Source organism: Pelobates fuscus, chromosome 3 (assembly GCF_036172605.1).
Source record: "Pelobates fuscus isolate aPelFus1 chromosome 3, aPelFus1.pri, whole genome shotgun sequence".
In the NCBI taxonomy this organism is placed as follows: Eukaryota; Metazoa; Chordata; class Amphibia; order Anura; family Pelobatidae; genus Pelobates; species Pelobates fuscus.
In genome coordinates this window covers 364,156,953-364,208,061 of record NC_086319.1, presented here as the reverse complement: position 1 = coordinate 364,208,061, position 51,109 = coordinate 364,156,953, and the positions used below count along the sequence as shown (strand labels likewise).

The 51,109-nt window shown below is 40.3% G+C and overlaps 2 protein-coding genes across 2 annotated transcripts in view; one reads left to right on the top strand and one right to left on the bottom strand.

Moving 5' to 3' along the window:
• The window catches only part of ULK3 (unc-51 like kinase 3), an 11,100-nt gene extending 3,335 nt beyond the window's left edge, over positions 1-7,765 (top strand). Inside the window, exons 4-16 of the mRNA XM_063445890.1 lie at positions 1,490-1,594; positions 1,672-1,815; positions 2,422-2,504; positions 2,720-2,875; positions 3,519-3,624; positions 4,424-4,464; positions 4,702-4,804; positions 5,432-5,496; positions 5,736-5,811; positions 6,682-6,722; positions 6,800-6,841; positions 7,051-7,117; positions 7,660-7,765. Coding sequence (XP_063301960.1) covers positions 1,490-1,594; positions 1,672-1,815; positions 2,422-2,504; positions 2,720-2,875; positions 3,519-3,624; positions 4,424-4,464; positions 4,702-4,804; positions 5,432-5,496; positions 5,736-5,811; positions 6,682-6,722; positions 6,800-6,841; positions 7,051-7,117; positions 7,660-7,676 — 1,046 coding nt within the window. The 3' untranslated portion in view covers positions 7,677-7,765. The remainder of the gene's footprint in view (positions 1-1,489; positions 1,595-1,671; positions 1,816-2,421; positions 2,505-2,719; positions 2,876-3,518; positions 3,625-4,423; positions 4,465-4,701; positions 4,805-5,431; positions 5,497-5,735; positions 5,812-6,681; positions 6,723-6,799; positions 6,842-7,050; positions 7,118-7,659) is intronic.
• Positions 7,766-10,819: 3,054 nt separating this feature from the next.
• Positions 10,820-39,258, bottom strand: CPLX3 (complexin 3). The gene is made up of 3 exons (XM_063449311.1): positions 38,524-39,258; positions 13,678-13,765; positions 10,820-12,488 (listed from the first exon to the last, which is right to left on the bottom strand). The coding sequence occupies exons 1-3, from the start codon at positions 38,685-38,687 to the stop codon at positions 12,264-12,266; spliced, it is 477 nt and encodes a 158-aa protein (XP_063305381.1). The 5' UTR covers positions 38,688-39,258; the 3' UTR covers positions 10,820-12,263.
• Between the last annotated feature and the right edge of the window lie 11,851 nt (positions 39,259-51,109).

The following is a 51,109-nucleotide window of genomic DNA, read 5'->3' as shown; positions in this document are numbered from 1 at the left end:
ACATGACGTATCTAATTCCTCCTCTTCCTTTCTCTGTTGGCATTAAATATCATTCTCGCAGTCATCCTATTACTCTTCTTCACCTTACTCCTGTATCGAATCTCCCAGGATACCGCACTCACCAAATAGCACAGGTGCTCTGAAGCCAGGGCTGGCCAGGCCTCCCTTCCAAGATATGCAGAATAAATACCGGCACAGGTACTGCAGGATAACAAAAATAGCAGCTTTATTGAAGCAAAAGCAGCAACGTTTCGACCCTACTGGGTTTTTAGCAAGCTCTACGAGGTTGATGAAGACCCGGTAGGATTGAAACGTTGCTGCTATTGCCCCAATAAAGCTGCTATTGCTGTTACCCCAGAATGCCTGAACCGTTATTTATTCTGCATATTTGGGTCTTTTTAATGTGACATTTATTTTAGTATTGTTACAACTTTGCACCATAGTTGGACTTTTCCACCTTCTGTTCCGATCTTACATTGTGTCCTTGAACTTGTTACCATGAGAATTGATCTGCCCTCGCCGCACCCATTGATGAGTTTACCTTTATATTTACTATTGTGCACTTGCTTAACGTAATGCCAAGTGTTTGTCCCTAGTTACATGATTGTCCAGTTTATTGGCCATGCTTAAAGACTGGATATGTTAATCTCCACTTTCAGAGATTCCAGATTTTTTTGGTCTTCTAGATGTGGTGCCGAGTCCTAGTCGCACCTGATTTAATATGTTGACTAGAATGTTAGACTGCCGTACCCTCAACTATTCCTGACTTGCGTAGTATGTGAGCTACTCCCCTTGATGCGTCTGTGGCACTGTGATGCAAGTATAGCCTGTTTTGTTCAGATATTTGCCAATGGAGTTCTTAAAGGGGCATTCTAGTCTCCAAAACAAATTTTAGCTCATTGAAGTTTTGGTGTATAAATCACTTCTCAATTCTCTGCCATTTAGGAGTTAAATCACTTTGTTTATACAGCCCTAGCCCTATGTGTGACTTACACAACCTTCCGAAACACTTTGTGTAAAGTGAGATCTAATGTTTATACTTACCTTTATTGCAAATACTGTTTGGTTTATAATTTCTTATATCCGGCTCTGTTAATTGCTTACTAGACCCTGCTGGAGACTTGTGTATGTAATAAAAGTTCAATCTACAGAACAGAAGATAAAAACTTGTAAAGTAAGTTAACATCTGAAAATGAAACCATTTTTTTTCTTGCAGGCTGTGTCAGTCACGGGAGGAGTCATGGGAGGTGTGGCTAGGGCTGCATAAATAGAAACAAAAGTAATTTAAATGGCAATGCATTGAGCAGTGAGACTTCAGAGGCATGATCTATACACAAAAACTGCTTCAATAAGCTAAAGTTGTTTTGGTGACTATAGTGTCCCTTTAAATTCTGCATAAAATAACGCTTTCACTCTTTTCTCCAGTTTATGTTGATCTAGTATATTTCTGTTGGCATTGTGATCTCTCTCATCCTCTTTCTTCTTTTAGCTAGTGCTCTGAAGTGCCTATATGAAAAAAACATTTCTCACCTGGATCTGAAGCCTCAGAACATCCTTCTGAGCAGTCTAGATGGACCTCATCTGAAGCTGGCAGGTGAGTTTGTGGAAGCGGTTATGGATACAAACAAACTGAGGCCATAGATCGTCTCAGCCTTCCCAACTCCTCACCAGATTTTGGTTTTGCTCAGCACATGACATCGCAGGATGAAGCACAAGCGCTAAGAGGGTCTCCCCTGTACATGGCTCCCGAGATGGTGTGCCGCAGTCACTATGACGCCCGGGTCGATTTGTGGTCTGTCGGGGTTATTCTGTATGGTGAGTGGACTGTACTTTTAAAGCAGGTTTGCCTATTTTAGAAATGTATTCACAACATTAAAACATTCATAAATCTACACCAGGGGAATACATCAAACACAACGTGGTGTAGAAAAAAAACAGTACGACTGTTTGGATTAATACTGCAAAATGTGCAGATATTACAGATGTGTGACTTTTTAAATTAACCTACCTGAGATGGCTTGAAGGCTTATTGAACTACATGGGGTATTTTACATTCTGGTCACCATCATATCAGTATTAAAGATTCTCTGTCAGAGCTGCTTTAGAAAATGGGTACATTTCTAGGTTGTAGCATTCTAATTATAGTAGAATTTATTGACAAATGGAACACTTCATGGGGTTCTTAGGAAGTTATTGAACATTGAAATCTAATGCTATGCTACTTTATTAAAGAAGTATGTGTAGAATTTTCATTTAGATTCCTTTGATGCTACATGAGATGTCTAATCAACCTTTGTGGTTTTTTGCTAAAGAGTAGATGTGTATTTTTTTCTTGTTAATTTAATGACCTATTCTGGTTATAGCCAGGATGGTCTAGTGCTTTGTCCGTAGTCTTATCTATACCTCTCTGTCATGTTCCAGAGGCACTCTTTGGGAAGGCTCCATTTGCTTCCAAATCCTTCTCTGAATTGGAGGAAAAAATCCGCAGTGACCGTACAATAGAGGTAAAGACTTAGAGATGCGAGCGAGGTAGTATAATTATTTTTTAGTAAAAATGAGAAAATGGAGGAAGAATAGTCTGCATGGGCAGGGGTGGGGATGAGAGTAGGACATTTGTCGGGGAATAGAAATAATAAAATTGGTTTGATTGTTTTGGCATGTAACGTACCATAAAAAGTTATATTTCAGACAAGCTTACTCCTTTACGTCTTGTCCTCAGCTACCACCCAGGCCGCGAGTGTCCCTTGAATGCCGTGACCTGCTGCAGAGACTCTTGAAGAGAGACCCTAATGAGAGGATTTCATTCCCAGACTTCTTTGCTCACCCCTTTGTAGACTTGGAACACATGGCGTGTGCGGAATCTCTACAAAAAGCCGTATGTACACTCCCTGTTACATACTGTTGCTCACTCTATTATAACAATACATTTTACTAGATGCCCCCTACACTATTGCTTGGCTAATCTACAGTGCCATGTCATCATGGTCATCCAGAAGTGGCACTTTGCAATGAGAATTCGTGTGATTTCCCCCAACCAGACAGTTGGTCAGCAAAAGAGCAAACTGCGCCTGAGTTCTGTGGCAACTGAGACCGCTCAGGGCTCTCCTTGCAGTCCGTGAGACCTCTTGACTGACATCACCAGGAGGACGTAATACAATGTCACATCCTTAATACTCTCAGTCAAGAGAGCCTGGGTTTTCTAAAGCTCTCTCTCTGATAGAGAAAGCAGAGACAGCACATTCTCTACATGACACCAAGTAGTGCAGACTCACCTGCTCTACTCTCCCTCACATCACTGACAAAGCTGAGCAGTGGAGTGACAGGGCATTCATTAAGTTTGTGCGTGTCTGTCAGTACGTTGAAACGTACGTGTCCACGTTGACTAATTGTGTGCAAATAGTAAAGTGTGCATGAGTGTCTGTCACCTTATTTTATATCCACAGTGTCACCCTCTTTGTACTGTGCCTTTAAAGTTACATTTCTCCACCTGACTCTGTGCATTCTCTCTGTTACCGCAGTTGTCCCTGGTGATAGAAGCTGTGGAAAAAGATAGTGCCGGGGATTTCACCAGCGCCCTGACCCTGTACTGCCGAGCCATGGACTATTTCATCCCTGCCCTGCACTGTAAATATTATTTATAATTAATGCCCTGTAATATCACCTCATTAATAAGTAGGGTGTACAGAACTGTGTTTAAATGGTTGCTATTTTTGTTTTTTATTTCAGTAAAAAAAAGTGTTAAAAAAAATAAAAAATGAAAACTAACAAGGAAATGGAACACAATACATGCAAATGTCTAATTTTGGTACATGAATACAGTATACCCATTGAGCACTGAAATACGTGGGGGTTTACAATGAGTCAAAGCAAAGTTATTACATTATGATCTCAAGAAAAAACCATCTCACAATAATGAGTTACAGAAACACACGCAGACCGACGGTGCCTGTGTGTTTTACCAATTTGAAATTCTCTCTCTCTCATGATATTGAGGGAAAGGAGCTGAAGAAACAAACAGTTTGATTCCGTGTCCTCACCACCTGTTTGCATATTAATATCATGAAAGGAGCTGAATCCATGGAGAAAATGGCAAACGAACTTGTATGTTTCAATACACATAAAAATGTGTACTGGTGAAGAACGGGTTGAGGGGAAATAATGCTATCTGTATGTCTATCTAGTCTTATCCACAAATGTAGAATAGCCCCAACAGCTTGAGATAAGATCTGTGTGATAACACATCTGCACTTACGTTTTCTGTCTCAACAAAGTAATAGGCATAGCTCTGTGCCAATAACACTAACCTAATTCTGGTTTCTTTTCCTGTTTTTATGAGAGATCTTGTAAGCATATTTTTGGCCAGAGTACATTCGGTTTTCATATTCTGTTCTATTGTTTTAACTTTCTTAAAATTCTTTTGTAGATGAAACGGATGTCAGACGAAAACAGGCTTTGAGATCAAAGGTTAGTTTGGACCCTACTTATACATGTGATACATAGAAGCTTCTGCTATTTAACTCTTTATATATTGGGAGACAATAGACCTTGTTCTTAATTGCTATATAACAAAGGCAGGATAGAAAGAATGTTACGGAGTTCTCTACATTCTGTTTCTTAGCCAGTTAGAGTAGCTCAATGGTCATCCAGGGTCTCCGCTATAGGGACTGTTCCTCACATTCAGCCAAACTCTGATCTCTGCAGGTCACTCAGTACATCTCTAGGGCAGAGGAGCTGAAGGTCCTGGTGTCCTCTAGTAACAGGACTCTCTTGATGCAGGGCACATCAGCACGGGAACTATTAAAGGGTGAGCTCCGGCACTTTCTAAAGAAACGGCAAACGCCAGCAAGTGACTTGTATTTCTATGTCATGCAATCCAAATGCATCTAATCTCCTGTTTAGTATAACAATGCGAGATACCATCACAAGCCTCTACAATCACCGGCACCCCTAGGAAATCAGACACGGCATATATAATGATTTAAAATACCTGGGTTTATTCACTCAACTTGCATCCACAGAAACATGATAAATAAATTTATAATTTTAAGCTAAACTAAATTGGTGATAATTATTTAATCCCCCCTTTTTCTAATTTTCCTGTATTGATATGAAACTTGAATTCCTACTCTGTTCCAAAACTCTCAGTTTAGTGAATAATCCCAAGTGTGCTTTTTGTCAATATAGCTGAAATCCCCTTGACAAGTGTGCTTACTATCCCCGTCTGTTCTAGTGCGTCTTTACCCTCAGTCAATATTACTGGTAACTGCATGCCTACTTTATAATACGTGTTCTAAATCTATTGACTTCATAGGATTACATACAGAGATGCTTTGCCAGTATAGCTATCTTGTTGTTATTAAATGGTCCTTTTATCTCTCCTTCACCTATTTCATACTTGCCCTGCTGTCATGTGCTTGGTTATGATGCACAGAAATGGCCCAGGACAAGCCACGTCTGTTTGCTGCTCTGGAAGTGGCGTCTGCGGCTGTTGCCAAGGTAAGCAGCGAGGCTGGGAAGGTGATATGGGGCAAGTCATGCTGCTCATTAATGCTTAATGCTTTACTGTTCTCCTATCTTGATACACTGGATGCTCTATACGAAGCACCGTTCCAGGGAAGTGTTCTAAAAGTGGAATAAAAAACACTAACATTCCTTTTGTTTCCGTGGTGATTGCACCATCTTTAGAGCCTAACCCTGGAATTGCTCTTTAAAACAAACCTGTTTTGTGTATCCAGGATGAAGAGGGTATGGTGCATGATGCATTGGATCTCTACCAGCAAAGCCTGGGGGAGCTGATTCTGATGCTGTCTGGTGAGTGATAGTATATGTTATGTGAACGTTGTCAATTAATTAATTAATATATATCGTTACTGAAGAAGGATGTCCTTAGTATGCAATAAGATATAGAGACCTCATGATTCAATATCCTGTCACACCATGACTGCTGTCAATGCAATGTGATATCACATTGTTTAATAAGGGGTTGGAATAGCTGTTCTGCCTGTTACAGTAATTTGTGTAGTGCAGGGGTGCCCACAAGGAAGATCCCGAGATGTTTGAAAATGTGCTTTGCCATTCTAAAGGCATGCAAAGCATCATGGGAGTTGTGGATCCCCACATGTTGTAGATCTACATTTTGGGCAACCTTTGTGTAGTGTAGTGTAGTGTGTGTGTGTCTGTGTGTGTGTGTGTCTGTGTCTCATCTTATTTGTGGAAAATAATAGGCAGGTCCTAGCAAATAAGAGAGGTGTTCTGAAACGCATCACTCGTAAAATATTTGTTTTTACCTTTTTGAATTACTTAGTTTGTTTTTAAATGGTAATGCATTAGTTTCAGAATTTAGAGAACAGGTGCCTGTGTTTATCTCCGGCTCTATCAGCATATATAAAGCTATTGGTACAGGGGATATAAATAATTGTATCCAAGTTCACTTTTTATATGGGAAATGCACGTTATACAATCTATAAAGAGTTGTGTGATGTGTAAGCTAATTTCTGTATGTATGAATGCTTTCTTTACATCATACGTACAGCCCATGCTTCACTTTTCAAAAGGGCGGTGTTTTTGCCACGATCGTCATAATATTTTGCCGAATGACATGTCTCCTGTTTGGTATAGAAGGGCTGCATGATAAAATGATAAACCGTTCCTAATAATCCTTTCTTTGTCGGTCCTTTTTAGCTGAAGCTGCTGGGAGGAGACGAGAGTTATTACATGCGGAGGTAAGTACCAGTCCCTTCTGAGTAATTAATGCTAAGCTATGGACCCTCCTTAACCCCTTTGTTTTGTATCCGTGCAGATTCAGACACTAATGAGAAGGGCAGAGTTTCTAAAAGAGCAGGTAGGTGTGCTGTTACTGAATTAAAAAAATAAATAGAATTTAAAAAATAAAATTTAAAAAGCTCTTGTGTTGTAGATTAGGAAAGCAGGCAATATAATAATCAGGTTGTATATAATCATGGTATTCCAAGACTGGGTTAAGTTGATCACTAAAGATGTCTTTTCTGAGAATCTATTGGATATGTGTGATCTTTTTGCTCTTTGTCCTAGCTAAAGACATCCCACTGGAAATCGGAATCCTTGGATCAGGAAATGCTCTCCGAGTCCGTCCGAGGCTGTAAGTGTTTTTAAAGGGCCCAACCAGGTCCATCACAATTGGGAACAAATATTTTCTTCTTTCGTTTCTTCATCACTTACACATTTACACAACCTTTCACATTTTGTCCAATTGCGCTTGTCCTAATTCATCCCTCTATATTTATAAATGTCATTACAACCCACTATCTACCTCTTTCAGGAGACTCTTTATAAATTCCTTTATTCTTTCTTTCTTTATCCCACCCATTCTGCTTCACTGTAAAGGCATCCATGAATCTCATCACTTTGAGCCCTCCATAAATTGTTTTTCCATCCTCTAACGCCAACTTATAACACATGTCTGTTTACACCAATAATTCCATCTTAATATTGACCCTTTTCCACAAAACAATTTCTGTCTCTCCCTCCATACTCATTTCCTCATAGTGTGAGACTTTCAGTGGGACTTTTATGCCCCTTCACTACTTTTCTCACCATAACCACTTCTCCTTTTTGTCTGTGTGTACTCCCTCCAGGAACTCTTCTCCTCTCTAACTATCTGTACCTTCTGTTTTCTTACAGCTTGTTCGCTGCAATGATCCTCAGCAATGCGCACACTGGTCTGGTTTTAAATGTTTCTTGTAACTAAATTATGGTGATTAGAATAATTAAATTATTTTCCACTGTTTGCTGCACTGTCATTTTATTTGCCTAGTAACTCGGACCACCCATGGTTATTCACATCGACCATAACGGCAAATTCTGGTTCTTGTAGCTGATTTTACCTGTATCCCCTTTGCATTTTAATAACCGTATCTTTTTGGCTGCCTGAAATTCATACAGCATTAAACTCGCAGTATACAAAGCACATGGAAATACTCAAATCATGTTACAATTTGCAGCTTTTTTTTAGTAGACTAAGCATAGCTTGTTTATTAAACCAGCCCTCCGGAAACACCAATGGCTACTGATTAAAGCAGGCCTGTCCGTTCAGATGAAATCATGGCAGCATTAGCCATGAGTTAGCTCCACTTCTCGCAGCAGAACACACAGGAATCAGAATTCTGAAACTGGTTTTAATAGAATATATATATTCCCCTCTGTATCACACAGTCATGTTCCCTGTCCTACACAACGGTTATAATGCAGTCAGTCTTTTCAGGCCTAGATTTTATTTTATGTTTACAAGGCCTCTGTTCACTGAACACACTGCCAACAGCATGTATTCAATAAGCCAGATTACTGACCAGTGTAAGTATGGGGGTTTCTTTATGATGTCAAAATAGCCTTTCTGTATGAAAAGAAGACACCACCTCCATATAATATTTACATATGCTATGGAAGACAGGTACTGCGCGGTTCCAACAGACCCATATTCACTTTTGCACTGGGTAAGTTCTTATTATAGACATGTCAGTCAATACTTTAGCCTCCTACTTATAAAGATGTTTGTAGCAGATAGACGTGCTGCTTTTTGCCTTTACATTGGAGTTCTCTATCCATATTGTGTTTCAGGAATGTTTTGGATAAAAAAGAAAAGAGGTATAGTGCAATATTGGCACGCTCTGTGTCTAAATACAAATAATAATGTGATTGTGGTAAACCATGCAGTTTTTTGTAGATATGATATGCAGCCTTACAAGGGATAAAAAGTGCAATAAAAATCCTCCACGATAAATGCAGTGAATCACTAAATAGACAAAAGAAAAAAAATAATCCTTCAAGAAGAGGCGCAGTGATTAATCATTGTGGCGAAACCAACTTCGCCACTGTGAACTGGAGAAGCCTGGTTGCCCGCCTGCTGCCTTTGGACTATGGACCAGATTTTATGGGAATGTGATACCCCAGATAGCTATACCATGGAGCCTATTCATATAATGAAAGACTATGGGAAAGACTTTAGCTCCATGGCAATTGTACTGTGTGAATAGGATCTGCGCGCTATTCGGTAGTTTTGTGCGCTCAGATCCCAGCTATCTGGGGATATGTGAAATGTCTGTGTGTTATGGTTAAAAAGTAACTTTCTGTATTTTAAAGTGTTTTATGTCTTTCTGTAACCATGTGGTTAATGGAGTCTGTCTCTGTGCTGGAGATAATTAGATTACTTCTCCAGCACAGAGAAGGCTCTGTAAAAAACAGTCTGAGCTGGGAAGCTAGGGGTTTTAAAAGATACTTTACTAACTTTTGAACCCCTGGTCTGATCCATGCCATTTTTTAATATGTTGTTCCCCTGAATGGATCGATTGTGGATATGTATTTTTATGTGAATGTGCTGTATGGTTTTGAAGTTACAGATATTGTGTAAAAGTTATGTTTTAAACTGTATAATAAGTGGATTATCTCTCAGGCTAAGGGGAGGGGATGTGTGGGTTGTACCATATCTCGGATTGGTTATTTTATGCCTCCCCCTGGGTGTGGCCTGTATGTGTGAGATGGAAATAAAAGCCAGGCTGGATGAGCCAGTCCAGAGTTCCTGTTTTACCCTCAAAGTGATGTGTCGTCTCATTATTGGGGGGAAGGATTTATTGCATGCTGTTCCAGTTGACTGCTAGGAGTACAAGCCTATTCGTATGGTTCCTATTCAATGGTCTACAGCATTCATATGCTTGGGAGAATTTAAAAGGTTTCTCGGATTCCTATGATTGTGGTGTCTGCCAGAGTGCTTGGAGTCCTCAGGAAGCACTAGGAGCATCCATCAACGGAGGGTACTCGGTCGGAATACACGGAGATCCGTTACAATCATACACTTTTTATCTAATATTAGACTAAATACTGCAAATTATGTGATTTACCTAGTACACCTTACACCTTACAAATCAAATTCTATACTTCTATTTTGTTTTCAATTGGCCATTTTCTACAAAAATAGTGAGGTCAAAAGAGTTGACCTCATCCCTGCATCAAACAAATTCTAACTTAATCTTGCTGTACCTTTGGACTAATTTGGCGAAACACATGTGCCCTCTAGCAGCTGTCTAGTAGACAGCCACTAGAGGTGGAGTTAACCCTGCAAGGTAATTATTGCAGTTTATAAAAAAAACTGCACTAATTACACTTGCAGGGTTAAGGGTAGTGGGAGTTGGCACCCAGACCACTCCAATGGGCAGAAGTGGTCTGGGTGCCTGGAGTGTCCCTTTAAGCACATAATTTACAGTATTTGGATTATTGTATTACTTGAAACTGAGACACAGTATAAAAAAAAAGTATATGAATAATTACTGCACCTGTTTTTGAGGGATTCCATTTTTGGGGGAGGTTTATTTATTGATGTGTTCCTGAGCCTGTCTAGGTGCCCTTCCCACTGGATGGAAGGATGGAGGATGCTAATACTAGTTGTTAATGGCTGACAGCAGAGAATCTTCATTGTTCCCTTCCTAGGCCTGCAAAGGAAATTAATCTTGAATTGACATTACTCTCTGATGGGTAAAGGGAAGACAGCATGGTACAGTGGGAACTTTAATATTCATAGCCTGATTCCCAATTTTTAAATGATATGGTAAATGTCAACATATGTTTGCAATGGATGAAAGGTAAAAATAAATAGTTATTCAATCCAAAAACAAAACTCACCTGTGCCAAGGCAGGTCACCTGTTAATTCTATGTGACAAGTTTAAAGAACAGTGTTACTATTTCTGTGCAACATACAGCCAGGCAGATGTGGAATATTTTGGTGTATTATCAGTAAAAATCTATTAATATTACATAAAGTGCAACGTTTCGAATCACACACTCTTTCCAAACTGAGTTTTTAATCACAAAGTTTTATAAATCCAAATTTTTTGTACATAAACATTGACAGTACAAAGAAAAAAACACACAGTTCTACTTTGAACTGTACTGCAGCTACATACTGAACAACAACCCAGTGCTGGACCCCCGGGAGTGTAATAGGAGACCATTGACAAGTCCAGCATCTCCCCCTTTATCTCTAAAGCTGCAGACCTTGCTTTATTTATCATAATTTTTAGTCCAGGTCTGAATAATTTGTAAAGTGTGTGATAATGTCACTTCCTTCAACGGCGATATGGCTTTGTTCTCAGTAATAATATCAATGTACCAACACCCACAATAACGCTGGCTTTGACCCTGTCTTATATAATATCACTCCGTACTGGTCATGTGCTTGTGCTGTGTCCTAATCTGTACCAGGCCTTGTACATTGATCGCTACTGGGTCCGACCGGTGCCAACTTTGATTCACACACTGCTTCTAAAAATCTACTCACTGTAATATAAAATAGGTCACCTCCTACTTACTGTACATTACAGGATGTGATATTTACAAAACTCATTACAGTACGAGATCTACTTTTTCCCGTATACACAGAACAATACAGGGTCTGGTGTTTTACACACTTCGTCACAGATTAGATTCCATCCCATTGTGTAAGTGAATGGGATGTCTTCATTCCATACACTATACAATACAAAGTCTTAGTTTAATACAAGGTTTCACTTATTAAACAAACTCTCTCATCCTGCCCCCATCGTACTATCCATTTACTAAGACCTCTTTTTTTTCATCTAGTTGTTTTGAGACTCTACTATTAAGCAAATATTTTACTACTAAAACCTGTGACTGTAGAAAACTAGCACACGATAACCTCGTACTAACAGGCCTCCATCCCCTGTTAAAATAAATGTGAAGATACAGTTTTTAATTGTTACTTGTGTTTTATAACTGGGTGGGCTCAGAGGACAATTTATGTTGTATCTTCCTTCGTAATACACCCTTAAATCTGGTAGATAAGATATGAGAGGCTAAAGGTGGGTTATTACATGTTGATTTTTTTTTTGTCCATTGATAAGTGATACCCATTGTACCCATCCTTCTCTCTCTTGTTCGATTTGAAGAGATAAATCCAAATATGGTATTGAACCGATTTCCCCCCTCCCCTCCTCCCAAATTATGGAAGATCTTGGATATTAATGTTCTTAATGACTAAAAGCAAGGTTCATGTATCCCAGAGATTAGAATGTGTAGTTCAGTTTTGTCATAAACTAGTGGGGGGGGGGGGGGAGTTATATTGTGACCACTAAAACTGGTGGAATTTGCCTAATTTAACACATATAGTGACATCAAGGCTAAGCTTGCTTAATGTCTGCAGTGAGATTAAGGTCATATGATAGCCTGTCTTCCACATTTAATCAGTTGATTTGGACCAGCAGTGGACCGTGTGAAGAAATTACATGACTATACACTTCTCCGCTGATTGCTTGAGATCATCGAGTGTGGATTGAGCCTTTCCTTTAATAGAGTCAAGGTCGAGGTTTTGAATGCTGCTTAACTGTCCAATAACTGAGGATCGACCCTCTTCCTCCTCAGTATCTTCTTCAATCATCTTGGCCAACTCCTTTGGAAGTTCTACATCTCCTCCAGCTAGCTGGATCTGTGCGTCATCAACGTCATTCTGGAGAGAAAGGGTTACACAAGCAGTATTTAATATTTTAAATCACCATCATGTGAGTAGGTTCAGCCTAAAACTTCCTTTTTTGGAGTCAACATTTTTACGAAAGTTTATTTCTCTTACAAAAAGTCATGATTGCAAAACCAAAGTTCTACATCCCAATGGTTTCCTATAAATGCAATTTACTTTTTTCAAGTTAGAGGTCATGAATTAAAAGGGATTTTAAAAAAAAATGGGATTTCTCAAAGCCACCACGGGAACGTCACTTTGAGAGAATTAAGTACAAAGAAACAAGTTATTGCATGGCAAAGATACGAGGGATGGTTGTGTGCAACGTACATTTAATTAGGTCCTGTTCATTTTAAATAAGTTTTTAATAACTGATCCAGATTACCCATAAGTAAACTTTAGACAGGTGTCAAGGGTCCAGTTATACAGGGGAACTGTCTTAAATGTTGGTGTTACTCATTGATAGGCATAGGTGCTAGGTAAAGTGGTGCCTTAATCCTACTGAAATGTTCCAAAGCCTTCTTTGTACAGAACGGGAATTACATCCTTTATTTTTGTAGTGTGGTATTCGAAGTTACGCCATATGTGTTGAAGTGTATTATAAATCACATATTCATATAATAATCACCTACAGTATTACTAGTGCTGATAGTATATTGCACTTAGCTTTTTGTATTCCCGTCCTATTTGCAGTTTATGGATTAATAATGTCCCATACACCAATACCCCACTAAGAATAGCAGCTTGCCTAATTTTTGCTAAAGTTTACCTAAACAAAATATAACCTGCATAATAAATAACTGAATTGAATAGTACAGATAATTCATCTTATATTGCATAGGCTGTGTATAAATACGTCTCTAAAATCAGAGGGTGGGGAGGTGTATAAAAATGACTCTGTAATTTTACAAACAAAGTCTGCATGTGACTCGTAGCCTGAATTACTAAATTACGTTAATTCGGATGGCTTGGCTTCCTAGCCCTGTAGCTGTATTGTGTTCTTGTGTATTATAAATGTGTGTGCCATCGTTGATATCCTCTATATATGGACATCCACTTTCATATCTATATACTGACACCATCCTACTGCATCTACCAGATCCTCTGTATATGTCTACTTTATCCTGATAGAGCCGTGGTTTTGCATACATAGCATTGCAATAAGACAACTGTGATTCTTTACCTTGGGTAGACGGTACTTGTCTCTAAAATGGGTTCGAAGTGTTGCCCTCTCGGCTTTCCTTTGTGTATACACAGCATCTCTTTCTATCCTGTGTGGAGAAGATACTGTTACTACAATTATTTGTTGTTGTTTTTTTTCAACAGAATCTATAAATTGATTTAAAATGCTTCCACGTCTGTTAAAATATATTGTCACAGCTCTATCGGAATCACGGTATTATGTTGGATTTCACGAGCCCTTAGAGTAATATATCCTAGTTAAGGAATAGTGTTTGGTTTCATGGCAGCTTGTGATGTATAGCCCATTTGTTTTGATGGGTCCCCAAACAACAAAGTGTCACTTAAAAAATAAAATGAAAAGTGACTGTGATTTCTTCTTTAACCCCTTAAGGACACATGACATGTGTGACATGTCATGATTCCCTTTTATTCCAGAAGTTTGGTCCTTAAGGGGTTAATGGAACCTGTTTATCAACTTGAAAAATGAGAATAACAGAGGGTTATCTTCCTGTAGATTTATTTTCTGGCATATTTAGCTTTTCTGGCAGCTGATTTTAATTGGCAAACAGATTTTGGAGAATTGACATGGGGATTATACATTTTATGACAAAAACTTTTTTTCAAAAATAAAAATATCCAATTTATATGTTCCCAGTCAGCAGTTTTGGTCTAAAACGTGAATATTCCTTGGTTAATTCTGCCCAAGTTTCTGCGTTGTGAATAGCAAACATTGTAGGATTGTTTCCCTTTGAAAGTTATAGCAATATAGCAATTAATTGACTACTATAATGCTCAACAACATTGGATACAGTCATCCCCTCCCCCCCAACACATGGAAATGTTCACTCAGAGGAGAACAAAATGGAACTTTAGTAGAAAGTACAAATGATCCATGTAGGAATCTGGAATCTGCCATTTTGGAGCTGGAGTTTTGCCAAACATGGAGATCACCTGGGCGAAAACCCCAAGGGTGTGTGAAAGGTTGAACCTGATGAACTAACAGGGTTAAGTGAGATTTTTAAGTTAAGAATTTCTAAGGCTAAGAGTTCAACGTTAATTTCAGATTTATAAGAACACACCATGCGTCCACTACCCTCTCAGTAAAGTAATAATTCCTGATATTATTTTTAAACCTTTGCCCCTCTAATTTAACCCCTTAACGCCGTTACGGCGTTCTATGCCGTCGCGGCTTTAAAGGGCTTTAAAGCCGTTGCGGCGGCATAGAACGCCGTAACGGCTGAAGCCCCCAGGAGGTACTGTGTACTCACCTCCGCCGCGATCCTCTTCTGGGGGGCTGCCTGAGAGCCCAGGCAGCCCCCCTCCGGCAAATGAGGCCCCCGGGGGCCATGTGATCGCTCTCAAAGAGCGATCACATGGCCCCCTATAGCTGGCTATGGATCTGCCAGCAGGGGGACTGTCTAAAATATTAGACAGTCCCTCTGCTGGTAGGAAAGTATATAAAAAAAAAAAATACACATGTTAAAATAAAATACAAGTATTTATATATATATAATATATGTATATATATTATATATATAATATATATATACATATTATATATATGTAACGTCATACAAAGTGTATTTTAATATTAATATTAATATATATTAGTATTAAAATACACTTGGAATGACGTTACATATATATAATATGTATATATATTATATATATAATAGATCTACATATATATATTATATATATATATATATACGTATAATTAAAATAATAAATAAATAAGATAAATAATTAAATAAATAAAATATTGAAACAAAATTTAAAATAAATTATATATTCATATGTAATTTCATTCTAACTGTATTTTGTTATTAATATATATATATTAGAAACAGAATACACTTAGAATGACATTCTATGTATATCTATCTATATATAAAATACAAATAACCGCAAATATATATATATAGATAAATACATATAATTACATAAAAGATTACATTAGTATACACGTAGAATTTAAATACCTATAAATGCATATATATTAAAATTCTACGTGTATATTTAAGTAATTTTTTAACATAATTATGTCATTTGATTAATTAAAATTTGATTGACATGCCTGACAACACAGGGAGAAAGTGCAGAGAATTTAATTCGCAAGCACTATATTTGACCCTGTAACTCTCCAAGACACCATAAAACCTGTATATAGGGGGTACTGTTTTACTCGGGAGACTTCGCTGAACTCAAATATTAGTGTTTAAAACTGGTAAATTGTATTACAACGATGATATTTTAAGTAAAAGTGACGTTTTTTGCATTTTTTACAAACAAACGGCACTTTTATGGACTATATTATTGTTGTAATATGTTTTACTGTTTTAAAACACTAATATTTGTGTTTAGTGAAATCTCCCGAGAATAACAGTATCCCCCATGTACAGGTTTTATGGTGTTTTGGAAAGTTAGAGAGTCACATATAAGGCTTGCATTTCATTTTTTTGACATTGAAATTTGCCAGATTAGTTATGTTGCCTTTGAGACCGTATGGTAGCCCAGGAATAAGAATTACCCCATGATGGCATACCATTTGCAAAAGTAGACAACCCAAGGTATTGCAAATGGGGTATGTCCAGTCATTTTTAGTAGCCACTTAGTCACAAACACTGGCCAAATATTAGTTTTTTGCTTTTTTCACACAAAAACAAATATGAACGCTAACTTTGGCCAGTGTTTGTGACTAAGTGGCTACTAAAAAAGACTAAACATACCCCACGTTCAATACCTTGGGTTGTCTACTTTTTCAAATGGTATGCCATTATGGGGGTAATTCTCATTCCTGGGCTACCACACCGTCTCAAAGGTAACATTACTAATCTGGCAAATTTCAATTTGAAAATGGAACGTTCTATATTTGACCCTGTAACTTTCCAAAACACCATAAAACCTGTTAATGGGGGGTACTGTTGTACCCGTGAGACATCGCTGATTACAAATATGTGCATTTTGTTGCAATAAAACCTAACAGTATTATGACATTTACAGCTAAAATGTGAGGCGGAACTACAAATTAAAAAAAAACAATCAAATTTCTCACAGTTTTTTTTTATTTTATTCATAATAAATTGTTTCATATATAAATATTTTATATGAAATTAAAGCCCTGTTTCTCCTGAACAAAATGATATATAATAAGTGTGGGTGCATTTAATATGAAAGAGGTGAATTACGGTTGAACAGACATATAGCGCAAATTCCAGTTTTTGTTTACGTTTTGTTTTGATCAGAACGTGCACTATTGACTCCGTCCTGAAGGGGTTAAGACTGTGTCCTCTTGTTGTGGTAGTTTTTCTTCTTTTAAATATAGTCTCCTCCTTTACTGCGTTGATTCCCTTTATGTATTTAACCCCTTAAGGACCGGACTTTTTTTGCGATGTTGTACATTTGCGACCAGGCATCTTTTTGACACTTTTGTTTGTGTTTAGCTGTAATTTTCCGCTCTCTCATTTACTGTTCCTATACAAATTATATATTGTTTTTTTCAGGACAAAAGGGGCTTTCTTTACATACCATTATTTAGATAATCTCATGTAATTTAATTTTAAAAAAATGAAAAAATATGATGAAAAATTGAAAAAAATACACGTTTTTTGAATTTTATGTGAAAAATCTTTTACTCATCTACAAAAGCGAATGAAAAAAACTGCTAAATAGATTCAAAATGTTGTCCTGAGTTCAAAAATACCCAGTGTTTACATGCTTTTTGCTATTTTTTTGCATGTTATAGGGCTATAAGTACAAGTAGGATATTGCGGTTTCAAACCATACATTTTTAAAATGTATCAATAGTGACATTGTAACACTATTATCTGTCATAAATTGCTAAATAACACCCCACATGTACATATTTTTTTAAAAGTAGACAACCCAGGGTATTCAATATGGGGTATGTCCAGACTTTTTTAGTAGCCACTTAGTCGCAAACACTGGCCAAATTTAGCGTTCATATTTGTTTGTGTGTGAAAAAAGTAAAAAACTAAATTGAACGCTAATTTTGGCCAGTGTTTGTGACTAAGTGGTTGCTAAAAAAGACTGGACATAACCCAAGGTATTGCAAATGGGGTGTCTTCTTTTGCAAATGGTATGCCATCATGGGGGTAATTCTCATTCCTGGGCTACCATACGCTCTCAAAGGCAACGTAACCAACCTGGCCATTTTCAATGTAAAAATATTTGACCCATATATTTGACCCTGTAACTTTCAAAAACACTATAAAACCTGTACATGGGGGGTCCTGTTCTACTCAGGAGACTTTGCTGAACACAAATATTAGTGTTTCAAAACTGGAAAATGTATCACAACAATTATATCATCAGTAAAAGTGCTGTTTGTGTGTGAAAAATGCAAAAAAAAGTCACTTTCACTGACAATATCATCGCTGTGATATGTTTTACTGTTTTGAATCACTAATATTTGTGTTCAGCGAAGTCTCCCGAGTAAAACAGTACCCCCCATGTACAGGTTTTAGGGTGTCGTAGAACGTTACAGGGTAAAATACAGTGATAGCAAATTAAATTCTCTGGACTTTCGGCCTGGGTTGGCAGGCAGGTCCCTTAAATTGCAATCAATAAAATAACTTAATTATGTAAAAATATTACATAAATATGCACATAGAATTTAAATATATATGCATATTTATATATTTGAAGTCTATGTGTATATTTATATAATTATTTATGTAATTTTGTATATCGACATATGAATAGTTCGCATTCTTTTTATTTATATATACATAGATATATATACAATTTCATTCTAAGTGTATTTTGATATAAATATATATATATTAATATCAAAATACAGTTATAATAAAATTTCGTATAGATATATAATTTTTTTTAAATTTTTATTATTATTTTTAATTTTTTTAATTTAATTTAAATTATTTATTATTCGTATTTTATAATAATATATATATATATACAATATATATAGTTATTATATATATTATATATATACACGTGTGTAAATTAATTATAAGTGTATTTTTATATTAATATATGTACATATTAATATAAAAATACACTTAGCATGACATTATATATATGATATATAGACATATATTATATAGGTATAATATATGTCTATATATCATATATATACACATATATAATAATAATTTTTTTTTAAATTTTTAATGATTTTACAGCAGCAGGGAGACTGCCTGTCAGCACAGACAGTCCCCCTGCATGCAGAGACTAGGACACCTATTGTGACCATGTGGTCGCCCTGTTGGGCGATCACATGGCCCCAGGGGTCCTAAACCGCCATGGGGAGACTGTCTGGGCTGCAGGCAGTCTCCCCACAACGGGAGCACCGCCGATCGCCGCCGGGGGAACGACGTCGTCGGTCGGCAAGGGAAAAATGCCGATGACGGTCCTGAACCGTCCTGCGTCCTCAAGGGGTTAAATGTTTCTATCATATCCTCCATGTCTTGTCTTTCCTCCAAGCTATACATGTTAAGATCCTTTAACCTTTCCTGGTAAGTTTTATCCTACAATCCGTGAACCAGTTTAGTAGCCCTTCTCTGAACTCTCTCTAAGGTATCAATATCCTTCTGGAGATACGGTCTCCAGTACTGTGTACAGTACTCCAAGTGAGGTCTCACCAGTGTTCTGTACAATGGCATGAGCACTTCCCTCTTTCTACTGCTAATACCTCTCCCTATACAACCAAGCAGTCTGCTAGCATTTCCTGCTGCTCGATTATACTGTCTGCTGACCTTCAAGTCATCTGAAATAATCACCCCTAAATCTTTTTCCTCAGATGTTGAGGTTAGGACTCTATCAAATATTCTGTACTCTGCCCTTGGGTTTTTACGTCCAAGATGCATTATCTTGCACTTATCCACATTAAATGTCAGTTGCCACATCTCCATTTTTCTAGTTTACCTAAATCATTTGCCATTTGACTTATCCCTCCTGGAACATGAACCATGTTGCAAATCTTAGCATCATCAGCAAAAAGACAAAAAAATAAAAGCAAACTGTGCCCGTTCACCAGGACACTCCGGGCACCATAACCACCACGGTGCTCTGTTGAGAAATGTATTTCCCAGTTGGAGCCCGAAAGTGAATTCCTCTGCTACATACAGATATTGCAAGTGACACCCCTTCCACACTGTAGAGGAGTCTGCATTCAACAGTGTGTGCAGAGCACCTAAGCCAGGGGGATGAGGTGATAGGGAGAGCTCGGAATCATTGGACTTTAACCGGCACTAAGATCTTTGCCTTTTTCTCAAAAGGATTACGTTTCAAACGATTTTCTGTCTCAGCTGCCTCACTTTTAATTCAGTTATAAGGGGGTGTGATGCTATATTATCAGCCTAGACCTGACAAGTGCATTAAGATGATATTTAATGCACAGGCTTCTATATTCTATCTCCCCATCGAATGATTTGTGCGACTGTTACCACTAAGAAGAATAAAGTTCAATTTTCGAAAGTTAAATCCACTATAAGAACATGGAAAGTGGATTTGCAGTCCCACGGCTCTTGATGGCGAAGAATAGCAATCTGTCGGCGTTAAATCTTCAATTTATCAATCACATTCCTTAAGACGTGGATTGGATTAGGGCCCTTAAATCACTCTGTTCATGTGTAGAGAGGAGGTGACATAACAGAATTGGTAGAAAGGTCAGGAACTGTTAATACATATCCCCACTGCTCTGTTAGTGTAGGGTTCATTGAGTTTTCCATTGACCTCAAGCCCCAGGTATTTCTGGAACCTAGCAAGTCCACCTATGTCTATTTTAGATCTCCTGAGGTTCTGTGTTTTGTGTGTGAGATTTATCTCCCAGTTATTACATTAGTGGGTTGAAAGTAACACTATGGAGTTGTGTTTCTTTCACTGTCGCCAATAATACATTCAGTGACGGCTCTAGACTTTGTGTGGCCTTAGGCGAAACTCAAACAGTAACAGCCATAGTGCAAAAATAAATAGGGGTTGCACTGTGTGTGTATAAGAAACTGTAGTTATATTGAAGGGTGGGCTTACAAGCTAGTCTCTATATTTATCATTCACAGACTCGCATTGTTGTGGCTCCCTATGTCGCTGTGTTGTGAGCTCTCTGACTGTAGTAATGGCGTAATTTGCAATAACAAATGTAATTTGCAATTATGCAAATCATTTACACATCATTGCGGCTTATGGTTGTATAGCCTGGCAGCCATGTATACACAAGTGCCGGTGTGAAGGGGTTATTGGAAAATCATTTACCAAACAATAAAGTTACAAATAAGGAAACAGTGTAATATACATTTTCCACACATATTCTATAATCTTTACATTTATAATCATATAAGTTCTTATTCGTATTTACCAATGTATTGTATATGTATATACAGTGGCATACATACCAGGGTTGCAGGGGTCGCGGCTGCGACCGGGCCCGGCCCACCAGGGGGCCCGGCCGCCCCTGCGACCCGGTATGTACGCACTGTGGCCAGCCTCATCTCCTGGGGGGCCCAGGAGTTGACCACCTCAGGGCCCCCCGAGGCTGGCCCTGCTGTCACCCCATGGCCGGTCCTGCGGGCGCGCGAGGGAGCACTCTCCCCTGAGTGCTTCCTCTTTAGCTACCTCGCGCACCGCACTGATACCGGAGCCGGAAGATGACGTCATCTTCCGGCGCCGGCATCCCTACGCGGCGCGCGAGGGAGCTGAAGAGGAAGCACTCAGGGGAGAGTGCTCCCTCGTGCGCCGAACGGCCGCCCAGGAACCCAGCAGCACCACTGGACCCCAGGGAATCCCCTCAGCACTCCAAAAGGTAAGGAGGTTGGGGGGATTAAATAAAAAAAAAACATGTGTTAGTGTGTGTGTCAGTGAGTGTGTCTGTTGAGTGTGTGTCTGCTAGTGAGTGTCAGTGAGTGTGTTACTGTGTGTGTCTGTTACTGAGTGTGTTTGTGTGTGTGTTAGTGAGTCTGTTTGATGTCTGTTAGTGAGTGTGTGTTTGTCAGTGAGAGTGTATGTTTTGTAAGTGAGTGTGCATGTATGTCTGTCGCTGAGTGTGTCTCTGTCAGTAAATGTGTGTGTCTGTTAGCTAGTGTGTATGCGTCTGTTCGTGAGAGTGTGTATGTCTTCAGTACTTACCTTTCTCCAGCGCCGGACTCCCTTGGCGCTGGGGATCCCTCCACCTCTCAGCTCTGAATGCTCATGCACGGCAAGAGCCGTGCGTGCATTCAAACCACCCATAGGAAAGCATTACTCAATGCTTTCCTATGGACGTTCAGTGTCTTAGAATCGCGGAAGCTCCTCTAGCGGCTGTCAGTGAGACAGCCGCTAGAGGCTGGATTAACCCTCAGTGAAACATAGCAGTTTCTCTGAAACTGCTATGCTTTCAGCTGCAGGGTTAAAACTAGAGGGACCTGACACCCAGACCACTTCATTGAGCTGATGTGATCTGGGTGTCTGTAGTGGTCCTTTAAGTGTGTGTGCATCTGCATGCACTGGCGTACATACCGCGGTCGCAGGGGTCGCAGCCCTGCTACCCCTGCGACCAGGTGCCCGCCGCCATGTGTTCCGGCCCGCGCAGAGTAAGCGCAGGGGGGGCCCATGGATCAATTTTTGCACCAGGGCCCCATGGGTCATGTGTACGCCACTGTGTATATATATTATATATGTGTCCACTTTACCTTGGCAATGCCCATACCATACCACCCTCACATTGCAGCCATAGACACACACTAATAGATGCACACATATACACATCGTTACACGAACGTATATGCACACTAATACACAAAGACATATACATACTCTGATACACACATGCATACACATATGAACACACTGATGCACAGAGACACACATTGACAAATAGAGCCACATACATTCACAAAATGTATCTGGCTGTGTGTATTTCTGAGTGTCTCTGGCACTGTCTGTCTGTGTGTGTATGTGCCTGAGAGTGTGTGTCTGACAGAGAGTATCCTTGGGTGTAAATGTATGTCTCTGTGAACATGTATATATTTGTGTCTGGAGCACTATGTGTGTGGGTGGATAGGGGAGGCTGGTTGTGGCCTTTGTGCATTGTGTTTAGGGCGAAGCTGTTTCATGATTGTGTGTGTATGATGAATGTCTTGAAGGGCTGACTGTGACAGGGTGAGTAAAGGGGTAACTGTGGCAGGGTAAGTGTTACAGGGCGGGGGGGGTGAATTAGACAGGGTTGGGGGGATGAGTGTGACAGAATGAGGGAGGGTGAGTGTGACAGGATTAAGGGGGGTTAAATGTGACAGGGTTAGTGTTTTTAGTGTTGCACAGTGTGACTGTATTAGAGGCATTAATGTGAGAGGGTGAGCGCAACAGAGTGGAAGAGAATGAGTGTGACAGGGCAAGAGATGGTGAGTGTGGCAGAATTAGGAGGGGGTAATATGATAGTTTGAGTGTTGCAGAGCAAAGGCAGGTGGGTGTGGTATTTTGGGGGGAGGTAAGAGTGACAGGGCTAGGAGGGGTTAATGTTAGTGTGGCTAGGTGTGACAGTTTGTGTGCGGGAATGACAGCTTGTAGGGGCTGACAGTGTGTGGTGGGATGACAATGTGTGTGTGTGGGAGGGTGACAGTGTGTGTAGGGATGGTGACAGTCTGTTTAGGGATGGTGACAGTGTTTGTGTGGGAGGGTGACAGTGTCTGTTTGTGTGGGAGGATGACAGTGTGTGTAGAGATGGTAACAGCGTGTGTTTGTGTAGGCGGATGACAGTGTGTGTAGGGGTTAATAGAGGGTGTGGGGGGAGTGACAGTGTGTAAGGATGGTGACATTGCGGGAGGGTCCTAGTGTGTAGGGGGAGGATGGTAATATTTTGTGTGGGGGTGTGTGCAAGTAAGTGACAATAGTGTGTGGGGAGGCTGTGGTTTAGTGACCAGCCTCCCCACTTTGAAATACCCTTTTCTTAAAAAACAAAACAAAAAAAGTAATCAGTTCCCTGGTGGTCCGGTAGCCTTGCTATCCTGTCTGGAGCTTCACCAAGTGCAGAGTTTCAGATCACATGGTAGATGACGGTCTCGGAAGCTCCGGCATTTAAATTGTCAGACCGTTGCTGTGGTAACCCAGGCAATGCTCTGATTGGCTGAGCTTGTGAGACATCTACCACATGGGCAAACTGAGTGGAGGGGCCCAGCACTCAGCGGCATACAAAGCAAGACGTCAGACCCTCAGTCAAGGACCGAGTACCCGACAGATCAGTCTGCCCTTAGACAAGTAAGGCGGGCGCAAGACCTTAATCAGTGGCCTAACTCGCCTAATTAGAGAGCCGTCTTTGAATACATCTTCTTTTGTCCCAGTCCTGAAATGGAGGTAGGGTATTTTATGTCACACTACAGTAAAACAGGTTTTCACTAACGTGAGAATTGTCGGCAATTCAAAGTCAATTTCAAATTTAAGACCAATATACCTGAGCTGGAAAAAAAAATAGCTGCCTGAGAATTTTTCTAATTCAGCTATTTTGGTCTAAAATGTGAATCACTCTTAATTTTTGAAAAAAAATACACCCACTCAATGGTGCTGGACATCAGCAAAGATCAGTCAGTTTGTTTCATATATTTACTCTCGATAATGTTATTTGGCATATTTTGCTAAACAGAATAATGCAGAAAAATCAATTATTCTCTAATTTAAAAAAAATAATAATAAATTATTAATGCACTAGGGATTAAACTAATAATCCTTAGCCAATAGCCATGCATCTAGGGGAAAGTCAGTTCTTTTCTAGACTAACTCCCCCGGGAGCAATACATGGTTAAGGGGCTTCAGTGGCTCCTCTTAAATCATGCCAATGCCCCCAGCAATATATATACTTTAATCCCAGTCTCCCCCCCCCTTACTAATTTAATACACCATTTGTGCGGAGGCTTGTTTGGAAAAGCTCCTTAGGAGTCAGTACAACTAAAAAGCAATAATGTTAAAAGAAGGATTACGCACTGGGTAAAGGGGATTTTAATCATTTATTTTTAGCTTATTTATAGTACTGTCAGACTAATGGCTCACAATGTACAACGCGTCTTCATTCATATTATCATCTGATATGATACAAAATGGAACCGTAGCTTTGTCAACATTAATTCATGTACACTGACTAAAAAGGCACGTAGGGCCTTAAACACAAGAATTTTCAATATTTTTTTTATTTTCACTGCCCCAAACGCATTTTTTAGGGTTTAAAATCCAGTAATAATTTCCTTCTGTCTTGATATTTTGACCTAAAATTTGCAGTTTCTTTATATTCTCAATCATTTCCTGTTTAGTAAATAAATAATAGCATCAGGGCACCCTTAGTCCTGTATGTAATAATTGCAGTTTCTCAAAAACTGCAATGATTTACACTGCAGGACTAAGGGGGACAGGGACATTGAGCCCAGACCACTTCAATGAGCTGAAGTGGTCTAGGTGCTTATAGTGTCCCTTTAATCGCAGCTTGTCCCCTCCCTCCACAGTAACTACTCTTTCAACAGCCCATCTGAATGACACTTAAATCGAGCTGCGTTCCCAGAATCATTATGGCCCATCTTTAAATTTCTAATGGGTATCTTTAGGGTTAAAGATGACTGCATTTAAAATACAGTCGATCTCTTTGCCAATAAAGCCAGTCTGAGGCAGATTAAATTTACTTATCCAGTTCACCAATGCTTAGTTAGGTTTTCTGGAAATGAAATATCAGTGCTGGGTATGTTGATGTACCCTGAGCTGTGACAATACCTGCAGGTATATACAATACTTCAATGGCGAGGGGTTCTTTAAATTTGACAGTCATAGTTTTGCTATATGAGTGTTTGCTGTTTTATGTTGACATTTTTAAAATGGAATTGTATGCATGCAATCTTTCAGATGAGATCTGTCATTTGTTTTGCATGCGATTAAAATGCTAACTCTAAATGTGATGCTTAACATGTCCCTCGGAGAGACTATTTATAGAAATGAATGTCCCTGCGTCCCCTGGTCGTAGTGTATAACAAACATCCCTGTCTGCCCTCTGCCCCTAATCAGTCAGTTCAGTACATGAACAGTTCTGGGGCTGTCCCTGGCAGATGGAAGGATTACATTTAGGGACGTTTATAACTCAAGACAGTTAGATGGAAATGTAAACTACTCAGAATTAAGCGGCATTAACCTCTGCAATGCTGGTGTGGACTCATGTTATTTGTTTATTGAGGGAATACCTCCATTTATCACGTGTAATGAATATAACAATGGCAGTATGTCTTTCTGGACCACAATTATTATCCATTAATTTTAATTTATATAGTAGACTTGTGCGTTCTGTTTCAAACGAACTGTGATTCGTCTGAATTTTGGGTCAGCGGTTCGTCTGAAATCCCAAACTTCGAAACGGTACACGAATGAATCACGTAACAAAACAGACAAGTGTACTGCATTATAATATTAATATTTAACATTTATATTTTGCAACGCACTAACCAATTTTTGCGCCCTTTTGGTTTATCCTAATTTGTTTTGCAAAAATAATTACATGGGCATCATTTGTCTGACCGAGATGCCAAATAGAGGATAGAGGATACCCAAATATCCTAAAGGAATTTTTTTTTTCTGGATGAATCGACTTGGACAAACCAAATCTTTTCACTGTGCAAAGCCCATTGTATAGTAATAAAACTAATTCTTCCCGGTGACAACATCTCTCTCAGGGCACCAGGGAAGTTAAAGCTGATATAGATTGAAATTTTGTGGGGAGTGTTATAGTAACTTGCCTGAATCATGTGCTGAACTTGTTGAAACTATTTGAGACCTACTGAAAATAACACGGACCCCAGGTTTTACTCCTGACACTTGGGTTTAGAATAAATTGGCATCATGATATTAGGGACTGTTTCATCTAAGGCATTGGCTAACTTGTAGTTAAAAAGTAGAATACATCTCAGTCTTTATGCAATGCGTCCACCTTCATCATTTCTTTCTGTGTCGAATCAATGGACACTCTGTTAATTTTGGAAGTGCTGGTGTTTGCTGAAGAAGATGTAGCCACATTGAGTTTACACTTTACTTAAAATGTGAGGGATAATACTGCCTAAAAAAGATGTGACACTTGTTATGTGATACATCAAATTAGATATTATTGTTTGAAAATGATTGAAACCTTAATGGGTGTAAACAGGGCTGCCATCAGAAATGTTGGGGCCCCTGACACAGCTCAGGGTCTGGGCACCTTGGGACTCATCCTGAATCAGCCCACAGGGCCCATCCTGAGTCTGTCCACAAGGATGCAGTGTGTGTGTGTGTGTGTGTGTAGTGAATGTGGTGTGTATAGTCGATGTGGAATGTGTGTAAAGTGTATGCTGTGTGTGTGCAATGCAGTGGATAGTGAATGCAGATCGTATGATTTCGTAATGATGTAGTGTTTATGTGTATTAGGTGCAGTGTGTGAAGTGGATGTAGTGTGTATAGTGAAAGCAGAGTGTGTGTTTGTGTATTGGATGCAGTGTCTGTGCGTAGTAGATGTAGTGTGTGTATAGTTTCTTTCGGTATATGTTATAAACCAGGGGTAGTCAACCTTTTACTACCTACCACCCACTTTTGTATCTTGGTTGATGGTAACATTTCCTTACCGCCCACCAGTGCAGCAGTAACTAATTTTATAGTGCAAGTTTTGTTTGTTTGTTTGTACTAAAAAAAATATGTACTAACATTTTTTTTTCTTTTTGTCTATTTTCTATTCTTTTTTTCTATTTGTGTCTGTGAGGTGCTGTGTTTGTGTGTGAAGGGTGCAGTGTTTGTGTGTGAGAGATAAAGTACGTGTGAGGGAGCAGTGTGTGTGGGGGGGTGCTGGATGTGGGTGTGAAGTGCAGTATGTGTGTGAAGAGTGCATTGTGTGTGAGGGGTGCTGCGTGTGTGTATGAGGGTTGCAGTGTGTGTGTGAAGGGTGCTGTGCGTGTGTGAAGGGGGAAGTGCGTGTGTGTGATATGAGGTAGAGGCACAAATGTGCCTACACAGTCTTAATATAAATCACAAAACATATTAGACCTGAGCTGCAGAGCCTCCCACTGTAGTTCTAACAGTGTAGTCAGTAAACAAGGAAAGAAAAGGAGTTCTGCACATCCAGTTTGGTTGTGCACACCCAGGTGCTACTGTGGTTTATTTGAGGACACAGGATAAACAGACGTTTCGGGAACAAGCCCATTTTCAATGCTATAGGATTATAGCATTTCCTTCCTTGTTTGTTTGTGTGTGTGTGTGTGTGTGTGTGAGGGGGCAGTCTGTGTGAGTGGGCAGCGTGTGCTGCAAGGTGGCATGTTCACTTTAGCCTGCAGCTCCTCCGGCTGCAGACTGACTCTCCTGACCTCCTGCGAGCATAGCACTGTATCGGAGTGTTGCCATGGTAACTTGGAGGAACACAGAGCCTCCCAGGCCCTTCCCTCTCTCTGCTAAAACTAAGTCCCAGCGTGCCAGTGAGGGAGATCTTTGATCTCCTCATCAGCCCGAGAGGTCTTACAGCAAGGTTGGCTCTGCATTGGCCAGCAGGGGAGATGAAAGGATCTCCCATGCTAGGCTTAGTCCATGGCTATTTTCTGCAGAATCCACAACTGCCCACCTGAAATCCCAAACCGGTAGGGACCAGGCTGACTACCCCTGGTGTAAACCTAAATTGTATACTATAAGCAGTACACATTCCAGATAGATTTTCTATAAAAAAGGGGTTTTTTTTGTTTTTTTTTTACATACAATAAACGGTTGGGATTTCTATGCACTGTACTCTCTAAATTTTTCTAGAGAATAGTGCGACAAATAAACAAAACATCAAAACACCAGGTAGGTAAAGAAGGCTAAAAGGAGTAGCCCAATTGTTTTTGCTGTTACACCACACATATTTAATCCTATCAGCTATGAACAGGAAGACCAGTCTCTAGAACGCTGCTTCCCAAACCAGTCCACACAGCCCAGTAACAGTCCAGGTTTGTCACTATCTCTATTGAAATAGAAAATGAAAATACAATAAACCTACAGTTGGAGGTCACGAGAACTGGTTTGGGATCCACTGTTTTTGAATGTGATCATATTCAGGCAACTGAAGATTCCACTGCAACATGCAGATAATAGAGCGTAGACCTTTTAGAATGTATAAATCCATCCTGACGTGTCAACACAACAGCTTGTGTAATCTGGAGAATGGTTTCCTGGAACATGTAGTTCCCTTCAAATAAATGAAAGGATACGTTGAGCGCAAGGACAATTTGCGTATCAAGCTCAATTGGAAATCCAGTGACTTCAGTAACAGCTCAGTTCTCTCTCGTTCAATTCCAGAGTATTTATTGAGGTCACTCCGCTAAGTTCAACTCGAGTGCATCTCATTTGTCCTGGATCTGACTGGGACTTAATGGCACTTAAAGAAACAAAGCGATTTTGGACTGGTTATTAAGCTGAAAATCCCGACTTAGATGATTGGTAACATTTGTATGAAATTATCCATTAAATTCTTCTGGATTTGGCGTAATTATCCAATATTTTTTAACAAATACATAATTTCAGCAGCAATTTCAGTTACATGAGAAGCTTCCTCTATAAGATCTCCATGTTTGCCAAAAAGTTCTGTCTCAATCGGAAGCTCATTTGCAACAGGTAGAATTAATACTCTAGTAAAAAGTATCACTGTAGCCACTCAGTGGGTTGCGATCCAGTTTATTGGGGGGCAACGGGTATGTAAGTGGTCTGCAGTCAAGGGATCCCCTGGACTGTAAGGAAGGGGAGGCATGACTGCTGCCACACAGTAAGGGGTGTGGACTGATGGGATACAATTGTGGCAATATGGGGGACCATATAAGTATGTGTGCAAGGGGAGGGTACTCACCATTCCTAGAAAGAAGTCTGGAACAGGTTTTTCCCTTCCCTCCCTTTAGGATGATTATGTATGTGGTTCTGTGTTTTTTGCGGTGTTTGTTGTTACTCTTTTCTTTTTGTCACAGCTATGGCGGAGGTCCTGGCCAGCGCAAGTAATGCAAGACAAGGCTTTGGGGAGTCGCAGCTGCCAGGGCTGATGGCAGAAGACAGACTGTACGGACTCTTGGAATTATCCGGTATATCTGTCTGTTGGGTAGTCACCCCAACAGCCGACAGGTGGTGATAAAGCTGGCTGAGTTGATATGTTGGAATAATAAAGCTGTGGCCATTGCCCTTATCCAATACTCAGGTGTCTTGTCGTTATTGGGGGGCAACGGGTATGTAAGTGGTCTGCAGTCAAGGTTTAATTTGTGTTTTGGTCAACTGTATTCACCAGTCTGAGGTTTATAAAATCAGAGCCTTCGAACAGGGCAATAATAAGAATACCAACACCTCGGGATGTACCTGACATGTAGCAAAATGGAAATGTACTCATTCTGATAAAGCATAGCAGGTAGGTGGACCCAGTAATGTAATTCAGCTATCCTAGGCCCTTTATTACTAGCACAATAGATATACAGATACTTGTTGTCAATTTAATACACTTAAAGGGACATTCCTGAACTCTAAAGCACTTTGCCTTGCTCAAGTACTTTATGTGTGACGAGTGTGCACTCTTTTCTTTCATTTTACAAAATATGCACATTTCAATAGAAATTGGCACTTTTATAAATTAACCTGGTTACACCCCCGTCCCGCCCGGCTGTCAATCTGACAACCGATCCTGTTACTTCCTAGTTGTTTAGCTCAATGGGGATCAATTCAAGAGGCAGAAATTGCCCAGAGCACCAGCTTTGCAAAGATTTCTCATTAAGCTGCATTAGGAAGTCTGTGATTGGACAGTCACATAAAGTCTGGGCGGGGTTAGAATGGGAGGGCTTGCAAAGCCAACAGACAAGAGATTTGCAGCTTTTACAAGCTGTTTTTAGATATATCCCCGATGAAAAATACATTGCTTTCATTGGGGTATATCTACTAAACAGTGATTGGGCAGTGGAGGGACCCTTTAATTAGCCACATACCTGTATCAAATCTGCCACTCTCACTAAATTACACAATCACACTCATTTGCACACCCATGCTAATTTACAGAAAATCTCAAATAATGTTAATTTCACACATTGGGATATTCAAAATTTAATTTCTTCAGTCTCATTTCTACACATTGTGAGATCTATTTAGCAACATCTATCTGATAATTCTACAATAACAACATTTGATTGTACAAAGGTGAAAAAATAATTTTCCGGATGTTTTTAAAATAGCGGCTGCCAGATTATACGCTCCTATGATTTATTGGTCCCGAAACCCTCTTGAACCAGCAGGTATTTGTCCTGTTTGCCCAATTGACAGTCATTTGTTTTCTTCCCATAACTGCAATCACACTGCTATCACATGATCAAACACCTTCATATGAAGGGCAGAAGCAAAAATAAAACGGCACATGTTCGGTTCTAAAAATAGGGCAGAAGCGAACGCTGCTACAATAAATAAAAAAATTAAATAAAAACGGTTCATCTAAATGTAAATGTATGTATAAAATAAATTAGAACTCACACATTTGCAGCAACAAAAACCCTCAAGCACGCACAAGCAAAAGTCCAAACAATATATTTGAAACACTTTTGTAACTTTTTCTTAAAGCGGCAATGACACCGTCTGAGGGCTTTGTACAATTTGCAAAAAACAAACAAACAGGAGATCATTACTGGTGGCGGGTCCAGTGGCCAAGGGCAGGCAAAGATGAGTCTAACTTACCTGAACCAGTCGTTTACGTGCGCCACCATCTTCTTCCAGCCGGTCCTCCTCTGCTCCTGGTGCTCCAGTGCATGCGCGAGAGTACAGAATTAAAGTCTATGGAGGATAGATGGCTGGAAGATTGACAGTTCTAGACGGTAGTAGCTCCGCCCAGTGTCTAGAAGTGTCAGGCGTGAGTGAGTCCCTACTTTGTCTCAGTATATCTTTTGACTGGGTTGGAATTTCAGTGAAATGTTAACACAGTCAATATGAGTATTTCATAAAGATTACATCTTTATCAAGTATTCGTTTCGGGGTGGGGGGATGACAGTGATGCCTTTAACCACTTTTTTACTAGTCAATATTCACCTTACTTACATTTACACATGCTTTTTTAAAATGTTATTTTCCAAAGTTTTATCATGAACATGCTTAGTGCAAGAGATACCTGCTTTCACCCTTAATATTCAGTGTAGGATAGGCTAAAATAAGCCTTTAAAACTAGTTTCTGGTATATGTCACAGAATTAGTTGGCAACCAGTCTTTTGCACTATTACCTTAAAGCCACCTTAAACTACCCGATGTTTGACATCTCACAATGCCAGACATTTTCCAACATCCTTAGTACGTTAATGGAATGCCCTTTAAAGTAGCATTGTCATTTTGCTGGTGCAGTTTTTAAATTCATTTTTTTTTTCTCCCGTTTCCTCTTTTTTTTCTTCAATTCATTGTAGTCTTCTAGTTATCCAAAGTAAATAGCAGACACAACTTTTTCTTATGGGAAGAATGATATTTGGCCATTTGCTTTGCAATAGGCTAGTCTTAAGCTAAGTTCCATTTAAGTCAGTTGCTAAGCAAATTTACCCACAATTCATCAGTCAAAAGAACCCTACAGAAGTGAAAACCGCAGACATCATGGGCAGAGAAGAACAAAATGGCGGCGCCCAGGTATAAAAATATACATCTTTCTTGACCTGGTATCTTGGATTTATATTGTATCTCAGTGGTATATTGTAGCCTAGTGGTATGTTGTTGGGATCGAGATGGGTGGGTGAACAATGGGGGGCATCACCAGTGACAAGACTCAGTTCACTAGTGACGCCCATAGTACGCAAGCCTGCATGGGACATACATCAAGAACGTCAGGCTGATTGACAGCCAGCATGGCCGACTCCCAGCAAACAGGACAGTGCAGAGACTGAGAGCACTGCTAAAGCACTCCTTGCATGGTTATAGTGCCCGTTCACAACACAAGATCATCTACAAAATTAAAATTTGGACTGAAAACTGTCCTGCCGAAATGGGAATTGTTGGGAGACATGGTGTACCTTGGCGGTATTTTGAAAATACTTTTTTCACATAGAAGTCACCTTCTCCATGGAACCACTGACCTTGCTATGCTTAGCTCTGTTATTGATGCCTGTCTAAAATGCCACCAATCCATTATTTTTGGAGAAAATCAATTTTGCCCAATTTAGCAACTATCAAGGGCAGTGAAAGGGGACACCGTCACCATGAGAAGCGAAACCACATACCTGGGAAAAAAAAGATTAGTGGTGCTGATGGTGTGATAGTGACAGCATTGACACGTCACTGCCCTAATTAAATTCAATGCAGTCTGTTTTATTCTAATGATAGAACACAGACAGCACAGTATATTTTCCAAGCAGTTTATTAATGCAGTGTAATATTTCAGAAAATATTTAAGAAAAAAAACAATTATTTTTTTCTCCTTTTTCTCTCTCCCAAAGTTCACATTTCTGGTATTCAAACATTTTAATGACATCAATAGTTTTTAAACTCAGATCTGTGGAAGACAATTAATTTACATGAAATAATAAGGAATACAATAGCTAGATAGAGAGGCGCTGTAACCGAACAGAATAAATAGGGTTACCGTATTTACTAAAAGGAAGAATTCAAACTGAATTTCCAATTTAAGGCTGAGATGAAAGCATTGCTGGCTGAGATAATGGCTTGAGGTACATTATCTGAAGACATTACATTCTCACTTTATCAAATAACACTGCAAAGATTTCGCAGGCAGGTCCCACAACCTATTCAGCGCCCAAACACGGTTTGTTTGTTTTGTCTGTTTGCTTTGGTTTTTCCGGTAAACCCCAATTTCTTTGGATCCTATAACATTTATTCCCAGAGTTGAGAGGTTTCTCTTTCGTGGTAAAATGTATTGAATGGACACTAGCCTGTTATTAATTGAAAACTGAATTGCACAACTGACAGGAAGATTTACTAATGTGAGAATTTTATATTTCACCCTAAAGTAGCCCAATTGAAAGCATAGCTCACTTGGAGAATTTTTCTGGTGTGCCTATTGTGACCTTAAATTTGAAATTCACTTTGGATTCACTTTTAATTATAACCTCAGTGAAAAACCATGTGAAGGCTAAAATATCTGAGATGTGACTATGATTGAGTTTGAGATTTTTTTCTAAATCAGCACTTTTTTTTATCTACATTTTACAATTAATTTTTCATTCACTGCAATGTGGTTTTTATGGAGTAAACCCCAAAGTATCTGCAGATTGAAAAACCTGCGCTAAAATCATTATCACTTGAAAAAAAAAAATGTTGGAAACTATTTGATGATCTCCTGTGTGACAGTCATTTTTGTCTAAAACAAAATCTGTGGCAATGTGCTAAACATTGGTTTCCACAGTGACTGGTACATTCCCCCCCTGTATAGTACCTGTTTTTTGCCTTGATAAATCCCAGTACAAACTAACGTTGGCCATCTCAACTACTGGCATGCCAATCCAAACTTGCTAACATGAATTTTGCCTAAAACTAGTTCTGAAGGGTTTCATGTACATTGGAACAAACATTATCATAAACACCCAGCCACTAATTATCCATCTCTCCCAAGGCCAGCAGATCACAGATTAATGAAGTCAATCCCTTAAATCCCATGTTGCCTTTAATTTAGCTATAATTCACGTATTTGTTAACATAGTGCACTTGTTTTATAAGTTCTGCCCTTTGCAACCGCCAGTCTGTACTGGGAGAGAGGAGTAGAAATAGAAACAACGATGATTGTCTATAAAATGTATTGTGCTTCAAACAGTGGATCTAAAGTACGAAAAATGGGGCAGTTACCATGGAAACCAATGGAACATGAATGCACATTGCATTTGTGACTCCACCCATATTCCACGTTTGCATCACTTTTCAGAACAGACATTTGTATACTTAACCGAGGTGTTTGTATGTCTCCTCCATTACAATGCGTGCCTTGGCTGTGCCAGGACTCAACTGGATTATGATGTAAATTGATTAATCTTTAATATTATAGCGCTTTACAATATTATCAATATATTATCAAAGGGGGAGATTTAACAATAAATGAGATAATTTCAAAAACTTACAGGAACAATAGGTTGAAGAGGGCCCGGCTCAAACGAGCTTACAGTCTATAGGAAGAGGGGCGTAAAACACAACAGGACAGGAGGTAGCAATCAAACAAGGTGGAGTGAAGCAGAGCTGGAGGAAAGAGTAGAGCGCTGCCCTTTAGGAGAGAGCAAGGGACAGGTATGTAAGGAAGAGGTTACTCTGGGAGGCCATAAGCTTTCCTAAATATAATTTAAAACATGCATCCCCTTCAAATATAATACATCTGGTTTCAGGGTATTAATAGCAATAAATTCTAATGGATAATTATGCCCCCAGGTAACTCTTAAAGGACCACTCTAGGCGCCCAGACCACTTCAGCTTAATGAGGTGGTCTGGGTGCCAGGTACCTCTAGGATTAACCCTTTTTTTTTTATAAACATAGCAGTTTCAGAGAAACTGCTATGTTTATACTGAAGGTTAATCCAGCCTCCAGAGCCTCTAGTGGCTGTCTCATTGACAGCCGCTAGAGGCGCTTGCGTGCTTCTCACAGGGAAATTCGCAGTGAGAAGACGCCAGCGTCCATAGGAAAGCATTGTAAATGCTTTCCTATGCGACCGGCTGAATGCGCGCGCAGCTCCTGCCGCGCATGCGCATTCAGCCGATGACGTCGCGAGGAAGGAGGAGGAAAGCTCCCCGCCCGGCGCTGGAGAAAGGTAAGTGTTTAACCCCTTCCTCTCTCCAGAGCCCGGCGGGAGGGGGACCTTGAGGGTGGGGGCACCCTCAGGGCACTATAGTGCCAGGAGAACGAGTATGTTTTCCTGGCACTATAGTGGTCCTTTAAACTTTTTTTTCACTCAGTGATTTATGGTACAGGTGAGATATATTTATTTATTTATTGCACTTTTAAAGTGCCAACATATTCCGCAGCGCTGTACAATTATTTCCCAGTGCCAGAGGGTCTTCATTGTACAGGGCTTGTCAGTGCTGCTGCAGTTGCTACCAAGCAATTGTGGGCAGCTGCATTGGAAGTGAGGAATATGATGTGCTCTATATAGACTAGGGATCAACTTAAATAGCATGGGAACCCAAATTTGGCTCCCAAACCTGGGGTTACAAACTATTGCTCTAAGCCAGGGTTTCGACCAACCTGAATGTCACATGTCGGATGTTCGGCAGGACGATGCAGCGACAACGGAGCAAATTCACAAATAATATAACTGTACTCTAAATATAACCAGTTCACTAAAAGCCGCCAACCCTCTCTTATGGACTTAATAAACTACACAGACATGTTCTCATTTACTAAACCGTGAACTGTCTAGAATAGAAGACAAATTTGTAATTCCTTGCTCAGTTCTCCACAGTTGCTGCTTTAGTGAATTTTTGGCCAATTTAATTAAGTTACAAAATGGAGTCTGGCCTAAATAACAGGCCAGATGCAGTATTTGCCAGGACAGGGCAGATATCACTTCATTCTGATGGGCAGTTTATGAATGTTACCCTGTGATATACAGCATTCATATTCTGCAGGATTGATTAATCACCTTCCTACCTGTGATATTTGCAATGTACACATTACAAGATGTCACAAATCATGTGTTGCCTTTTAATTACATCTAACCCTGGCGTACAGTGGGAATGCAGGAACGGAGTACTATAAACAACATCACAAAATGTATTTTATGTTCCCTGCTGGTGCATGTAAAATCAAATTACATACTGGGTTATTCACTAATCTGTGAACGGATGGAAACTAACCTGGGCATTTCAAATTTTAGGAAATTTACACTGCAGTATATAACTCTGTCAGATTGATCTGCTCTAAGTATCACAAAATGTATTACAGAGAATTGATATAAAAAAAATAAAAAATAGTTATGGCAAACCAAAAATCAAATGGCAAAAAACAAAAACAAATTATGAACATTCCAATGGAAGTAATGACACAAGGATCAAATGTAGACAAACACACAACAGGTGAGTTGAGATATATTTACAATTATTATATCATATATATAATTCTTATATATTCAACCATGTTAACACAGTCTGCATTCTTACAATTGCTTTGGTTGATACAAACACTGCTGTATGATTTCGTTATACAGGCTACCCCTGTCAATATATTTGTACTAAAAGCCAACAGACTACAAGGAGAGAAATTGAACCCAAACACCTCTATAAAACCAATATTTATTGTGATCATAGTAGTAGGTCATGACAGATGTTCTAGAGGCAGATGCAAACAGTTAGTGACTTATTTGGATGATATATGAGAAATGTTTTTTAATTGAACACATTTAAAAATTTTAGTGATATGTTGAAATGCTCACTAGAACATGTTAACGTTGTTTAAATATTTTAGCAGTTATGATATTTTGCCAACACATTTCCTGCTTTGTATGTAAAACAATGATATATCCCAGCATGCACCTGGCCTCGGTTTTCCTGACTGACTGCCTTTCTATCCACATTTTTTTGTATTTAATATATTTTAGAATTATCTGAGGAACAGGAAACAGGAGGAGAGTTTGTCTTTGTAACACGTAGACTACATGTGAAAAACAGGAAGTAGGATGAGGTAATGACCAAAATATTTATTCTGTATTTATCTTTCACAGCAGGCAAAATAAAACGTATTAAAATACAATTAAAATGGCTGATCATTAAAACAGTGATTTAAATAACTTGGGTATGAATTTCACCAGTTTACTTTTCCCAATTCTCTAGTTGGCTCAGGATCAACTGGATTCAAACAAGAAGGGAGAAGGTATAGATAACGATTGCAGAATGGAAATTTAGAAGGAAAAACAAAACAATAAATGTAACCCGTATATGTCCCTATATATGTCCCTAATCCTAACAATCTTCATCATGGCTTGAGTCTTGCCATTCGATATAGACATTCCTCTGCATATCTTTTTGGATGGTATACATTGCACTGGTTCTTAACCCCTACCCTTTTGCCAGAACCCATATTTGGATCTAACATGCCATTTTTATTTTAGTCGGCCCTCATGGAGTGAAAGAGGATCTTCAAATCACAAATCGTGGCCAGTATGTTAGGCATTGTATGATAAGAGTTTGAACCCAGTGCAAAGAAAAAAAAGTATTTCACAACTAAAGGAGTCAAATTTAGTTTTTTTTGTTTTGTTTTTTAAATAATAATTTAAGATTTGGTTGCAAAGCTAATAAAAAAAAAAACAAAAAAAACGAAAGGGTCAAGCTAATGCCATTTACATTATCTTGGTTTCTGCTAAAAATAATAGGAATCACTTTAGTAAATGATTAATGGTTGTGTCACAAAGCATACTCGGTACTGTACATCATTTGGAGGGAGATACATTGGTTTAAATTCTGTTTTCAGCTGTTGTAGTTTGAATAAAGGGTCTTCACACATTTGAACGTTATAGGATAGTATATGCTGTTTGCCTGACATAGTATGTCAAGATATACAGTCTTCACTGGTTTATTATTTCATTGATTGTACATAACTCATTATATACCCATGTGTACACATACATAGAGCACATCAAATATTCAAAATATGTTTCTATGCCATTCACTATTGCTGATCTGTCATCTCAATCCACACAAATATATATATTTACATTGATTTCCTACTTTGAAGACAAAGCACTGCCAGTCATCACATCAAACAGTGACCAACAATTATCAGAGGGAAATAGAACTTCAGAGTCCTCACACCTAATGCTGACAATTCTATCGGCAGAATGCAGGGAGCTCTCTATAAAGTCTGCTTTGGTAGATAGAGGAGGCAGTATGTAGAAGGTTGGTCTACATAACCTGGTGTGTTGGGTGATAGAGCAAGCATGTTTTAATCAATACAAGCCTACAGGTCACTTACTTCTCTTCCAAAAGCTGCTTCTGGTATTCTTCATACTCTTCCCTAGTCATCCCTTGTGCTTCAGCAGGAGATTTTTCACTTTCCCCCTTCTCTTCTCTGACCCCTAGACCTCCTGTGAGGTTCTTCAGCTGACCTCCCACCATAGTCTTCACCATAAAGGCCATGATCGCTGGGCACTCAGGGGTTTGATCCTGGACTTCACAGGGTCTTCTGGGCTGAGTGAGGCTCCTGTGCCACTTACAGCTCTTGTTTTGTAGTCTGAGGGTTCAAGCGCAGGGAAACCAACCTCTGGTTACCATCACTATACACGCAACACCTTTACTGTCCATGAAATCTCTTCATAAGATCTTCTTCTAGATACAGTCTCTTCCAGCAGAGGATCAGACCCCCCTTGTTGTTTCTGCAGCACTGTCTATTAATGGAAGTATCCCAGGGTTTTGAAAATCTGTTCTTATCTTCTTGTTACGTTTACTCTTATGCTGGGTCTTTGATTCAGCACTACAGTTTTGGACAGCTCCCCCCTCAATCCCCCTCCAGCAGCAGCTTCTGAGACTTTCCCGAGTAGGGAGGGGGTGAGAAGCACAGGAGTCACAGCTAAAATAGGACCTCACACCACAATCAGCCCCTTCTGTTGAGTCTGGCTTACAGCATGAAAGCCATTGGCTGTGCTAGTAAAGTCACTTAGCAATTCCAATCTGTTCACATAGATCAGCTGGGTGATCCTACGTTTAAGAAACAACAGACACACACACATCTATTCCCATTAGCTGTGAATCCTTCAAATCCCTATTCTTCTCTCCCTCCCAAGCAGCCCATCTAGAGCCTGTTCCCCTATTCTAAAGATAGCTTCAACGTGTTCACAAACACAACGTCAGAAGAAGGCCACATGCTCCATCAGATGCGCCGCTGCATCCCAGTTATTATTTTCTGCTGTCTTGTAAGGGGTTAATGCCATCGGCATTAAGGACAGTTATCGTGGCCTGAAGCTATCACACTCTCACCTTTTACTGTGGGATTCATGCTGAGCTCTAAGTGTGAAACCTTCCAAGAACCTTGGAAACGTGATACAATTATCACCTGCAGATGTTGGGATTCTGTGCCATGCCACAGATATAGCTGACAGTTTGGCGGAATGTAGTGATATATAGGATATTCATAAATAAGAGGGTTTTAACGTCAGACATGAAATCTCACAACATAGGGTGTGTGAACTTTCAATTTACAGAAAAAAACAGCACTAAAAGGGAGTGCGTGTTATAAGGAGAAGAGACACCATACTTCTAAATCTTCACTGCTGACCCATAATTCCCTTCAGCCGTGGCCCCCCAATAAAACTCTGGACACAAACTTAGGAGGATAAGGGCAACAGCCACAGTTTTTTTTTTTACTCAAAAATAACAATCTTAGTTAATTAACCCTGTCAGCTGTTTAGTGATTACCCAACAGGCAGTTCTGATCCCAACAGTTTCAATGAGCCCCAAACAGCGGGCGCTTGCCATCAGCTTTATGCAGACTGTCTCCCAAATCGACCCCATGCTGCAAATGTCCAGGAATCCCGAAAGCTGTGACAAAAGGAAAGATGAAAGAGGCACCACACAACAAGCCTCTTCCACCATGGATCTTTGGTTAAGCTGGCATTACCAGCTGTATTATAGACTGCTGAGATATTAACTGCAATAGTGTCTCTCAAAACACCCTGTGATAGGCATGCTTGTGTTAAGCACTCTGGTGATGTGTAAGGTGACTGGGAATCCCTAATTCCCTAATCACTGATGCACGCTTGTAGTGAATTGAAACCTGAATTGCATAGTACAGGGGTAGGCAACCTTTGATACTCCAGATGCTGTGGACTACATCTATCATAACGCTCTTACAGGCAGCCATAACACTTGTAAGGCATCAAGGGAGATATAGTCGACAACATCTGGAGTGCCCAAGGTTGCCTACCCTTGCCAAAGTGTAAGTTTGAAAAGCCAAGCTTTGACTACAGGAGAGATGGATTTTTTTTTTTTCCAGAGCTGCTATTTTTGCCTCAATGCGGTCATTCAAATTTGAACTGAAGTTCAACAAATAACGCTAAAATTGTAAATTTTTGTGAATTCAAAGATAATTTTAAATTTTAGGCTAAAACAGTTTATATGAAATTAACTTCAACCGCCTTGAAGATTTTTATTTTAATTTTTTTCTTAGTTTTGATATTTGGTTTAATATTTGAAATTTACTTTGAATTAAATTAGAATTTCTGAAAATTCCGTCTGGAATTGGAAGCATTAAAGTTTGGTACTACGTTTTTAAGCAGACCTGCAGTTACGTATAGATGATGCAGTGCACTTAATGCAAAGAAAAAAGTGCCTTCCAAAAGTTAGAACAATATGTGAGAGGTTCAGGTAAGCCACCAAATGTCCAAAAGAGGATTTCTTGGAGCAAAGAACAATTACAAAGTAAGAAATGCACAAATTCACATCTTGGTCAAGTGCATTTAGCCATGTGTGATCGCAAGATAAGATACTCATTTGGGATAATTTGTACATAGTTAGGTATTTGCTGGTCTGTGAGTGTATAATTTTTAGTTATACCCTTTTTATGTTTAATTCCACTCAATGGCCTTCTTTTTTGCATTTTCAATTTATTTATGATTCATAATTATTTAGATAATTATCATTTTGAATCTTTATTAACTCATTTTAAAAATGTGTATGTTCTGAAGAGAACCCCAAGCGGTGTGTATCAAAGGTATTGTGCATTTTTAAGGGACGCATATATTTGTAACACCAGTTATTATCCACTTGTAAGGACGGTTTCGGAAGGGTTACATTGTAATTTGTCGATCTGTCTGTCAAGGCTATTCTACAATTCTCAGTGTGTCGGGTGATTCCCATCTGCGTGAAGTTACCCATCCAAGCATGACAATCACAGTTGTGCTCATCTCCAGCCACACACACACAAACACACACACATGCATACAAGATCAGTAACATACAGGCCTTGGTGCCGGTAGGCAAAAGATTCTCAGGCACCCCTTTTCTCTCTTTAAAAACATTAAAATGTTTAATGTAAGGAGGACGCGATTTCTCCCAACAAAGCGTATATGCATATCGATATTTGTTTGCAGAACAATACAAAATTAAATTTAACATCTAAAGCCAAAGTCAACATCCACATTGCTCCAGTGCTGCAAAGGAACAAAGCGCTCAGACAGAAATATAGTCTGTCCCACAACACCTGTGCAGAAGAATTGAAAATTGTTTCATGGCCTCTTTCCAAACACCAAAATATTAGTTATAGGTAAAACTGCAATCCTGTATTCTAGCAACCAGGCATACAGTGTATAGTAAAATTATTACAATTTAAAAATCCGCTAATAACCTGCACAATACTGATACTATATTCTGTTTCTAGGAGCTATACTATACCCTAGCTCAGGGATAGGCAACCTTCGGCTCTCCAGATGTTGTGGACTACATCCCCCATAATGCTCTTACACACATAATGCTGGCAAAGCATCATGGGAGGTGTAGTCCAAAACATCTGGAGAGCCGAAGGTTGCCTATCCCTGCCCTAGCTGATGGAAGAGTGGCCTTTAATTTAATGACAGTGATCTAGCCTTTGGGAACAGTAAATAGCAAATCAAGATTTCCTAGAGTCCTATTAAACACACAGCCACCATGGGTGATTTTCTAGAACACCTCTACGTGTTCGAGAAAAATAAAGGGAACATTTACCCTTAAAGTAATAAATCATACACTGTGCGTGACACTTTTAAATGACAAACACAGTTAGATGACAAACAATCCAGTTTGTAGCCGATTTGTAACTGTGAATGACTAAATTCCAAGTAAAACATTCCCTTTTTATGTGCTGCTTGTAATATTTTGTAGGTGACAGTAACCTTAAACATGCAAGGGTGTATGAATGGTGTGTATGTGTGTGTTTTACATTCATTCATACATTTCTTCCTGTGTTTAGGTGAATGTACGAGTATTGTGTGTGTGAATGTGTTTGGATATTTTTAAGTGTTTGTGTAGTGCCTGAAAGTGTTTGCACGTCAGGTTTTAAAAGGACCAAGTAGCAGCAACCCTTACAAGTCCATTTTTCTTTTTAGTCCCATAAGCATCATTACACATGGCTGACAAAATGACCTTATTTTCAAAGACACTGTTGCTTAGCAAATCAGTGAACAGCTCATTGAATAATTAATCAGCTAAGAGCTCACACTTGATATGTTTGTGTACACCACCACCCCTGCCCCCCTTACATGCCTACATTTTCCACTCACACATAACCCCGTCCCCCTCACCCCCCCAAACACACACATACATACACACACACATACATACACACACACACAGATACAAGACACACTCTCCTTTCAATGAGTAAAAGTGAGCTTGTTACCAAAAGACACATTGGATAACATTGGAGTCTGGATTTTTTTATTAGTATCAGATAATACTAGCAATCAAAGAATTATTGCAGTCTGGGTATGTAATAACCCTCCAATTTAATGCTATATGTTTGTCTTTAGTGATTGTGTAATATAGACGATTATAAGTCCTAAATTGGAATCCTGAAAGGCCAGTGAAAGGTCAAACTCTAAAGACATTTTCTTTTATCTGTAACAGCCAACGAATGATTAAACCCATTGACTGATCCACTGGGCTCTCCAGTGATTATCTAGAACAGCTATAGTATATCAGCATTCATATAATGCTGGCAGCCATAAAATTATAGGGATTGGAGTTCCAAAACAGCTGCAGGACTGTAACTGAATACTCTTACAATATACATATAGTCTTCAACTCACTAAACACTACAGACTCATAACTGTGACTGCAGCATAGATAGAGACTGATCTACTATGTGCCTTAGGCAGAAAAAAACTAAATCCTTTCAAGTCACTCTGCTAAGGACAAACGTTAGATACATAGCTGTCTTTAAGACCTGCAACTCACACAATGCCTTGACAGAGGTGTTGGCAAGTTAGAAAAATACCAGGTGTTCCATCCCAAAGTAAAAACATGGTGTACAAGAAGACCCCCACCCCAAACATCTCTCCTGTATCCATCCCTAGACTCACACTTGTACAAAAACAAGTATAAACATACATTCATGCATTCAAACAGACACTCAATCAAGAACATAGGCAAGCGCTTTTAGAGATACAAAGACATAAATACAGACACAGAGAACAATGCAGCCCTTTTAATTAATATTCTGGCACAGAGTGTTATATAAAGATGCACTCATGCAAGCACAGAGACATACAGTCATGCACAAAAACACACACTTACAGATACATCCATGCAGACAGAAATACATATTCACAGAGAGAAATCCAAACAGACATACAGTCACACACAAAACACCCATGCCCAAAGACACACAGTCCAGACACACATTTTCTCCCGCTATCTCTCTCTCCATCTCAGCCCTAATTTGTGTGCCTGTTTCTGTCCCTATCACCCCATGTTTATTTTTTTATTTTGTTGCTTCTCTAAATTTCATTATAATGTCCAGTCAGATGCACCATATTCCCTTGTCTCTAGCACATGCAGCACTTCATTGAGAAGAGACAGACATTTCTCTTAAAGTGGCCCATTAATCCTTTTTTGTCCTCATTACTTCTATGCTTTGATTTTATTTAATTTACAGTTTTTTAGTTAAACATATATAAACCAGGGATTATGGTTTCTCACGGGTTGCGTGCAAAGTTCCATATCAGTTACTAAGATGATTTAGTCAAAAGAATCCCACGGAAGGGCAAACGGCAAGCTTCATGGACTGAGAAAGACAAAATGGAGGCATCCCGTTATCAAGACTCAACACAAGAAAAAAAACAATAAATATAAATAAAGACAAGTGGCAAAGAGGAGATTAAGATCAACATTAAGATGTAAGGGCCATAAGGGAAGGGTAGATGAGAAAAAAAACATGTCAGAGCTACTTTAAGTATGCTATTTGGCTGCACTACAGAACTAACTAGGGAAGATCATATTATATACCCACAGTCATAGGCTTTGGAAATGTTTTATTTGGAACTTCAGTTCCCAAAGCCCAACCCCAGAAATGCCGCTGTTTGCCAGTCTTCAAGGAACAATGAAGCAGTGTGAGGGTTTAAAAAGTGAGTTTTACTTACCTTTACTCCCACGCCATGCTGGTTGCTTCGCATCTTTGATGGAGACCATCAATTCAATGTTTCTGCATAGAGGAACATTTAAAGGCTAGTGCACGTTATGGCGGACCCTGTCCTATCCCTGTCCGGTTGCCCATATCTCCCTTTGATTTCCCCAAACAAACTGTGTTCCCCCTGGTTTGGCACTTTGCCTTCTAAAGAATTGAACCAAATGCTAACTCCCTGGCAGCCGTTCGCATGAACAAACCCACGAACGGTCTTCTGCATTACTTAGCAGAGACCAGTATGGAACTATTTTCGTCATGAGGACTGTGGTTACCGGTCACCTTGGATCGTTTTTGTGCAAACTAACCCATGAATGGTCCTCAGCGGTACTTAGTCTCGATTGTTATGGAACCATTTTCGGCTGTGACCTTGTGGTTCCCAGTCAACTTGGTCCAGCGTTTTGAACCACTTGCTGCCTCGCCAGGAAGGTGTCTGAGACTAAGAGGAACAAACGCTCCCTGAGAGCCAGGAAGAGCCCCCCATATTTCGGCTGCAGGAGCTCCCTAAAGTTGATCGACCAGAGCACAAATTGCTCTGGAACTATTTTGGGCATAGGACCACGTGTGCCGCCGGTCATAACTTTGCCCTCGTGGCGATTCCCCTACACTGCATGGATCTGAGTGATATTTGGACAACTTGGGTGCTCAGATCAGAGCTGTTTGGGGATATAAGACATGGGGTTATTGTATGTTTTTCTTGTGTTTTGGGTTACTTTTATGTTTTTATGTATGGTTCTCTGTTCCTGGGAGATAATTAACTTACCGGTCTTTAATTCAATTATCTCCCAGGCACTGACATCTCTGGAAGGGGCTTGTATTGTGTTGTATGAAGACCCCCTGCTGGGGTCTGTGCATAAAAGGCCGAGTTTGGCTCAGTAAAACCAGTTGTACTCCCAGAACTGTGGGTCGTCCAGTTACTTGTTTCAGCTGAAAAGGATTTCGGCAGAGATATTCGCTACTCACATTGCACAGCAAAACTCTATGAGACCACCTGATTGAATAGCTGAGTATAACTCGGCTATGGAGACAGAAGGGGCTCTAGTGGCTGTCAGAACGTCCCAATAAATCACAGAGACCATGGGGGAATCTCTACAGGAAGTCCTGTTTCATTTTAGTGTCAGTGAGGATTTGGCAGCTTATAACGCATATAACTCCGTTTGTTTTATTTGTTTGTTGGTGCTCTACCATCTAACTCTGACTCTAGCCAAATAGAATGTGGCAGACCACCTATGGCAAGTAAAATATCAGTATTAAATATTACTGTTCATTTGTGTACACCCTACTCACAAAATTATAGTAGCATTTTAGAAGACCCACTAAATATACCTGAGTTGTCTAAATTCAAGAACAGTTAGAAAATGTGTGTGACGGAGCTCCCATACTCTGACTGAGTACCTCACCCAGGTACACTTTCTAGCTGCTATTAGGACATTGGAAAATTCAGCTCCAGTTGCGGAAAGCTTGACTACGGTCGCTAAATACTATTTCCACCCTGAATCAGGATACAGTTCTCTCCTTCCAGGCAGGCATCGTCCCTTCTTCCTTTGCCTCTTCAGCTCCTCTCCCAGGCAGGTATCCACACCGATGCCTAGACTGTGATCAGCTACTGCCTTTACAAAGGCACTTGTGGCTCTCAGGCCTAGCTCTTATTTAACTTGTCCCATGAATCAGGGACTAAAGCAGCCAGTCAACAGGTCCAAAGACTCTGTTACTGGGATCCGTGAATAAACCAACAAGGACACACAGTTGTGACAAATGCTCCTTGCCACAAACGTTTGCCATGGACTCTTGGATGAGTGTGGAAGCCAGCCCCCTGCCCAGCAACTATGGTCCAGGCTGGGGCGTACCTAAAGCATTTGTCACCCGGGGCGGATCCTGTGGTTTTTAAAAAACAAACACCTGCAACATTTTTTTTTTTTTAATTCTTTATTTTATTGTGCATGAGAAAATTACAACGAGGCAGGCAGTGCCACAATAGCGATTGCCGGCATATCTGTCAACATATAAGAACAATTGCGTGGCAAAACTAAACAGTGCACATTTTGTAAATGTATAAAGCGTAGTTTCATCAGGAGTGAAATCAACGTGTCAGTTGAGTTGTGCTCAGCCAGAGTAGGCCTTGCGTCTGTGTCAAGGGGGTGCCGCTGCAGCGTGGGTAGCACCTTGTTTGTTTTTATGTCAGGCAAAACATCTTTCGAGCTACCACCGTTGTTCAGGTTCTGTCTCGGCACCCTAGAAGCCTGAGGCAGCGGAGTGCGGGGCCGCGTTGCTGACAAGGGTCTTCCCGGCGCTGCCCGCCGCCATCTTAGGTGAGCAGGATGCTGCTGTTCCCTCGCTCCCGCCCAGCGGTGCTTGCGTGCAGCTGTTCGGGCTTGCGGGGGTGCCATGGTGGACCATGATGACCCCCAACGGTCCAGGGGGGGGGGGAGAGGTCCTGCATCTGCAGGACTTCGGGACTGGAGGACCGGCCGCGTCCCCAGCCCCACATCAACTGCTAGGCCGCAAGTCGGACCTGCCTCGGCTAGCGCCTCCGGAGCACCGGTAGTGCCTCTGTCCCGTTCCCACCGATGGCTTTGTGGTGTGGGTGAGTGTCGGGCCCATTGGACTTGTCTGGGTCGGGGTAAGCAAGGCTTCAAGTCGGCTGCTTGGTGGGAGCTCTGGGTGCATGCGACCGCTCCGCATGGCGGTCAAGCTCCGCCCCCCACCTGCAACATTTTAAAAATGTTTTCTTTCTTTTTTTTAAATGTATTGCACAAATTTGTAAACTTTGTAAAGCCCCTGTCAGCCCCCTTCTACAAAATCCCTGTCCTGACCCTTTCCTACAAAAATCCCTGTCCTGCCTCCCTTCCACAAACCCATGTAGTGCCCCTTCTACAAAACCCCTACATTTCCCTTCCACAAATCCCCTGCTCAGCCGCCCTTATACAAGACCCCTATCCCAATACAAAACCCCTGCCCCCTTCTACAAAATCCCTGCACCTCACATACGCAGTTACAGGCAGACAGTCACACATGCTCAGTTACAGGCAGACACTCACACACAGTTACAGGCACACAGTCACACACACTCAGTAACAGGCAGAAAGGCACACACACAGGAACAGGCAGACAGGCACACACACACACACACTAACAGACAGACAGTCACACACACAGTTACAGTCGCACACAGGCAGGCAGACAGCCACACACACACGGGCACGCAGACAGACGGGCGCACAGACAGACAATTACCTCTTTCCATTATGGCTGGAAGGGGGGAGTGGAGGCAGTGCAGCTCCTGTAGTCAAGTTGGTGGGGAAGCAGGGACCCCTTCCTACTTCCCACATCCTGTGCAGCAGTTACCAGGGGCTTCTGGTAGGTATTAGCCCCGCCTCCACTGACATTTTATCCCCGCCACTCGATAAGCTCCTCAGCAGTCCGCCTCGCTATTTTATTTTCATAGACCCAGGTGGAGAATAATGAAATCCTCCACCCGGGTACCTGCTCTTGCTCCCCCCTGCACTCCTGTCACCTGGCCATGTGTGAGCTGTGTCGGCTGCACAGCTCGCACACCCCTAAGGCTGGCCCTGAACCAGGGTGAGGGTCATGTCACCCCCCTACCTGGTGACACCCGGGGCAGACCGCCCCCCCAAAGTACGCCACTGGGTCCAGGTCTGGGACCTAGTTTGGGAGTTACTTTGCCCAGCTGCCATTAGCAGCTTTCCCTGGTTCGGCACTTTCCCTTCATGCAAATGGATTATACCGCTAGCGGCTGTTCGCAGGAATTAAACACACGAATAGTCCTCAACGGTACTTAGCCGCGACCGCTATGGAACTGATTTCAGCATGAGGACTTTGTGGCTTCCCGGTCACCTCAGCGGGACTTAGCTTCGAATGTTATGGGACTGTTTTTGGCATGAGGTGACCGTGCGGTTCCCGGACAACTTGGTTTGCGGTTTTGAACCACCTTGAAATCTGCCAGGAGAGCGCTTTTTGGAGGGATGGTGCCTGAGACTAAGGGGAACAAACATTACCTAAAAGGTGGAGCACCCTGTATTGTGGCCACAGGAACTCCTGAAAGTTGACCGGCAAAAGCACCAAATGCCCTGGAACTATAGGACCACGTGTGGCATAGGACCATGTGTGTAGACGGTCAGAACTTTAACACGGTGGCGTTTCCCCTACACTACATGGATCTGAGCGCTATTTTTGGGGTTATTTTATGTTTTTATTCTGTTTTAGGGTACTTTTATGTTTTTATATTTTTGTGTTTGGCTCTTTGTTCCTGGGAGATAATTACCTTAGCGGTCTTGAACGCAATTATCTCCCAGGCCCAGAGATTCCTGGAAGGGCCTTGTGTTGAATACAATGGAGATCCCCTGCTGTGCATAAAAGGGCGAGTTTGGCCAATTAAAATCAGTTGTACTTCCAGAACTATGTGTCATCTAGTTAACTGGAGGGGAAGGGCTATAATCACTGCTCAGCACCTTGTTCCAGCTCGTGGAGGATTCAGCGGGGAAAGTCCTTGTAAGGACTAGAGCTCACAGGACTGTGTGTTGTGCAGTCCCTGGGAGGGAATAAAGATAGTCCCCTATCCTGTTCCAGGATGGAGAGGCTCTAGGAGGACCTCAGTCAAGCCATGGTGAACAGGTTTTCCCTTGTTCCAGCTAGGAGGCGGTCCTTGGCGGAGGTACCCAGCCAGGGTACAGAGAGCTCCGCTACAACAGTTTCCAAAGGAACTAACAGACACTATATTTTAACTCAGTACTAGCCCCTAACCGCAATACATTTAAGTTATGGTGACACAATTTAATATATATAACCAAACCCTATGGGAAAACATACTGGAACTCACAATAACGCAATAACATATTTATAAAGGGGAGGGGAAGAAAATAACATAATAAGTATCTCCTTGTCAGGATCGGGACAGGGATCCAACACGCAGAGTACAAACAGTAGCCAGATACGTATACCGGACCTTAGAATGGCCGGACTAACGTAAGTAGTACCGTATAGAATGGTCAAAGACAAGCCGAGGTCGAGGGTAACAGAAGACAGGTAAGCGAGAGACAATCCGAATCAAGGGTAACAGAGATAAGCAGAGTAAGGAAAACAAGCCGGGTCAAAACCAAAAGGGATAATAGAATACACAAGCACTGAGTGACTAGAACAAGCTAGAACCACGACAGGGCAATGAGCTAATGAAGGAAGCTCTGTTAAATACCCTGTTCAGAGCAGTAACTACACCTCCGAGACGTCCTGATTGGTCCTGCAGCAATTGACTGACAGGTCGATCCGGGGGAGTGTCCTGATGATGACTTCCTGCCTAGATGGTGTAAAAGGCAGTCACTCCCTCGCGGCCGGCCTTGCATGACCGGATAGACCGCGGGGAAGGGAGTCATCAGACCGTCTGAATGGTGGAACAGCTAAGTCTCTACCTCTTTTAGAGGTAGAGACCACAGGTACCCTGACACTCCTCTACTTACAGATATCATAACATACAAATCTACTTAAATATGCAAATTAATAAACCTTCCCATTCAGGTGGTGCATACAGCTGTTTCAATATCTTCACAACAAACATATGGTGCTGTACAGGCTCCACAGCCAAATTTACTTAGTTGGTTGAAAGTATGAGCAGGACAAGAGAGTACACAAAACATTTAAGAATAAACAATTACATTATACACACCCTGCAGCTATAATGGGCACAGGGTGACTAAAACATAAGAATAGTTCAGAGACCTATATAAAGTGTCAGTCTTCTGTTCCCAGTGACGGTGACCACTTTCACAATGTGTGATCCATTTGAAAGGCATTCAACAGAACATTCATCTTGAGGGGTTATTTGTCAGTTGTCATTCCAAACAGCATTAATGTAACCATCTGTAATCAACTGTTTTGCATTGAATGATCCACATTATTTTTACCAAGGTTCTCCAGACAGGTAGACATCCAAAAATCTCCTGCAGTGGTAGCCGAAGTTTACATACCCCTATCTACTCTATAACGTTTAGTCAATAAAGACAAGAGGGGATAAAGATTTATATGGGCTAAAACAAAGGTACCACAAAATATTCCTTCATGTCAGATAGTCGGTAGGTGATTGATATAATTCATCATTCAAGCATTTCAATTATTTTTCCTCATCAATTAATTTTTCTACAAAAATCCCAGGGGTTTATGACAATCAGAAACCATTAATCAGATCTAATTAATCAGAAATGCAAAGCAAATTCATAGGTGAAAATTACATTGAGTTAAATGTCAGGTTTATATACTAAAGTGAGACGTCAACGTGAAGTCAACCTGCATTTCAAGTTTAAAGGGACACTTTACTACCAAATATTTTTTTAAAAACAACAACTTTTTACTAGATATAACCACAATAAAAGAAGGCATGCATTTAATTAAACATAATTTA

Bases quoted from the DNA above. Each gene is read 5' to 3' on its own strand.
- CPLX3 (XM_063449311.1), bottom strand. From the start codon at position 38,687: ATGGCCTTTATGGTGAAGACTATGGTGGGAGGTCAGCTGAAGAACCTC. The intron at 13,766-38,523 runs GTAAGTGACCTG...TTCTCCACACAG, and splicing joins AAGCAGCTTTTGGAAGAGAA to GATAGAAAGAGATGCTGTGT. The intron at 12,489-13,677 runs GTAAAGAATCAC...CTTTCTCTCCAG, and splicing joins ACAAGTACCGTCTACCCAAG to AATGACGTTGATGACGCACA.